Here is a 72,089-nt window from a genome sequence, read left to right on the forward strand (position 1 = left end):
AGCCAGTACCCTATCTAAAATACCCGAGTGTGTGATCTACAGCCCCGAAGATCAAGTTTAGGAACGATCATATCCACTTAGCACAATAATATAACCAAAATCTAGAACAAATCATTGTATTCAAGTAATTTAATAATAAAATTAAATAAAGGATCTCAGAAGGATCACAAAAGAATATCAGAGTGCAGATAACAAGATACCAATCAAAAGATAATAGTAGAGTATAGCAGAAACATACTCCAGAAACAAGCAGAAGGTAGATCAGAAATATAAAGCAAGTTCTAATCTATCACAACTGAAGGAAAAGGAAAGAAAATTAAGAGTTACTCTAATAGTAAACAAAGTAATAAAGCTTCAAGATCCGGCTAATTCCTATGCGCTCCATCATCACACGGGTATACTTCACTGCATTGCTCGTAGTCACCAACATCTTGGAAACCCAACGGACCCACCGAGGCTTCATAGTTTTGATTCTCAAAGCCATTGGTACCTGCAATACCATCTAAAAACATGTCCCCTGAAGGGTAAGCTCAAAAAGAACTTATCAAGTAATCCAATCACAACAACATCTTCACACACAAACAAAGGCAAACATAAATGCAATGATATGAAACAAATAATGCAAGTAAGCTTCTAACTCTATATATGTATGCTGGTCTCTATTGGTAGACACTGTGAAATCCAGCCCAAACCTAGCCAGGACATCCTATCTATTTTGGGTGAAGAAAGGTTTGTTTAATGGTTGACCTTGAAGTTGGACATTGATATCAGTGTTGCTATCCTTGAAAGTCTTAGGAAGTCATGTCAGACCTTTCCCTTAGAGTTGATCCAATGTCCCAAAGTGAAGAAAGTGGTCTCTGTGGGCCCTCTCAGTAGAAGACATGGTATTTGACCCGAAACCCATGGAGTTTGTTGATGGTGCTCCATACTTGGAAGCATTGTCAGTGCTTGGTAAGAAACTGCACCTTAATGATTAGGAGCTTAGTTGATGGACCTAAGACCCATTTGGAGATGGTTTGAAGGTGCCCCTATGTGCTAGGAATGTTGTTTGTTGAGTTGGGAGAAGCCCAAGTGAATTTGATGAAGTTTGGACCTTGATATCACTATTTTTGGCCTTGCTGTTTGGCTTGGTCGACTGGTCGGTCGATTGGGCCAGTAGACCAATCAATCGACCAACCAGATCTGAAATCCGAGAAAACCTTCTGTTTTGAGTTTATAGCTTCTATTTAAATGAACCTCGAGTCTTCTTCGTCTCCTTTGTTTCCCAAGCCCTCCGAGACGTGTGAAGACTCATTTCCAAGCCTTTCCTCTGCCATTGGTGAAGTTCTTCGCGAAGATTCAAGCCTTCCATCTTCCTTTCCTCCGCTTAAGGTTTGTAGACTCTCTTGTAATCTATTTTACTATTTTCATCTCTTGTGTTTGGGATTATGAGGTGGATGCTGCATTCTTGCAACCATCCCTTCTACAATCTCCTTGTATTCTCTTTGTTTAGTGATTTCATATTGATCTTCGCCATGATCATTGTGGAATCATCATGAAACAATGTCTATCCTTTGATTCATTCTTTGATTCAAATCTTAGCATGATTAGGACTGGTTTTCATGATGGCTTAGAGTATGATTATTTGATTAATCTTTACTAGAATGAGGATCCTTTCATCTCTGGTTTTCCCTTTGAGTTCATTGTACGTTTTCATCAAAAACCCTAATTGTTACTTTTATAGAAAGTTTTGTTTCCAATTTAGTATCTATGTATGTTGATCATTGTTAGTGTTTAGTCTTGCTCTTTAGTGTTAGAATACTGTCGTAGAAGTCTCCTTCCAGTTTGGTGATGTTTCGGATCATGTAAATCAAGTTTCGGATCAGAAAACTCAATTCTGTCTCGTACTGACTCTGTTGGTCGACTGGGTCAATAGACCAACCAATCGACCAAGGCAGTCAGCATCTCCAATTTTACTCTGTTTCGACTCCTATCTCTTGGATTTACTTCTTATGACCTATATTTGTTTTGTCAAGTTTATTTAGGTGATTTTGGATCTGTTCTCTGATCTCTTACTTGAAGATTATAAGTTTGAATTACGAGGTGAGTATTCCAACTCACAATATGCCTATTTACATATCTTATTGTAATATGACATGAATGATTGATCTAGCTACTGATGTTTTATTTTCTTTACATTATGATACTTTAGCAACTACAGTAGCATATTCATATTGTTATTTACATATTGGAATTGATGATATAGTATTGTGAATGTGATTTGGACTATGATATGAATATGAATGTGAATGTGACTTGTATGGAATCATGATGTGATGTGGATGCCTAGGTCGTAGTTGTGGAATGGGGAATGCCCTATTGGCGTTCCTGTCTTTGGACATCAGTGAGACTGGTATGGGACGCTTTCCTATGATGCCCCTTGACTCTTTCCCTGACTACTTGTTGACATACCTAGGATTGATCTAGCAGTGTTTGGCTAGGAATACCCCTATTATATCAGACCCGATTCGGAAGGGTATTGAGACTAAACGACCGTGGCAACAATGGGGATTCATGGGCGCTCAAGACCGGTAACCAACCCGTGAGGGGACATGAAAGCTTCCCATTTACTATATGTGGATGACCAATAGGGTTGATGAGTCCGTAGTCAGGGACTATGCTGACTCTAGTGTGAAGGATACTGGAAAGGATCGCCAGGGGCGAGGAATGGACGTATCTGGATCTGAGTTGATATAACTAAGTAGAAGACTTGCATTTGGCTAGGCTTTACCTTGACATGCGCCAATACTTAGACCAATGGTGATGTGAGAGAGCGGTGACCTAAACCCCAGCCATGGAATGTCCCGAGGGATGCCGAACCCACTACCAAATGGCATTGTGTGATGAGACCTTCCCAAAGAAGTATGGTGCTATGACTTAAAGCATGTCTGCCAATAGAGACCATCATACATACATAGAGTCAGAAGCATATTGCATTTATTGTTTCATATCATTGCATATATGTTTGTTTGCGAATGCATGTGAAGATGCTTATCGTGTTTGATTACTTGCTAAGTTCTTTTGAGCTTACCCTTCGGGGGACTTGTTTTAGATGACATTGCAGATCCGAAAGAGAACACGTGCCACAGTACAGAGGACCTTTCCATACATGGTACAGCTCCTGAAATCCTTGGACAAGGTAATGAGTAACGAGGCAGCCAACACTCGAATTTGGACTGCGTTGATGGCTCCTATTGATGGCAGCCGGCATCGTCTTATTCGCCGATGGGATCGTGGGCTAGATACTAATCTGAAGCTTCAAGAGCATAACCTAAGGGTGAAGAAGATGAAGACTGAAGAAGAAGAAGAGCTGACTAAAGATGTGGATTAGATTTCTCTTATTTCTTCTAGACTTTTATTTTACTTGCATTAGCTTAGGGCTTTGCTTTAGATTTCGATCTACCTTCCGCATATGTTATGGAGTATATTTCCACTATACTCTACAGTTGTCTTTTGATTTGGTATCATGTTTTTTCCGCACTTTGATATTCTTAGTGATCTTTCTGAGATCTTTTCTTAAGTTTCATTATTAACTTATTAGAACACAATGATTTGTTCTTGCTTTTGATTATGTTATTGTGCTAAATGGATATGATCGTTCCTAAACTTGATCTTTTGGGTGGTGGATCACTTCCTTGGGTAACCCAGATAGGGTATAGGCTGAGTGGATTTGGCGGGATGTGACAAACACGCTTTAAGTCATAGCACCATACTCCTCTAGGTGGGTCCCAATCACTCTCCCTCAGCCTTCCAGGAATCTTGGGTTCTCCGTTTGGTAAAGGGGTCCTGAAACCTTCTCGGACAGCCTTGGTTGGGGTTTAGGTCAACACTCCCTCACGCCTCCGTTTGGTCTGAGTACTGGTGCATGTCAGGGTTAAGCCTAACCAAATGCAAGTCTTATACTTAGTTATATCAACTTAGGTCCAGATCTTCCATTCCTCCCCTCTCAGGATCCTTTTCGGTATCATTCTCCCTAGAGTCAACGTATCCTATGGCTGCAACTAACTCGGACGATGGGCTCATCAACCCTATTGGTCAGCTACATCAAGTTAACAGGAAGTTCTCATATCTTCTCACGGATCATTTCACCGGTCTTGATGTCAAAGGGCCCATGTTCCACTTCTGCAACCGTACCAATGATTGGCCCCCACAATGTGATCTATATCCTCTCACGGATATAACTCATCGGTCTTAAGCGCCCACAAATCCCCATTGCTACCACGGGTTGCTCGGTCTCAATTCCCTTCCGATCAGATCTGATATAAAAGGGATATCATAGCCAAACACTTCTAGACATGCCCTAGGTATGTCAACTAGTAATCAAGGAAAGCACCAAGGGGCACCATAAGAAAATGTCCCATACCCCCTCCACTGGTGTCCAAAGGCAGAAACGCCAAAAGGGCATTCCTCATTCCCCAATCACAACCTAGGCAATCACATTCCCAAATCAGTCATTCACAATCACAATTGATAATACAAACATAAGTAAGTAATCATTCATACAAGATTAAGATAACAATTAAATCATATGAACATGTACTACTGTAGTTGAAGAAACTATAGCAGAATACAATTATAAGAAAATTAATACAACAGTAGTATGATCATGTAATCCAATCCAATTATAAGTAGACATGTATATTAGGTTATTAGGGATCAACCGTCCTTACCTTAAACATACTTTGAAGAATTCTGGAGAATAATGAGGAGAGGTCCAAGACTAGCAAATAAACCCTAAACAAGCATATAACAATCATTAGGAGTAAGCCCTAGAAGATTAGAAGTCAAACGGATCAAATCAGATGAAGAAGCAAGTTGCTATTCCTGTTGGCAGCTTGGTCGATTGGGTCAGTCGACTAATGGAACAGTATGGGGCTGAAAACCCTAAATTGGTCATAACTTTTTCGTTTGAAGTTTGATTGCTCCAAAATTCAAAGGGGAGCTTTCTAGAAATATTAAGACTATCTAAGAAGGTCTAAGCATCAAGGCATGATAAAAAAGTATAATCTTAATTGAACCTCTAGGGTTAGGGTTTCATTTCATATAATCCATGGCTCTCATGGAAATATTAAGGAGAATAAAGATTCTCCCTAGGTCAAGAGAAATTAGTATTTCAAAATCAAGAATGGTGTTGAGAAGGGTATAGCAATGAGAGAAAACAATGTTTCAAATAAAATCAAAGGAAACAAATTCTAATCATACAATTAGGGTTTTACCAACTTGAATTCGTGTATCCCACGGGAAGACTAGGGAGAATAAAGATTCACCCTAGGTAAAGAGAAGTAAAGAATTTACAATCAAGAAAGTGTTGGGGAGGATCCAACAAATTAAAAGAGGATTAGGGTTCCCCAATTTGGATACTCTCTCATGAGGGTTACCCAATTTGGATTCTCTCATGAGGGTTACCCAAGCGTTTCCTCGCAAAATCACCCTCTTTTTGGTTTCCTATGGTAAGAAGGAAAATTAGGGATCAACCCCTCAATCATGGGGATAGAAGGAAAGATTGTAACACTGGTGTGAGACTTTTCCCACAATCACCAAGATTATTAGAAAATAATGAGGGAGTGATCAAGATCTTAGGTAAAGTCAATTTCAAGAATCATTGCCATATGGCTTCAAGAACATAGAGTGAATTGGGGGATTCACTCTAGGGCAAAGAGAATCAGAGAAGAGGTCATTACAATAGTGTAATACCTTTCTCATCATCAAAAAGGTCAGAAGAATAGAAGAGCGAATAGATCAAAGAAGAAATGATTCGATTACTAACCTTTTTAGAAGAAAAATTGATGAAGAAACTCGAACAGATGCTTGAGGATCTTCCTTGGCTTTGGAGGAGAGGTTCTAGGGTTCTTCCCACGTTCTCCAGAGGTTTAGAACTGATTATGAGTGAAAAACACAGAGTCCCTTTCTTTAAATAGTACAAAAACTCCTAAAAATACCAGGATTTTCAATTTTGACCTTACAGTCAATATTGATTAATTGATTGGTCGACCAACCATGTCAGCAACTCCAGAATAGGGAATTAAGGGTCGTATAATCAATATCTTTGGATGGGCTTTTCATAACTCCTCAAACAACTTACCTAGCATGGAGGGATGCCTTCAAACCATGTCCAACTAGGATTTAAGTCCACCAACTAGGCTCTCTGTCATCAATGGGCATTTCAACTCCAAATCAAGTAAGGTTTCCATAAGGGAACACCATAATCAATATCCATGGGTTTTGGGTCAAACACCATGTCTTCTACTAAGATGGCCCACAAACACTTCTTCCTTCACTTCGGGTCTTCGGATCTACACTAAGGGAGAGGTCTGACCTGACTTCCTATGACCTTCCAAAGATAACAACACTGTAATTAAGGTCCAACTTCAAGCTCAAACATTGAACAAGCCCTTCTTCATCCAAAACAGATAGGGTGTCCAGGTTAGGGTTTGGGTTGGATTTCACAATAGGACCTTGACTTGATAGTTTGATTCAAGGTGTGAAATCCAACCCTAACATTAAACCCGGAAACCCTGTTGTTTGTAGGTCGGAACACCCGAAGTGAAGGAAGAAGGCAACTATGGGTCATCTCAGTGGAAGACATGGTGTTTGACCCAGAACCCATGGAAATTAATGATGGAGTTCCATACTTGGAAACTTTGTCGATGTTGGAGAAGAAACTGCACCTTGCTGAAGAAGAACTTGGTTGATGGACTTAAAGCCTAGTTGAACATGGTTTGAAGGTACCCCTCTATGCTAGGAGAGTTGTTTGTTGAATTGGGAGAAGCCGATTTGAAAATATGGAGGTTTAGACCTTGAATTCCTTGACTTGGGCTTGCTGTTAGCCTGAGTCGATCTGTGTTAGATCTTCTCTTTAGGGTTTTGATGCTCAATTTAATAGGACTTCATGCTTTTTAGCATCTTTTGTTTCTAAAACCTCTAGAGAACATGGGAAGCCTCTCTCAAAGCCTCTCTTGGTGTTGTGGAAGATCTACTTGCAAATTTTCAAGTTCTTCATCCTTTGCTCCTCATTTAGGTATTGTAATCTCTCATTCTACTCTTTGATCTACCCTTCATTGATTGTTTTTCATCTATGTGATTATGAACTAAATCAATGAAAGGAAGAGTTCTAGATCCTTTACCTTAGTGATGTTACTGCAATGGATCTAGACACTGGAGGTGCCTCTTTGTGTTCCCTTTCCCTTCTTTCAGCTTGTGAACTCTATAGGTTATTTCCATGCTTCCAAATCAGCGAACCACAGTGATGGAGGTTCAGGATTAGCTTGGATAATTCGTAGAGCATGGGAGAGTATTCTAAATCATGTGTTTTTGTTTGGTTTTCCATCCCTTTACTTATAATGTTTTCCCTCAACCCTAATTCCTTAATTAGGGTTTTCCTTAGACTCATCCTAGGGAGGGAAAATTAGAGTCTTGTTTAGACTCAATTAAATAGAGGAGTGGTCATCTTAGACTACATAACCATCTTGCCACCACCTATGGCGCAAATTGTAATGGGACCCACCCACTATTATTAACATCTCCCACTAGCCACAAGGTGGCAAAGTTATCCAAATGCTCCCATCAACTCTAATCCTTTCAATGCGGAAATGGAACATGCGACCTAAGAGATGTATCTAGGGTAGGAGTGTTATATCAAATCTCCATCTAACCAACATAGCACATCACTCGAAAATTATCTCATTATACCCTAAACAATTCAATTATACCCAGTTCCACATTCTCGATCCCTCATAGTGAGCAATGTGAACTATCCTCATATGATGTACTCATGACTTTGTCAAATGACAAGTTGCTTGGGCAATGAGTCACATTACTGATGGGTATAGAATGAAAAGTTTTCCCATAGGCCTCATGCCATTTGGATTATCCCCAACTGCTTTCGCAGTCTTGCCTTGCGAGACCCCATCAACCATGATCCTAAGGAACAAGCTAAAGTAGCATCATTGGGTGTCCTCTTCGTGGCACAATCTAAAGTAAAGGGTACAAATAGGATCAACAAAATGTGATCCCAGTGGCTCACATAGTGACGAAGCAGGGATCCATTTAATCACTCTCATCATCGGTCGACTTCAGCATATGCAACAAACATGCATGCTATGGCGTAACTCCCACTGATATGGGCATCTCACAAAAGAAAAAATATTCCATACGAATCTTGGTTCAGTCGCTACCTCAAGCGCTTAACCCGTTTCTTCTACAATCAATCACACATTGACCAATTATAAAAGATTCACATTCGGCTACAATCCAGGCAACACATAAATGTGATTATTCTATGTTCGACCACTAAGGTCTTATCTTAGTTCCAACTAAGGTGCCTGACATTGGTTTGAAAGCCCCCTAAAGCCTTTCAAACCCTTAGGCTCATCTTGCTCGCTATCTACAAGCGCCAAGGTGAATTACCCGTGTGAGTGGGTCAATTCCATGCCTAGTGACATCTTTATAAAATATACTAACTCACTACACCACATCATCTGCATTTGAGAATAGGCTAAGACTTCTCAAAATTCTGCCTCTTGAACAACAGCTAGGCATGAAACATACTCAGCCTCCATCGTGGACAAAGCAATGCATGTTTGCTTCTTGCTGCTCCAAGTAACAGCTCCACCTCCAAGGACAAAAAAATAACCTGAGGTAGACTTTGGCTCATTATGATCACTGTCCCAGTCATCATCACTGTAACCTCTCAACCTCAAATCTGAATCACTATATGTGAGCATGAGATTTGTCATCCCATGAAGGTAACGGAAAATCCTTTTTACTACCTGCCAATGGGTAAGTCCTAGGTTACTCTGGTAATGACTGACCATCCCAACAGCATAGCAGATATTTGGGCACGTGTATATCATCACATACATCAAACTACCAACCGCAGAAGCATAGGGTACCCTTGACATTTGATTCTTCTCTTCTTCATTCTTAGGGCATTTATTTAGGCCTAGTCTGCACGTTTTGTCCATTGGTGTATCAATGGGCTTAGAATTTTGCATGTGGAATCATTCAAGGATGGTAGGGTTATATATTTGTAACCACGGCATCACTAAAGAGATACGAGATTATTCGTGCGTGAAATTTTTTCCAGAGAAAGGCGGCTCCCATCTCTCTCTCTCTCCCTCTCTCCTCTCTCCTAGAAATGCAGGAAAGGAGTTCCTTGCTTTAGATCTCCTTACCATCTTTCCACGGCCTTTGGGTTGTGGAATTTATTCCCTTTCTTAGTGATTGTGGAATCACACCAGTGAAGCTTTGGTGGAGGAATGAGGACGTGGAATCCAGATTACTTCCGTTGCATATATTCTATATTTAGGAAAGCAAATCCAGATAAGGATCTTTCCCCATCAATTATAGAATTGAAAATTATATGGAATATTACCTATAGAGACAAACCAAGAAAGTTTTTTGACTAATTCCTTACTATCTTGATTCCTAACACAAAGTTGGCTTTGCCCATGTCCTTCATCTCAAATGTGAAGGACAGCCACTCTTTGGTGGCGACAATCATGTCAATGTCATTCATTGCTAAAAGGATATCATCAACATATAAAGAGAGAATTAAGAATCCTTTCTTGGACTGTTTTATATACATACAATGATCTTCTTCAATCACATTAAAGCCATTAGAAGTTACGGCATGATGAAATCTAAAATACCATTGTCTGGATGCTTGTTTGAGGCCATATATAGAATGTTTAAGGCGGCAAACTTTGCGCTCATGTCCCTTGGACTCAAAACACACTGGTTGATCCATATAGATCTCTTCGTCCAATTCTCCGTTGAGAAATGCCATTTTAACGTCCACTTGAAAGAGTTCTAGATCTAGTCTTGCCACAATGGACAATATAAGATGAATGGATGCTATCCTCACCATAGGGGAGAATGTCTCATCATAGTCCACATCCTCTCTTTGGGTGTAGCCTTTCGCCACAAGTCGTGCCTTATATTTTTCAATTGATCCATCGGCCTTACGCTTAACCTTAAGAGCCCATTTGTTCCCAATAGTTTTGCAATTAGGTGGAGGATCAACTAACTCCCAAACTTGGTTCTTTTTCATATAACTCAACTCATCTTCTATAGCACTCAACCATTTGTCATTAGCATGTGATGATAGCACTTCTTTTAGGGATGCAGGCTCCTCCTCATTAGCTAAGGCACACAAAAGGGCGTCCCCTTCAATCTCGAATCGATGACGGGGAATATGTCCTCTTATGCTTCTACGTGCATTGAGATCACAATCGTTTATGAGTGTGTCCCCACTAGGTACACTCCCACTAGGTTCACAGTCTACAGTTGTGCTCCCACTTGGTGCACTATGACCAATATCTTCTCTGGTGACTAAAGGATGCGTTCTTTCCCCACCCTCGCCAAGAGGATTTGGTATGTTGTGATCCTCTTCTATCTCATAGAGGTCAAGATCTCTATGTGCATCAGATAAACTAGGGTAATCTGCTTCTAGAAATTCAACATCTCATGACTCAATCTCAGTCATACCTCCACTAGGGTGTTCACCATACATAACGTATCCCTTAAAGCTATTAGGATACCTCACAAAGATGCATTTCGTAGCTCTAGTTGTCACACCCCACTAGCCGGTCTCGGTTACCCGTCCAACAACCCATGGGAGTGAACCGTCACAAGATCCACGATCTTACCATCAATAATAATAAATGCAAGCAATAGATAATCATGAGCAAGAATAAGTGCAGTAATTAATAGAAAGATTACAGGAGTCCAAATACTCCAATAAAATAATCAAGGAAAGAAACAATGTTCAAAAAGAATATAGAGTTCAGTAGAAGCAATCAAAATAAATCAAATAATCTTCTTTCCAGTTCCTTTCTCTAAAGCTAAGAACCGGTCTTCTAACTTAGCAAGGAAATAGGTTCTCCAATTCTTCTCCATACGATCGGCAAAATGTCTGGCAACTTGTCTCCTCCGTCCATCAATGGGTGCTATAAGCACACTCCATGCACTCACAGGAGCTCCCACACAAGCTATCTCCATCTCCCATTGACGGTGCCACATCTTCTTCATACGAGAAGGCTCCTTTATGGGGTACCAATCAAATGTCTGTCGCATGGCCTCCATCTGTACAAACTAATATAACATGGAAATAAAGGAATAAGTTTTGACGAACTCAATAAGAACAACATAATTCTCATCCATATGTCAACACCATCAACAATGCATATATGATATGTATGAAATGCAAAAGTATGAATGCTATTAAGATCTAACTGTGCAAGTCTCTAACAATTGATATGCTTTAAGATATACACCAGCCCTCCTCTAGGTAGGTCTAGTCACTCTAATCCCTCAAGGACTGGATACGTTTGTTGGGATCCTGGGTAAAGGGGTAAGTCCACACCTAGCTCACAATCCATGGTTGGGGTTTAATTCAACACTATCTTACCACGACCATTGGCATGAGTACTGGCGCATGTTGGGGTTTCTAATCCAATGCAAGTCATAATGGTAACACACTACATGAAGTCCAGATAAATCCCTTAGGGCACCAACCAACTCGGTTCAGTATCCTTCGCAACCTAGGAATGAGGACCCTTATGAACTAGCTACCGCTATTGGACTCTCCCTCACCCTATGGTCATCCACATATTGTTAGGGCGAGGCTCTCATGACTCCTCACGACACCTGGTCCGTACCTTGGACGTCCATGAGCCCAACCCTAACATATGCAACCCTACCATTGCATGAACAACAGTGGACCAGTGAATCTCTGCATGGACTGGTTACAGTTGTAGGATGAAATAGAGTCGCATCACCATCGTCACGGGTCATCCGACTTCAATTTCCCTACTGAAAGGGTAGTAGTATGTGGGGTACCTAGCAATGCAACTCTAGACTCTCCCTAAGTATGACATCCAATAGTTATGATAGTGTTGGAGGCATCAAAGAGCATGTGTCCCATACCCCAACCCTCTGATAACTCAAGCCAAGATATCCCGATGGAATACCCTTTCCATCAGAACCACAAACCAACAATCATCATCATACCATAACCATAATTGATAAAGTATATACCAAGACATTACAAACAACATGTATACAATAAGATCAACATGCTTTATACAATTACAGCAAGATATACAATTAAAGAATAGTAAAGAAAGGCACTGATCTAGAATGTTCAAGTCATTGCATAAAGATAAGAGTGTATATCCTTACCTGTAATTAGGTAGAATTCCTTTAAAATGCAATCCACACACAATTATAAGACTTTTAGTAGAAACAGAGAACACCTATAAACAGGGTTATAAGATCATATAAGTCAAATGAGTCAAAAGCCACATACTTATTGGAAACCAGCCGGTCGCTTGGGTCAAGTGACCGCCCCAAAAATAGAATGCTTTCAATCCAAAACTCAGGCTTTTGATCATCCGATTTCAATCCGTTTTTGGGATGATCTCAATCCGAATTTCGAACCTAATGCATCCATAACCAAGGGGTAACACAAAACCTAAATATTAATGCAGATCAGTCACCCAAAATCTTCCCATTGATTGGATACATCCTTTTCACGAAAGCAAGGTTTCGTTCAAACAGGATCTCATCAAGAACATTGGAAAGAGAGATACAACTAACCAATTGGGTAACCACAAACAACACGGGGATGGGTTTACACCAATCAGAAGCTAAAGGAAGAAAAAGGGTGAAATGAGATCCAATTACCTTAACCAGAGTCACCAAATAAGGAAAGGAAAAACTTCAAATCTCAATCCATGCTCTGCTCACCTTCCAGAGTGTCTCCGCTGCCTCCTAATCACCATAAACAACAATCCCGAATATAATATTCGTTAATTGGGCGAGGGTTGCTATTTATAGAAGTTTGGGGGCAAATTAGGGCAAAACCCCGCAACCAGAACCAAGCGGTCGCTTGGGGCGGTCGCTTGGTTCAATCAAACGCCTCAAGCAACCGCCCCCCAGTATATTGCTATACAAGGGTGCTTTGCTCGAGGGATTGAAACCCAAACACAACCTAACCCTAATCAACACATGGGGGAGGTGTTATCTTCAATCCGAACATCTCCAAACACCACTTGCCTTCCACCAGAAATCCAACTTCCAAGTAAGGTAGGTTCATCATCCAGAGAATTCAAATCCATGGGTTCAGGATATAGATCATGGGCTTCTATCCGGACACTCCACAGATTAACCCGACTAGACCTTCGGGTTCTCAGACCTGCAATACGGATTCTGGGTTATAAATACGGGGGTTGTTACACTAGGTCCTAGCTTCCCATACTTATGGGAAGAGGTGTGAATATACCCAACACAACCCCATGGTCATAAATGTCCTAGAGCAAGCTTTGTACCTTTCCATAGCTCATAGGGTGTAGATGGTATTGATTGAGATCGTACTCTATTCAGGATATAGGTTGCAGTCTGAAGTGCCTCTCCCCAAAAACTAATTCAGAGGTTTGCTTGCGCCATCATGGACCTAACCATGTCCAATAGAGTTCTATTCCTTCTTTTTGCTACACCATTTTGTTGCGGAGTGTTAGGAATTGTTAATTGTCACACAATTTCTTTTTTTTCACACAATTCTTTAAATTGTTCATATAAATATTCGCGTCCACGGTCAGTTCGCGGAATTTTTAAATTCCTACCTAATTGATTCTCAACCTCTGTCATAAAGCATTATCTTGCTTCATGATGGTGACCAATCAAATAAACATAACCATATCGCGAATGATCATCTATAAAAGTGAGAAAATAGGAGGCTTCATGTCTTGCCTTAACATTCATGGGTCCACAGAGATGTCAGAGTGTACTAACTCTATTAATGGTTGAGTTGATCTGGGTGCCTTTCCAAAAGGCTTCCAATGAGCCTTTCTAGCCAGACAAGGTTCACATATGGGCAGGACTACTTTAGCAAGTGAGCCTAAAAGGCTGACTCTAGCTAATTGTGACATCCTGTCCTTTCCAATGTGAACTAACCTAGAATGCCATTTTATAGATTTTATATTACTGTCAACAATTAAAGAAGAAGAATTAGAGATAACCGGAATCAAATCTAATTTAAAAAATCCATTGTCAAGAATGCAGTGGCCTTATATGGCCCCTTCAAATAAAAAATCCAAAGCACTGTTGGAAGAAAGAATATCCAAAACTTAAAAGTACTGAAACTAAATTATGCATTATGTCTGGTGCATAGAGTACATTATGGAGGATCAACGTGCGGCCCGTTCGTAAGCTAAGTTGGAATGCTCCAATTCCTTGAACATCAATGTTGGTGTCATTTCCCATGTAGATTCTATGCATTCCCAATGACATTTTGCGATAATTTATGAAATTGCCTCTTTCCTGTGTGACGTTCCTAGTTGCTCCTGTAGCAACAATCCAATCTGATTGTGTTAAGGCAACCAAAACATGTGTACTCACAAAGGTACAAGGAAAAGAAAAAGATGGTACCTTCTTTGACTCAGTGCAATCACGAGCAAAGTGTCCCTCCTTTTGACAGTTGTAGCACGTTATTTTGGACATGTCTTTCTTACTCCCCATGCTTTTCACATTTTTATATGACCATTCCTCCCCTAAGTGCCGAGTTCCTGTTACCCTCCTGATTCCCTCCCTTAAGTCCTTTACGTTTGGGTCATTTGCCCTTATGTGTACTTGCCTGAGCAATAAGAGTAGTTGTGCGAGTCACCTCTAGGCGCTCCACTTCCATCTCAAGGTGTTAAGCTAGATCAGCATACGTCTTGATGCTCTTAAGGTGAGCAAGTACTTGTTTCATTGGTGCCCAGGAATAAGGTAGGGTCCTAATCAAGGCTTGGATATGTTGCTCATCAGAAAGGTCATGTCTAGCATCTTTAATTTGTGAACCATTTCCTTGATAGTTCTGATGTGCTCAGTCATTTTATGCTTGGGGTCCACTCGGTACATCTCAAACTTGATGATCATATCTCATAGTCTGGTTGTGGATGTACCACCAAAAGCACGCTTCAACTCGTCCCACATGGACTTAGCTATAGGGAAAACCTCATATTCCCCTTGAAGGTCATCTTGCGTGACACTTAGCATGAAAAACCGTGCACTTTAGTCTTTCTTAATCCAATAAGCATAGAGATCCTTATCTCTATGAGACTAGGTAGTCTCTTTCCCAAGGGAGGATTGGTCAGTTCAGTTATTTATGTGGTAAGATGCTCCATGCTATCTTGGTTATTAAGGTAGTATTGGACTTTAAGTTGCCACTTCTCAAAGTTTTCATGACCGAGAAGTTTCTCACCCATGAAAAGGTCAGCAATAATTTTTTTAGAAGCCATCTAGACTACATCCAAAATGCGAAAAAAAGGCATAGTTAGTATATTTTTCACCACTCATTGGACCTTTTTCAAATTAATTATCCTTAATCCATACTGTGGTGTCAATCATCTAACACTATTCAATGTCAAACCCTACCAAATATGTATTGAGAATAATTAATTTAAATTATTCCAATAAGTATACATCGAAGGAATTGACATCTACTATCACATAATTGCACCATACATACGGGTGCACTGGGTCCCACCAGAGGAACCCAAATTTTGGTACTTCTAATGACACATCGAGTCAGTACAAGATTGTGATGCGCAGTGTGGTGGCAACCCTATTACATGATGGCTTCCAAAAAATAATTAAAATTACATCCCTTTAATTACATCTCAAAGAATCTTACTACAACACTACTAGGGTATACCTGTGACATCCAGCCCTAGCCTAACCCTGACCTTGACCCGGAAACCCTGATTTACTAAAGTTCGAAGACCCGAGCCTCGAATCGGCGGCATCTGTGGGCCATCCGATTGAAGTTTTAGATGTGGACCCATTTACTAGTGGAGATGTTTTAAAATATATATATATATATATATATATATATATATATATATATATATATATATATATATATATATATATATATATATATATATATATATATATATATATATATATAATAAATAAAGAGAGACGTGAGTGGAGAAGTTTTCTATAAAGAAAAAGGGAGTAAGTGGGAGGTTTAATTTTAAGAAATTGAAGTGAGTGGAAAAGAATTAATGGGAGAGAAGAAATAATTGATTGGTTTCATTTTTAGTTGAAGAGAAGAAGTGAGGAATCGATATCCATGATTTTCTTTGAGTTGAGAGAGAGGGAGAGAGAGTTAGTGGCAGTTATGTTATTAAACATTTCATTGTGGTGTTAGGCTGTTATTTATTAAGCATTTCATTTTAGTATGTATATTTACAAAAAAGGACTACACATGTTAAGCAAAGAGATATCAGAAAACCTATCTTTATTTTCCTTATAACCTTCTTCTCTGTCTCGACTTTCTCTACTTCTCACCTTCTACCTCGTCTTCTTCTTCAATCCCCATCTTGAATCATAGCACAAACCCAGCAAGTCACTCGCTAATTTAGCAAAGATCTATGGCCCTCTGATGACTATGAAGCTCGGCCACCATAGTTGATTCTTTAGCAGCTATAGCCCAGGATTTCTCCAAACCCACGACCAAGCATTTTCTGGTCGAGCTGTTGTGGATGTTGTTCCAGCACTGAACCACCATCAATCGTTTATGATATGGCTTCCTATTTCTTCATGCTGGATAAACCATTACAACTCTGTAATCATCATTTTCTTCTCAACCCAGAAACTATTGGAGAAACCTTTACAGCTCTGTGATCATCAGATCTTCTTCTCAACCCAGAAACTCGATGCTGGTGAATCTCTGCAGCACCTTAAGATTCAGCAACTCCTTGATCATGTTCTTGAAATCGCCCAACTGAGGCAAGCTATTGTTGTTGGTCAAGCTGCCTTTGCCACAACCCTGAACTTGCTGTCCAACATTGTTTTCTTTGTTGACATGGCTTGTCCAGGCTCCAAGATTGCATAGGAGATGAAAGCCATGGTTTGGGGATTTATGGAAGAGGCAAGAAGTCCAACGTTTCTATTTATTCCTCTGTTTTGAAATCATTAGACCTCCAAGGAGGAGTTGCAGCTCCAGTTCATTGGTGGGTCTAGGGCCTAAAGAAATCCTATAGTTCACCTTATGTGTATTCTCTTTTGAGGCTGCTTATTGATGACTCAACTCCCCAAGAACAGCAACCAACCTTTGCAATTTCACTTGATCTGAATGTTCTAGGTGACAGAACCTTAAAGATGCTTTCAGGATCATGTTATGTGCCTCATCCTGATAAGGAAGAAACTGGTGGGCAGAATTTGGTGTTGGTGCAGGGGAAACTCTGGCAGAAACTCCCACCAGGCCCGGCTCCTCTTCCAGTCATTGGTAATCTATTCTCCCTTCTCTAACCTACTCCTAATTACTCTTACTTTTGCTGCTGAGGTTAGAAAGAAGGTGCTGCAATGTTGCAACCACCCCTTCTACAACCTCTTTTGTTTTGAATAAACCCTTTCATATCATATTCATGCTATGATTATTATGCATAATGTTCTTGCCTTCTTATTATGATTTTTCTTCATAAAAACATGAATCCTTTGCCTAATCTGATTTCTTTAAATAGGGCTGATTATATGTTAGTATGTACTCTAATTTACTGCCCATCATTTCCCTAATATAATTCCTAAGTTCTCTTGCAATTGTAATGGATTTCATTGAAGAACATGGGTCTTGCAAGTTGAACCTAGGGTTCAAATTGGGGGTTTTCAATTTGACCATTGGATCATATTAATTCTTGCTATGAAGTCTCCTGCTACTGTTCCTGGCATCCCCTCTAAGTTTCGGATTGATCCGAGCCCTGAAAAAGCATCAACCAAAACCATCAACCAAGCATACTGCTGAACTGTATTCTTGTCCGATTTGACCCGTTCCACCTCCAATTGTTCTTATTTCTTTTCTAATCTTTCATTTATGTTTGTCTAGGGTCTTGATACTATTCTTGGATCATTCTTTTGAGATTGTTGGATTATCATCATCACAACTTAAGGTAAGGACGTTTATCGCCATATAACATAGATTGTATGACTTTTACACTGCTGTTGGTAACTTAGTAGACTTAACTTATTAATTGGTTTTAGACATCTTATGACTACTGTAGTTACCTTATGACAATAGCACCATGCTTAGTTACTTGATTTATCATGTTTACTTATTCTTGTCATTTATTTATATATTGTATTATGAGATGTTATGACATGTTTTCAATATGATAATGTATTGTTGATATGTAATGGATGGAAATAAGCATGTGATTGCTTAGGTATGATTTGGGATTGGGGAGTGCCCTACTGGTACTTCTGTCCTTGGACATCAGAGGGAATAGTATGGGATGTTCTCCGAAGATGTCCATCGACGCTCTCCTGGATCATTGGATGACATACATAGGACTTGTCTAGATGTATGGCTAGGATATCCCTGTCGTATCAGACCCGAATCGGAAGGGCATTGAGACTGAACGACCCATGGTAGTGTATGGTTTGATGGGTGCTCTAGGCCGGTAACCAATCCGGTAGGGGATATAAACCATGCTACGGATACCCGAGAGGGGCCATTTATTGGTAGGGTTGCAAATGGCTAGACTTGGGCTCACGGGCGCTCAAGACTGATAACCAACCCGTGAGAGGACGTGAGAGCTTCCCGTTTACTATTTGTGGATGACCAATAGGTTTGATGAGTCCGTAATCCGGGATTACGCTGACTCTAGTGTGAAGGATACCGAAAAGGATCGTCGGGGGCGAGGAATGGACGTATCTGGAACTGAGTTGATACGACTGAGTAGATGACTTGCATTGGGCTAGGCTTTACTGTGACATGTGCCAGTACTTTTACCAAATGGTGATGTGAGAGAGCGGTGACCGATTCCCTTACCATGATTTTTTAGATGACTTTACCGAACTTCCCTGGCAGACCCAAGATATCTTGTATGATTGAGGGGGAGTGACTGACAACCCAAAGAAGTATGGTGCTATGACTTAAAGCATGTCTACCCTAGAGACTAGCATACATAGAGTTAGAATCATAATTGCATCATGTGTTTCATATCATGTTGCATCATGCTATGTTTTGTATCATGTATCTATGTTATTGTGGAATAACCTGCCTTGCTGAGTTCTTTTGAACTCACTCCTTTTTGCAACATTTTTGTTAGACTCTACTGCAGGTACCACCACTGTTGACTATGATGGTCAACATTCTGAAGACCAAGTTGATGACCCGTACCCCACTGGTCACGTTGTACAAATTGATAAAGACTAGTAGTCCGAGATTGGGACTTATCTGGAGCAGTTCGGCTTTTGCACTTGTGTGTTAGTGTTGAGATATCGTCCCATTTTCTTTTAACCTTTTATTTGATTCGTTGAGACCGTAGTTTAGTTTGTTCCCTTGTCATTTTGGGAACCGGTTGTAAACCTAAATTTTAAATCGATCTACCTTCCGCTAATATTATAGGACGGGTTTCCTCCCTGCTTTTCATACTTGACTGTTTACCCTATTTGAATCATTTCTGCACTCTGATGTTCTTTGTGATCCTTCTGTGATCATTTCTTAACCTTTATTATTAGATTACTTGAATACTATAAATTGTTCTTGCTTTTGATTATATTATTGTGATAAGTAGATATGATCGTTCCTAAACTAGATCTGTTGGGCTGTGGATCACTCCCGAGTAACCCAGATCGGATACCCCCTGAGTGGATTTGGGGCGGGATGTGACAATACCACACTTTGCATCACTCTCAAATACTAACTCTAGCGTACATACATAAAATGTGTCATTATGGTAACACCAAACAGGATCTCTTCCATGAAAAAAAAATAATAATTATGGTCTATTTTGGAAGAGATTGATTCTGCATCCACCTAATGGAGCTAATCAAAGGTCTAAACCGCCATGGGAGGGTTCCATTGCTAATTAAATTTTTGCACAATCATCATAGCAAAGGAAGTTAAAACATTATAACAACCATGACAGTAAAGCTAATGATCACAAAAATTGCACAAAAACAAAAATTTTATGCAAAATATAGAAAGATGCAATCATAAATAACTCCAAGGTAATAATTTTTTAATTGAGAAACAAAATATGGTGCTAGTAGAACTCCAATGGTTTGGGTTTGTAGTTAACAACCACAATGTCAAGGGTTCAAACCTCACTCTAGCAATAGTTTATGACATGATCTTCACGTTGCAGATTTTTTTTTAATCGCCAAACAACAGTCGCATTTCCTTTTTTTTTTAATTAAAACTAAATAATAATAAAAAATTCAGAAAACCACATTTGTGAAACGTGATGCCTTCACGTGAAGGTCAAATTTTTGTTTTTTTTAATTTATTTTAAAAAACGTCGAACACAGGGAGGCGACCCCTTTTTTTTAAATCTGAAAAAGAAAAACTCACCGAAAGTTCATGTGAAGCACAACGGTCAACAAGAACTCCCTCTTTTTTTTTTAATCATAAAAAAAAAACCTTCTTCTAAAGGAAAAGAAAAGAAACCCCTCATTCAATTTCATACTACAGATTGAGTAGAGGTCAAACAATGAAAAGAAAAGAAACCCCTCATTCAATTTCATACTACAGATTGAGTAGAGGTCAAACAATTGGTTAATGATTGAATTTGACACTCATTAATGTCAATGGATCCTATCAACAAACACCTGTAAAACTGGCCGTTGCCAACGACCCTAACCCCAACCTGGCTCAGATACCAATGTAAAACTAAATCAATGAAAGGAAGAGTTCTAGATCTCTTACCTTAGTGATGTTCTGCAATGGATCTAGACACTGGAGGTGCCTCTTAGCATTCCCTTTCCCTTCTTTTAGCTCATGAACTCTATAGGTTATTTCCACGCTTCCAAAATAGTGAACCACAGTGATGGAGGTTCAGGATTAGCTTAGAGAATTCATAGAGCATGGGAGAGTATTCTAAATCACGTGTTTTTGTTTGGTTTTCCATCCCTCTGTTTATAATGTTTTCCCTCAACTCTAATTCCTTAATTAAGGTTTTCCTTAGACTCATCCTAGGGAAGGAAAGTTGGAGTCCTGTTTAGACTCAATTAAATAGAGGAGTAGTCATCTTAGACTATATAACCATCTTGCCGCCACCTATGGCGCAAATTGTAGTGGGACCCACCCACTATTATTAACAATGAAGATGGTGTTGCATCCTTGCAAACACAATCTCTGTAGTTGTGAGTGAATCTCCATTCACTCCAACACTTCTATGATCTACATGGTTGATTCTAAGAAGAGATCATATGATATCTTCATGAATGTATGATCAATCTTATTGTCTTGATTTCTCTAGCATGTTAGATCTATTCTCATGTTAGTTTATATCTCTAATCTTCTGTTGCTATTCATCTAGAGTGAATCCTTATTCTCTCCAGCCTCTCCGCTGAATCCACGGACTGTTTTATATGAAAACCACTATTTTTGATTGATTTAGGAAGTCATGTTTATGATCATTGTTGGTGTCCAATCTATGCTGGTTAGTGTTAGATTACTGTTCATAATATTCCTTTGAATTTTTGGAGTGTTTTGAATCCTGGAAGATGAGTTTCGGATTAAAATTTTGATTTCTGCTACGTACTATTCATTGGGTCGACTACCTGGTCGCTATTATAAAGAATAAACAAGTAAAGATTTAAGAAGCATAAAATTGAATTAGAATGCATAAAATGATACCAAGAATAAATAAAATGTAGAGTGTAGCGAAAAATCACTCTACAATAGCAACGGAAAAGTAAATCAAAACTCAAAAGGAAATTAGAACCGATTCCAAAAAGTAAGGAAAAGAAATAAACTAAATCTAAACTAATGTTTTTCAAATCTATAAACAATGTATCCATAAGTAAAAGCTTTGATGTCCCATCACCGACACACAAGCACTAGAGTCGGACTAATCTTGATAAGCTCCAGCTTCATACTAGTAGTCTTCACAGTCATAGTCACAATAGCCAGTACTTTGGGTACCGTATGAGTAATCCGCTTGGGCTTCATAGTATTGGCCCTCATAGTCATCAATACATCTAGATAGATCTAACAAAGTTGTTGAAAAAAGGAGTGAGTTCAAAAGAACTCAGCAAGGCAGTTCATTCCACAATAACACATATAACATGATAGTAAAACATACAAGATGAAATATGATATGAGACAGACATGCAAGTATGCTTCTAACTTTATGTATGCTGGTCTCTAGTGGCAGATATGCTTTAAGTCATAGCACCATACTCCTTGGGGTAGGTCTCAAATCACTCTCCCTTAACCATCTCGGTATCTTGGGTTCTCCGATGGTAATTGGGTCCTGCATCCCTCTCTCACATCACCATTGGTCTGAGTATTGGCAAATGTTAAGGTTAAACTTAGCCCAATGCAAGTCTTCTATTTAGTTATCTCAAGTCAGGCTTAGATACTTACATTCCTTGCCTCTCGCGATCCTTTCCGATATCCTTCCCACTAAAGTCATTGTATCCTACACCTACAACCAACTCGGACTTTGGACTCATTAACCCTATTGGTCATCCACAAATAGTAAACGGGAAGCTCTAATGTCCTCTCACGGGTTGGTTACTGATATTGACGCCCATGATCCAAATTCTGCTACTACAAACCTACCAATGAATGGCCCCCACAATGTGATTCATGTCCTCTCACTGGTTGGTTACCGGTATTGAGCACCCACAAGTCCCCATTGCTACTATGAAATCCAGCCCTTTCCTAACCCTAACCTTGACTCGGATCCATTGGTGTTTGTAGGTCCGAAGACCCGGAGTAGTGGAAGAAGAGACTTGTGGGCCCTCATAGTCGAAGATTCGGTGTATGACTCAGAACCTATGGATATTGACAGTGATGCCCCTTACTTGGATACACTATCAGTGTTCACTGAGAAACTGCACTTAGAAGGGGGAGAGCGTAGTTGATGTACGTGATGCACTTCCAATCTCGTTCCGAAGGTATTTATCTATTCTAGACTTGTTGATTGACTTGTAGAAGAAAACCCAACTCAATTTGGATCAGTCTGGCCTTCCATTTCCATGACTGAAGTTATTGTTCAGGCTTGATCGAATGTTTGGTTAACCAGCAGATTAATAAATCCGAAAATCACAAAATTTTCTATTATTGTAACCCTACTTTTGGGAACTCGTGAATAGAAGCCTAACCTAATCGTTGGCACTCTAGAGCACGAGGAGTGAGCTTCCCAAAGCCCTCTCTTGAAGTTGGTGAAGATTCTTGGTCTCAATCATTGTGTTCCCTCTTCATTCACTTCCTCAAGGTATGATTCCTCTCTTCTCTAATCTACTCTTTCCTCCACTCTTTTTCACTATTGAGACTATGGCTGGAGTGCTGCAACCTTGCAAACACTTAGCCATGTGTTTCCCTTTCATCACCATTAATTTCTTTTCATTCTTGCTATGCTGTGCATTTAATACAATCAATAGCATTGCATTTCTATGATTCTTGTCATCCCAACTTGTCTTTTTTTATCTAAACTGATTGTAGATGCATGCTAGGTCTGATTTACTATTGGTTTATGATTCTAGTATAGTTCTTATTACTTCCTTAGCTGATTCCCTATCATTCCTTGCCTTTGCAACAAACCCCATTTCAATTCTTGATGTTAGCATATAGAACATAGGGTTTCAATTTCGGTATTCATAATTGGACCGTTGGATCATGATAATTTTCATTGTATAGTGTCCCTATATTTCTATGATCATTCCCTCCAAATTTCAGATCGATCCGAGACCCGGAAGATCGGTTTCGGCCCCAATTTCCCTATGCTGCCCATTACTAATCCTCTTGGTCGACTGGTCAGTTGACCAGTCAGTCGACCAAAGGAAAACAACAACTCAACTCTTGCTCGTTTCGCTTCGTTTGATCTCTGATTTCATTATTTCCTTCTCTAATGTTATTTATATGTTATCTAGGGTTCAAGCACTAAGTTGGGGACTATTCTAAGTGGTATTTGCTATTATTCCCGACTCGATCAAGGTAACGACAATTATACCCATATGACATGGACTATGTGTTTATTAAATGATGATTGGCAACTTGATATGCTTTACTTATCAATTCTATCTAGACATCATATGACTATTGTAGTTGTCTTTTAATAGTAGTAACATGTGTAGTTACTCTTGTATATCATGTCTATTTAATTATTGTTATTTACATTACACTTGAATTATGCAATGTTATGATATGACTTTCAATATGATAATGTATCATGTATGTGTGATATGATGAATTGAGAATGTGATTGGATAAGTATAATTTGGGATTGAGGAATGTGCTATTGACATTTCTGTCCTTGGATATCAGAGGGAATAGTATGGGATGTTCTCCGAAGGTGTCCATCGACGCTTTCCCAGATTATTGGATGACATATATAGAACTTGTCTAAGTGTATGGCTAGGATGTCCTTGTCATATCAGACCCGAATTGGAAGGGTATTGAGAATGAAAGACTCGTGGTAGTATTATGGTTTGATGGGCGCTCAAGACCGGTAACCAACCTGTGAGAGGACATAGACCATATTACGGATACTCGGAAGGGGCCATTGTTGGTAGGGTTGCAAATAGTCAGACTTAGGCTCACGGGCGCTCGAAGATTGGTGAGTCATATCCGTGAGGAGACGTGAGAGCTTCCCATCTACTATTTGTGGATAACCAATGGGGTTGATGAGTCCGGTGAGTAATATCCGTGACTCTAGTGTGAAGGATACCGGAAAGGATCGCCCGAGGCAAGGAATGGACGTATCTGGATCTGACATGGTATGACTGAGTAGATGACTTAATTGGACTAGGCTTTACCGTGACATGTGGCAATACTTATACTAATGGTGATGTGAGAGAGTGGTGACCTAAATCCCAGCCATGGAATTGTCCGAGATGGATGCAGGACCCAATTCACACCGAAGAACCCAAGATACCTAATGGTTGAGGGAAGAGCGATTTGAGACCTACCCAAGGAAGTATGGAGCTATGACTTAAAGCATGTCTACCATAGAGACTAGCATATGTAGAGTTAGAATCATAATAGCATCATTTGTCTCATATCATTTCCATCATGTTATGACTTGAATCATATGGTTTATGTATTATGGATTAACTGCCTTGTTGAGTTCCTTTGAACCCATTCCTTTCTGTGCATTTGCTTTGTTAGACTATTCTACAGGTTTTGAAGAGTCCAATGGCACGTCCTTCGAAGCACCCTATGATGAGCCACACTACCCTCAGGGTAGTGACTACTATGAAGATTATTGTGATGGTACTGAAGAGGACTATGCTGCACACCAGGATTAGCCCGACACTGGTGTTGGAGCAGCTGTACTGGACTTTGGATATTTACACTTATGAGGATGTGTTTTATGTGACTGATGAAACATTTATTTAATGTTGTATTTGGAATTCTTATTAAGACCGGATCTGTAATTTAACTTTCCCTGATATACTCATAGATTTTTGTTTTGTAAACTTAACTAGATTTGACTACTTTCCGCTGCTATGTGAGGAAGTGACCTTTGATCACTCTCTCTCTTTTCTTTTAGATTATATGTATCTTGGTATCATCTTTATTCCGCACTCTGATTATCTGTTTTATCTTATTCATAATTCTTTATATATGCTTAAACCATGATTATTATCGTTCATGATTGTGTTATCGCGTATGTGGGAGGCATGGTTGCTCGATACTTGATCTTCGAGACTGTGGATCACATACCCATCACATACATGGGTATGTCTGGTTGGGTACCAGCTGGATGGATGTGACAGAGTGGTATCAGAGCTTAAGTTCAAGTGAAACCCCAACCACAAAAACGATAACGGAACATTCCCGAGTCATAGATCCAGAAGTGACTCTTGTATTCTTAGAGTGAATAATAGATAACTCGGACTAGAAACTTAATTAATGAAGCATAAGTGATTGTTGGATAATATACAATAATTATAATTTAACAAACACCACTTAATGAAATAAAAGAATAGTGTTAATGCACAATAACAAAGTGAAACAAAGGCGAATTTCATTAACTTAAAAAAGTTTTACATCGAGTTACATATGAAAAGCATAACTGAAATCCTAATACAATAAGTCTATCTTGGAGACCACCTCTGATCTCTAACTACCTGGACATCCTCGGAAATCTGAGTGAGATGAGACTGCATAAGCCCCTGTATGGACTCTATCTGTCCATATCTCACCTCTAACCTCTCGTACATTTGTGTGAGCCTCGCGTCTATCCTCTCATACAACTGTGTCTGTATCGACTCTATCCTCTCATACGCCTGCTCTTGCCTGACCTCCATCCTCTCTAGCATGCAAGTCATGGAAAGCATCCGTGCATGCAAGTCTGGTGTCTCTGGAACGGCATGTGATGGGCCCCCTACCTCGAAGTGTGGTGTAGGAATCTCCTGATCATCCTGACCAGCATCACGCATCCCTATATCCTCCTCATCATGATCATCAAAATCTGCAACCTCCTGACCCTCATCTACTGGTGCCATCTCATCCTCGTCCTTAGACTCAGTCTCATCCCCTAGACTCGGAGATCTCTTGGCATGATCTAATTGCATCAGTGCAATAGACCTCGCACCGATGGAATATCCCATGCCTCGAGTAGCCCTCTCCCTATCATCTAACTCCACTCCAAAGTACCTGAAGATACATGTCAGTAAGCGTCCAAAACACAGATTCCTCATACTCGAGCGCGCTACAATCTCGATCATGACATTCTATACAATATATGCCAAATTGAGCTCAAACCCCAAATAAACTGATAGATGAGCAAAGCATCCATCACAGTGACCACGTGGTGATGTCCTGCTCTTGGTATGATGTTCCTCCCTACTATCCGTCCGATGACTCTAGCCAATGGAATCATATCACCACTGATCCTAGGATGATAACACCATCGATCATCCCATAATGTAGAACATACCTCACGCAACTCGTATGCAAGTAAGTGTCTACTGAACTCCTCACCTCTTGATATCCATACACATGCATGTGGATAATGAGGTACCTCAAGTATCTCTGCTAATGTACTCATGGAAAATCTGATCTGAGTTCCTCTGACCTGACTCGCTACCACCAACTCTAACTGACCACCCTGACCCTCCTCGAATGACGTCAGATTGCTGTAAAATAGCCGAACTAACTCTAGATACGCCGGAAGATCCTCCGTGAATAGGTTTGTCCATCTCATCGTATCAAATCTCTATCTGACACGAAAAGTCCCCAATTCTGGTATCTGCAACACTCATCCGTACTCTATACGGCAATGCCCGAAGTATACCTTGTACAAAAACTCGGCCAATGGAGTAACGAAGCGGTATCGATCTATCACCTCCGCTCGTGGCTGCAAAGGTACCTGATCACCACCTCTCTTGGCCCCAACTAATCTACCTCGACCACAACCACCTCGTCCTCATCCCTCCATGATATCTATACCTATAGAAAAAAATCAACAAGTCAATGTTAGAAAATTACCAAGAGATTATACAAGAAGGGTATTTTCGTAAATTTTGGAAATTTTTTATTTTTGGGGAAAATTCAATTTGAACATTCTAGCATGTGCATATTACCTTGAATAACATGCTTATGAAGTTTAATTGAAGAAAACTCATCGAAATCGCGGCCTAAAGCGAAAAATTCAGCAAGCTAGAATTGGGATTTTGACTTCTTAGGTCAAAATTGGGGATTTTTGAAAACATCGAAATTGGATGAAACGAATTGCTTGAGTACCTCTAGCATATCATTACTAGCATGTGACAACTGATTTCATGTAAAAATTCAAAGCGGTTTGGAAGTAATCGAAGTTTTTCTAAATTTGGGAATTTCGGCTGCATTAGCGTTAACAAGTTGGGTTTTTGTGTTTGCTTGATGTTTAAGGCTTGTTTTTGTATGAAAACTATGGGATTGTGTTACTAAGCATGCATGAACATGTTTCTAACCTAGAACAACATTTAAAATTTAGTATTTTAAGAAATCTAAGTGAAGAAACCAACTTGAGAAGATGATGAATAGTGTTTACCTTGCTTTGATGTGAAATGTATGTTATCTTGATGTTGTTGAAGCTTGAAAACACTTGGATTCTCCTTGGAAACACTTGTAAGAATGTTCCCCAGAGCCCTTCCACAAGAGAAATGAGTTAGAATGAAGTTTGAAGTGAAAAATGAAGTTAAAAGCTAAATTTTCGCATGCTGTTGAGCTTGGTCAACTGTTTGGTCGACTGGTCGGTCGACCAAAGGAACACAGAATGTGAAAATTGGGTTTTTTATGAAAATTTTTGGATTTTGACCAAAGTTTGATTGTTTACTTACTTTATTGATGCCTCTATGTATGATTTAAGCATTCTAATCATATGGTCAAGTGGTTATTGATGGATTTTCAAATTTCAGTGTTGTTATCTTTGGTTTTTGCAGAATGGTTCTCTTGTGAAATCGTCTCGTCGGTTCCGGTAGTATCGGCAACAAAGAAACACCTGCTGGGGGATCTGACCAACAGACCCAAGAGGATAGCCATACCACTAATGGCATCCCCAATGCCCCTGAGATTGGAAGCTTCAAGAACATTGGTAGCGTCATGACTAATATGATGCAGCAGCAGCAAGCCCAGTTCAATCAGATGATGGCTGGCTTTGTGGCTCTTTGGGAAGAGAACCGCGCTGGCGGGCATGGTAACTCAGGTGTGGCAGCCCCGTATGTGGAGAGGTTCACTAGAACCCCGCATACCAGGTTGATGGAGAGTTTCTTAAAACTGCAAGTGCCATCTTTTACTGGTGTATCAAAGGATGCTCTGTTCCCTAACAGATGGCTAAGGGAGCTAGAGAAGGCCTTTCGGCACTTACAGTGTATTGATGCCCAAAAAGTACTCTTCGCCAAGCAGAAGCTTCAGCAGGAAGCAGCTGCATGGTGGACTTCATCTCGCCCTGTTCTCGAAGCCCTAAATGCTGGTAGTTGTCTCATCAGAAGTATTTAAAGAAGCTTTCTATAAGAACTACTTTCCTGAGGTAGTGAAGGATGCCAAAGAAATAGAGTTCATGGCATTAGCTCAAGGTTCTCTATCTGTGCTGGACTACTAGCAGAAGTTTGAAGAGTTATTCTTTTTCGCCCCTGATTCGATAAAGCCTAACAATGCAAAAGCAAAGAAATTCTTCAAAAGACTGCGGCCATCTATAAAGACATATCTCACCATCCTCCCTCTTAAGAGTTATGCTCAAGTAGTTTAGAATGCTAAGAAGTTGGAAGAAGCTAAAAGAGAAAGTGTGCGTGTGCAGAGGCCTTGGCAGCCAAGGAGCCCTGGTTATGTTGACCACTCCGATCGTCGTTTTGTGAAACCTACTCCGTGCCCCACTCTTACTTTTTAGCCAAGGAGTGTTGGACAGAGTTCAGGTGTTAGACCAGTGGGCCAGCATAGCCATTCTGGCTAAGTTACACCTGCGGGAGCTGTCTATTCTTCTCAGCCTGGGATTACTAATCCTAGACCTACTTTTCAGAGACCTCCCACTGTAGCGACTTCAGTTGGACAGAAGGATTCTATTTGTTTCTTTTGCAAGCAGACTGGACATTTTGCTCGCTTTTGTCCGAAGAAGCCTGCCCAACCTTATGCTCCTATCGTGAAAAGTGTTCCTGTTCCTGCCCTTGCCCCTCCCTCTGGGCGAGTATTCAGCATATCTGGTGTTGAACAGGACCCTTGTCATGAAGTCGTCACAGGTACATTGTTAGTTGCTTCTTTTCCAGCATTTGTTTTGTTTGATATGGGTGCATCTCATTCATTCATCTCATCTACATTTTCTATGAAGACTAACCTAGCACCTAGGTGTTTATCTAGTTGTTTGTCGATTAGTACCCCTGTTGGGTCTGTTGTAAAGCTAGATAGTGTGTTAAAAGAATGTCCTGTGTTGGTTGTGGAAAGAATTTAAAGGCGAACTTAGTGTTGTTTGATATGAAGGATTTTGATGTAATCTTGGGAATTGACTAGCTGACATCTCACAATGCTAAGATCTTGTGTTCTTCGAAGAGAATTCAGTTTCAAGTTAGTGGGAATTCGGTTTTTGAGTTCCAAGGTGAGAAGGGAAGGATTAGTAAGAAGACCCTGATTGCATTAATGCAAGTCCGTGCATTAGTGGGAAATGCTTCACCTGGAAGCAAGGTCAAGGAAGGAAAGAAGCTTGAAGATGTCAAAGTTTCTTGTGATTTTGCTGATGTGTTTCCAGACGATCTGTCAGAATTGCCCCCTGATAGAGAAGTTGAGTTTTCCATAGACTTAACTCCTGGAGCTGCTCCAATATCTAAAGCTCCGTATAGAATGGCACCTACCGAGTTAGTAGAGTTGCAAACACAACTGAATGAGCTCTTAGAAAGAGGTTTTGTGTAGCCAAGTGTATCACCTTTGGGGAGCTCCAGTCTTGTTTGTGAAGAAGGATGGTAGCATGCGTCTATGCATTGATTATTGGGAGTTGAACAAGTTGACCGTCAAGAACAGATATCCGCTGCCCCGTATTGATGATCTTTTCGATCAGTTGAAAGGTGCGGCTGTGTTCTCGAAGATTGATTTGAGGTCTGGGTATCATTAGTTGAAAGTGAAGTCAAGTGATATCTTTAAGACAGCGTTCAGAACAAGGTATGGACATTATGAATTTAGAGTTATGCCTTTTGGTATAACTAATGCTCCTGCCGTGTTCAAGGATCTCATGAACCGAGTATTTCATGATGTGCTCGATAAGTTTGTAATCGTGTTCATTGATGACATCTTGATCTACTCAAAGAGTGAAGAAGAGCATGTGGAACACCTTAATTTCACATTGCAAAGGTTGAGAGAAAAGAAACTCTATGCTAAGTTTAACAAGTGTGAATTTTGGCTCTCAAGGGTAGTATTTCTCGGCCATGTTGTTTCAGCCAAAGGTATTCGTGTTGATCCTGAGAAGGTGCAAATAGTTGCTGATTGGGAAAGACCGAAGACTGTGACTGAGATAAGAAGTTTTCTTGGATCGGCAGGATACTATAGAATATTCATCGAAAACTTTTCTAGGTTGGCTGCTCCTATGACTAAGCTAACTAGAATAGAAGAGAAGTTTGTGTGGACGGAAGCTTGCGAGAAGAATTTCGAAGAGCTAAAAGTTAGATTGACAAGTGCTTCGGTTTTGACTATTCCTGATAGTTTCGGTGGTTTGACAGTCTACACTGATGCTTCCATGATGGGTTTGGGTTGCGTGTTGATGCAACATGGTAAGGTAGTGGCATATGCCTCTGGGCAATTGAAGAATTATGAGCGGAACTACCCCACTCATGATCTAGAGCTTGCCGCCGTTATCTTTGCTTTGAAGATTTGGAGACATTACCTGTATGGTGAGAAGATTGCTATCTTCACATATCATAAGAGTTTGAAGTACTTCTTCACCCAGAAGAAGTTAAACATGAGACAAAGGAGATGGTTAGAATTGGTCTCTGATTATGATTGTGACATCCAATATCACCCAGGTAAGGCTAATCTTGTTGCTGATGCTCTTAGCAAGAAAAAGTCGAAGAAAGTATTGGACTTGAATGCCTTGAGTCAACCTTTGTTGTATGCAATTGCGGGTTTTGGTTTAGAAGTTGTTTCTGAAGGTTTAGATTTTGTTCTCTCTACTATAACAGCAAGATCTACCCTTAGAGATAGAATTGTTGCCTTGCAGAGTTCTGATCTAGAGTTGAAAGAGAAGATTGAGAAAATTGCTTTGAATCCCGGAATGGACCCTGATTTTAGTATGTCTATGGATGGTACTTTATTGTTTAGAGGTAGACTTTGTGTGCCATCTGTTGAAGAAATCAAGAAGGAAATATTGAAAGATGCACACCAGTCAATCTTTACAGTGCACCCTGGAAGTACCAAGATGTACAAGGACTTAAGGGAACATTTTTGGTGGATTGGATTGAAAGTTGATGTCGAAGACTTTGTTGCCAAGTGTGAGACTTGTCAACATGTGAAAGCCATTCGTCAACCTCCGTCTGGATTGCTTCAGCCCCTTCCTATTCCTAGTTGGAAGTGGGAAGATATCTCTATGGACTTCGTGACTAGCTTGCCTCGAACAAGTAAAGGAAATGACACTGTGTGGGTGATTGTTGATAGGTTGACCAAATCAGCCCATTTTATCCCTATGAAGATCACTTACACCTTGGATAAGCTAGCTAGACTTTATGTGGACAATGTGGTTCGTCTGCACGGAATGCCTGTGAGTATTATTTCTAATCGTGATCCTAGGTTCACCTCAAGGTTTTGGAATGGATAGCAAAAAGCTTTGGGAACCCAATTGAATCTGAGTACAGCTCATCATCCACAGTCTGATGGACAATCTAAGTGGACAATTCAAATTTTGGAAGATATGCTTAGATCTTATGTGGTGGATATGGGTGGAAATTGGGATGAACACTTAGCTTTGGTTGAGTTTGCCCATAACAACAGTTATCAAGCAACAATAGGCATGGCTCCATTTAAAGCTTTGTATGGTAACACTTGTAGAATGCCGTTGTATTGGACTAAGACCGGTGAAAGAAGAGTCTTGGGTTCGGAAATGATTGAAGCTACAAGTGCGATGGTGGACATGATTAGAGAAAGAATCAAGTCTGCCCAGTCTAGACAGAAATCTTATGTCGACAAGAGAATAACCGATTTAGAATTTCCGATCGGGGATAAAGTTTTCCTTAAAGTATCAACTATAAAAGGGGTGACGAGATTCAATGTGAAAGGAAAGCTTAGCCCTCGTTTCATTGGACCTTATGAGATTTTGGAAAAGGTTGGACCTGTTGCATACCGCTTGGCCTTGCCTCCATCTCTTGCTGGAGTTCATAATGTGTTTCCCGTTTTGATGCTTCGGAAGTACATAGAGAAACTGGAACACATACTACAGCAAGCACCTAAAGGACTTAGTGCCGATCTTTCTTACGATGAAGGATCAGCTAAGATCCTAGACAAAAAGGACAAGCATTTGTGGAATTGCACCATCCCTTTGGTGAAGATTCGGTGGAAAATCACACCCCGGAAAAAGCTTCATGGGAAAAAGAAGAAGACATGAAGGAGAAGTTTCCTCATCTTTTTGGAAGCACAGGTACGCTTCAATTTCAAGGACGAAATTTCTTTTAAGGGGGGGAGAATGTGAAATCCAACCCTTTCCTAACTCTGACCCTGACCCAGATCCATTGGTGTTTGTAGATCCGAAGACCCGGAGTAGTGGAAGAAGAGACTTGTGGGCCCTCATAGTCGAAGATTCGGTGTATGACTCAGAGCCTATGGATATTGACAGTGATGCCTCTTACTTGGATACACTGTCAGTGTTCACTGAGAAACTGCACTTAGAAGGGGGAGAGCGTAGTTGAAGTACGTGATGCACTTCCAATCTCGTTCCAAAAGTATTTATCTATTCTAGACTTGTTGATTGACATGTAGGAGAAAACCCAACTCGATTTGGATCAGTCTGGCCTTCCATTTCCTTGACTGAAGTTACTGTTCAGGCTTGATCGAATGCTTGTCGACTGGCCAATCGACCAATCAGTCGACCAACAGATTAATAAATCCGAAAATCACAAAATTTTCTATTATTTTAACCCTACTTTTTGGGAACTCGTGAATAGAAGCCTAACCTAATCATTGGCACTCCAAAGCACGAGGAGTGAGCTTACCAAAGCCCTCTTGAAGTTGGTGAAGATTCTTGGTCTCAATCATTGTGTTCCCTCTTCATTCACTTCCTCAAGGTATGATTCCTCTCTTCTCTAATCTACTCTTTCCTCCACTCTTTTTCACTATTGAGACTATGGCTGAAGTGTTGCAACCTTGCAAACACTTATCCATGTCTTTCCCTTTCATCTCCATTAATTTCTTTTCATTCTTGCTATGCTATGCATTCAATACAATCAATAGCATTGCATTTCTATGATTCTTGTCATCCCAACTTGTCTTTTTTATCTAAATTGATTGTGGATGCATGCTAGGTCTGATTTACTATTGGTTTATGATTCTAATATAGTTCTTATCACTTCCTTAGTTGATTCCCTATCATTCCTTGCCATTGCAACAAACCCCATTTCAATTCTTGATGTTAGCATATAGAACATAGGGTTTCAATTTCGGTATTCATAATTGGACCGTTGGATCATGATAATTTTCATTGTACAGTGTTCCTATATTTCTATGATCATTCCCTCCAAATTTCAGATCGATCCGAGACCTGAAAAATCGGTTTCGGGCCCAATTTCCCTATGCTGCCCGTTACTGATCCTCTTGGTCGACTAGTCAGTTGACCAGTCAGTCGACCAAAGGAAAACAGCAACTCAACTCTTGCTCGTTTCGCTTCGTTTGATCTCTGAGTTGATTGTTTCCTTCTCTAATGTTACTTATATGTTATCTAGGGCTCAAGCACTAAGTTGGGGACTATTCTAAGTGGTATTTGCTATTATTCCCTATTCGAATAAGGCAAGGACAGTTATACCCATATGACATGGACTATGTGTTTATTAAATGATGATTGGCAACTTGATATGCTTTACTTATCAATTCTATCTAGACATCATATGACTACTGTAGTTGTCTTTTAACAGTAGTAACATGTTTAGTTACTCTTGTATATCATGTCTATTTAATTATTGTTATTTACATTACACTTGAATTACGCAATGTTATGATATGACTTTCAATATGATGATGTATCATGTATGTGTTATATGATGAATTGAGAATGTGATTGGATAAGTAAAATTTGGGATTGAGGAATGTGCCATTGACATTTCTGTCCTTGGACATCAGAGGGAATAGTATGGGATGTTCTCCGAAGGTGTCCATCGACGCTTTCCCGGATTATTGGATGACATATATAGAACTTGTCTAAGTGTATGGCAAGGATGTCCTTGTCATATCAGACCCAAATCGGAAGGGTATTGAGACTGAACGACTCGTGGTAGTATTATGGTTGTATGGGCGCTCAAGACCGGTAACCAACCTGTGAGAGGACATAGACCATATTACGGATACCCAAAAGGGGCCATTGTTGGTAGGGTTGCAAATAGTCAGACTTGGGCTCACGGGCGCTCAAAGATCGGTGAGTGATATCCGTGAGGGGACGTGAGAACTTCCCATCTACTATTTGTGGATAACCAATGGGGTTGATGAGTCTGGTGATTAATATCCGTGACTCTAGTGTGAAGGATACCGGAAAGGATCGCCCAGGGCAAGGAATGGACACATCTGGATCTGACATGGTATGACTGAGTAGATGACTTTCATTGGGCTAGGGTTTACCGTGACATGTGTTAATACTTATACCAATGGTGATGTGAGAGAGTGGTGACCTAAACCCCACCCATGGAATTGTCCGAGATGGATGCAGGACCCAATTCACACCGGAGAACCCAAGATCCCTGATGGTTGAGGGAAGAGCGATTTGAGACCTACCCAAGGAAGTATGGTGCTATGACTTAAAGCATGTCTACCATAGAGACTAGCATATGTAGAGTTAGAATCATAATACCATCATTTGTCTCATATCATTTGCATCATGTTATGACTTGAATCATATGGTTTATGTATTATGGATTAACTTCCTTGTTGAGTTCCTTTGAACTCATTCCTTTCTGTGCATTTGCTTTGTTAGACTATTCTACAGGTTTTGAAGAGTCCAATGGCACGTCCTTCGAAGCACCCTATGATGAGCCACACTACCCTTAGGGTGGTGGCTACTATGAAGATTATTGTGAGGGTACCGAAGAGGACTATGTTGCACACCAGGATTAGCCCGACACTAGTGTTGGAGAAGTTGTACTGGACTTCGGATATTTACACTTATGAGGACGTGTTTTATGTGACTGATGAAACATTTATTTAATGTTGTATTTGGAATTCTTATTAAGACCGGATCTGTAATTTAACTTTCCCTGATATACTCGTAGATTTTTGTTTTGTAAACTTAACTAGATTTGACTACTTTCCGCTGCTATGTGAGGAAGTGACCTTTGATCACTCTCTCTCTTTTCTTTTAGATTATATATATCTTTGTATCATCTTTATTCCACACTCTGATTATCTATTTTATCTTATTCATGATTCTTTATTATATGCTTAAACCATGATTATTATCGTTCATGATTGTGTTATCGCATATGTGGGAGGCATGGTTGCTCGATACTTGATCTTCGGGCCTTTGGATCACATACCCAGGTATGCTCGATGGGTTACCGGCTGGGTGGATGTGACAGCTACCACGGGTCATTCGGTCTCAATTCCCTTCCGAATCGGGTCTTATATAACAAGGTAAACCTAGCCAAACACTGCTAGAAAAGCCCTAGGTATGTCAAGGAATAATCAGGGAAAGAGTCAAGGGGCACCATAGGAAAGCATCCCATACCACATCCACTGGTGTCCAAAGACAAAAACGTCAAAAGGACATTCCCCATTCCCTAATTACACTTAAGCAATCACATTCCAAATCAGTCATTCATAAGCACAACTAATGAATCAATACATAGGGAGATAACCAATCATACACGATCAAAATAACAATTGAATTACATGAGCAAGCCCTATTGTAGTTACAATAATTACAACAGCAATATAACTATAAGAAAATTATAAGATCAGTAGTATGATCATGCAATCCGAATCAAATACAAGCAAACATGTATTTTAGGTTGTTAGGGAACAAACGTCCTTACCTTATTTAACTTCGAATAATTACGGAGAAAAGAATGAGGACAGGTCCAAAGTTAGCAAATAAACCCTAAACAAACATAGGTTAAACATTAGGAACAAACCCTCGAAGACTGGAAGTGAAAAGAATCAAAACAAACCAAGACTTGCTGTCACTAACTCTATTGGTCGGTCAGGTCTGATCGACCAGGTGATCAACCAACAGTGTTCTGTACGGATAGAAACCCTAGTTTTTTATCTGAAACTCTAGAGTAGCGATGTAATATCCAGCCCTATTCTAACCCTAACCCTAACCCGGATCCATTGTTGTATTTAGGCCCGAAGACCCGAAGCGGTGGTAGAAGAGATTTGTGGACCCTTCTGATTGATAACTATGATGCGGAGACCGAGCCCATGGACATTGACGATGATACCTCTTGCTTAAATGCATTGTCAGTGTTTAAGGAAAGTCTGCGCATCGGTGAAGATTGATTTGGTTGAACTACTTAGTATGCGTTTGGTAACGTTTCTGTTCTGAGAAACCAATTCTTATGCAAAACCGTTTTTTAATGTTTCTGTGCTAAAAGACTGTTCTTTACTTGAAAATGGGCGTTTGATAAATCCGTTCTGAAAAATATTTTTAAAACACTAAATAGAATATGTTAGTGTTTTTTTGGGTTGAAAAATAAGTTGGTGTTTGATAAACTTGTTCTAAGGCTTCAATTTGAACTAATTTTATCACTTCCGTTTCTGTTCGTTGGTAAAAACATCTTTTTTTATGTTCTGCAAAAAGCGTTCTTTAGAACACTTTTCTGACTGGTCCGTTCTTAAAGAACAGAAGAACGAACCATTTTATCAAACGCCTCTAACCCGTTCTTCTGTTCCCAAACGCCAGAAACGTTTTTTGAGAACGTTATCAAACGCGCCCTTAATGACCTCCCATGAACAATCCGAAGGTATTCCCCGAAACTAGACTTCTTGATTGAATTGTAGAAGAAAACCTCACTCAATTTGACCTTGTATAGCCTTTCAAAACCCCACTTGAAGTTGCTGAACTAAACCTGTTTTTCTGCTGAAAAATATTTTGGTCGATCCTCTTTGGTCGATGCCATCGACCAAAGACCATCGACCAAAGTTTCCCAGTCAGCCAAGTTAATGATTCCATGGGATATTCTCTTTTCTAATTATTATAACCTCGAGCCTTGAGCCCTATTGCAATCATTTTCACTCCTGAAAACGTGGGGAGAGCTTCCCAAAGCAACTCCTAGGTATATGTGAAGGGTACTCCACCAAAAACACATTGTTTATTGTTGATTCTTGCCTCCATCTTCAACGTCAAGGTATGAATCATCATTCCACTCTCTATTCTACCTTTTTCTATTCTTTTCCATTCCTCTCTTGCTGTTGAGACATTGGAGATGGTGCTGCAACCTTGCAACCATCACTCCAAGTGTCTACTCATGATTAATCTATGATTTCTTTAGCCATCTATTGATGCTATGCCTCCATCTCAAGCCTAACATATGTATTTCTTGATTTTCCTCTCAACATCATGTCATTTTGTACAAAACTGAGTTGTATGGTATACTATGTTCATGTTTATCACTATTATTTGATTCCAAATGAATTTCTATAAGTTCCCCTAGCTATTTCATGCCATTTCTATGTCAATGCAATCAATCCCAAGCCATGCCATAATGCTTGTCACTTGAACTTGATAGCTCAAATTGGGGCTTTCTATTTAGACCATTGGATTATGTTGTTTTCTTGATTTATAGTGTCCTACTACTGTCCTTAAGCAATTCCCCAAGTTTCAGATTGATCCGAGCACCGGAAAACCAATTTCGGATGAAAACCCCCAAATCCACTATTTTGTCCCGAAGAGAATTTTGGTCAATCCTCTTTGGTCGATGCCATCGACCAAAGACCATCGACCAAAGTTGTTGCTGACAGCAACTTTAGCCAGTTTAGAACCATTTCACATCCGATCTTTCCGATTTATTCTCTAACTTATTATTGATGTTTGTTTAGGGTTTTAACAATTCTTTTGGACCATTTCTTGGTATTCTCAATTCATCATCAACTCAACCCAAGGTAAGGATGGTTATCTCCATAAACAATATAGGCCATCAACTTATGAATTGTGTTCTTACTTAAAGAATAGAATCTCTTGAATTCTTTTAATTATCGTAAGACTGTTATACATGTGTTAGGACAGTAGCATCGGAATTCTTATACTCTTGTCATGTTAAATTATTATTGATTACTTATGTCTATGATGATTCATTTCAATATCATGATGTAACTTTTATTATGAAGATGTATTGGATGCATGAGAAATGATGAATTTGAATATGTGATTGCCTACGTATAACTTGGGATTGGGGAGTGTCCTATTGACACTTCTTGTCCGGGGCTTCGGAGGGAATAGTATGGGATGTTCTCCGAAGGTGCCTATCGACACTTTCCCGGGTTATTGGATGACATACATAGGATTGTCTAGTGAGTGGCTAGGATTGTCCTTGTCGTGTCAAACCCGAATCGGAAAGGCATTGAGACCGAACGACCCTTGGTAGTGTATGGTTTGATGGGCACTCTAGGCCGGTAACCAATCCGGTAGGGGACATAAACCATGCTACAAATACCCAAAATGGGCCATTTATTGGTAGGGTTGCAAATGGCTAGACTTGGGCTCACGGGCGCTCAAGACCGGTAACCAATCCGTGAGAGGACGTGAGAGCTTCCCGTTTACTATTTGTGGATGACCAATAAGGTTGATGAGTCCGAAATCTGGGATTTCGCTGACTCTAGTATGAAGGATACCGGAAAGGATCGCCGGGGGCGAGGAATGGACGTATCTGGATCTGACTTGATACGACTGAGTAGATGACTTGCATTGGGCTAGGCTTTACTGTTACATGCGCCAGTACTTATACCAAATGGTGATGTGAGAGAGCGGTGACCGATTCCCTTACCATGGTTTTTTAGATGACTTTATCGAACTTCCCTAGCAGACCCAAGATATCTTGTATGATTGAGGGGGAGTGACTGACCACCCAAAGAAGTATGGTGCTATGACTTAAAGCATGTCTACCATAAAGACTAGCATTCATAGAGTAGAATCATATTTGCATCATATGTTCCATATCATATCGCATTATATTATGTTTGTTTATGTATGTTTTAATTATGGAATAACTGCCTTGCTGAGTTCTTCGAACTCATTCCTTTTGTACAAATGTTTTTAGATTATCCTACAAGTACCGAAGATTTTGATGGCACCCCCTTCGAGATGGACTTTGATTCCGCATACTACCCTCCGGGTGGTAGCATTTGTGAAGATCCGAGTGTTGGTGCCGAGGAGGATTATTATCCGTACCAGGGTTAGCCCCATGATTGTGCGGGAGCGGCAAAGTTGGGCTTTCTTCATCCATACCATTGAGGAGACCATCATAGGACAGAAGAAACCCTAGCTTAGTGCCCCATTTCCCTGATGTATTTATGGAACCTCTGGATATGTAATTAACTTGTTTTTGGGATTATCTTGGGATTCTTGGTTCTGTAATTAACTTGATTATACTTCACTTCCGCTACTCTGAGAGAGTGTTTATCACACCTTCTCTTATCTTTATGATTATATTCACACTTTGACATTATCTGTTTTCCGCACTCTGATTTATTGAATCTTATCTTATTCATGATATCTAGTATAATTGTTTTTACCTTGATTATTATTGTTCATGATTATGTTATCGCGTATGTGGGAGGCATGGTCCCTCGATTCTTGATCCTTGGATTGTGGATCACATTCCCAGGTATGCCAGATGGGGTACCAGCTGGGTGGATGTGACAAGCAAACTAAAATTATCTAGCATAGATTAGGCATCAACAATGATCATTAGAGTAGAATTATAAATTAATCAAAAGCTAGGTTTTACCGAATCAATCCATGAATTCTACAGAGAGACTAGAGATAATGAGCATTCACTCTAGAAACAAAAGAACAATAGATCTTTGTCAAGAATAATCATGGGAATGATTCTAGCATGCTTTAGAAATTAAAAACCTAGAATGGATATTCAATCATGAAGATCACACTTGATTTCCCTTCGAAATCATCATGTGGAGATTCACAAAGTTATAGAGTATATGGAGGTCTACTCTAGAACAGCAGAGATTTGAGGATCAATCATGGGAATGACATATGATCATCCTCCTAATCACAGAGAATAGAAAAATTCAATAGGAGTGTAGATCAAGTGAGAATAGGAGTGAATACCAACCTTAAGGAAGAAGAATCACTGAAAAGCTTTGAGGATTCAATGATGATCTTCCAAAACTCCAATGTGAATGTTGAGAGAGGCTTCCCACGTTCTCTGGAGGCTTACCAACAATATGGGGCTGTTTACCACAAAGTTCTAATAAATAGAGCATCAAAAACCTAAAAATCAGAGATTTACAAAATAGCCCTTGACCCTGTTGGTCGCTCACTTGGTCTGTCAGGTAATTGACCAGGTGATCGACCAACACTGATAGCAAGCCCAAAAATAGGGTTTTCAAGTTCCAAACCTCAAAATTCCGAAGGGGCTTCTGTGAAACCCAGCCCTAACCCTGACCCGGAAACCCTGTTGTTTGTAGGTCCAGCAACCCGAAGTAAGGCAAGAAGTCAACTTTGGGTCATTTCAGTTGAAGACTTGATGGCTGGAGTGGAATCCTTGAGTATGGATGTCAGTGTCCCTTCTATGGAAACTGCACACTGATGAAGATTAGATTAGTTGATGGACTTGGAGTGCTCTTTGTATTGGTTCGAAGGCATTTCTACCTACTAGGTATGTCACTTTAGGTGTGTGCAAAACCCATTGATGTTTGGACTTGATCTGAGCCTTCAATTCCTTGTTTTGAAGTTGCTGTTTTGATTGGTCAACTCATTGGTCGACTGGACCAGTCAACCAATCAATCGACCAATTGATTCTGTTTTTGAAATTTGAATTGTGGCTACTCTATTTAAGTCTAATCTCGGGAATACTCCGCCTCATCTGCCTCCTAAGCCTCTGGAACGAGTTAGAACCCTAATCTAATCGATTCCTTTGCATCCTTGGTTGATATCTCGCAAGAACTCAAGAAATCTTCATCCTCCTACATCAAAGGTATGTGTATGATCTCTTTCCTCTCTATCTCTGATTTTTCTTTTCTTGAATCTGTTCTTGATTGAGATCAGGAAGATGATGCTGCATTCTTGCAACCATCTATTCCATGACCTCATCATGTTCCTTGAGATCTATGATCATCATCATGATCTCAACCCTTGCCAGTTGAATCCTGGAAACCCTAACCCTTGAAACCCTAACCTTGTGTGGTCATTAGGGGAACCTTTTGGTAAACCCCCCATGTGAGGGAAACCTCATGGGTAATGTGGAGGTCGATCTAAATTCAATATTCTTTAATTCTTCTTGTTGTAATTGACCTAACAATTTACCTCTCTTCATCCGGAACTCTCAACCTTTTCATGGGAACCAAAAAAGGGTGAAACCCTAATTTCTTGGGTAAGATCAAGAACCCCTATTTTGATCATGTTAGAAGACTCTCACTTTATTTTCCTTACTAGAATTGTAACCTATTAATTTTATTTCCTTACCCTTGATCATATTATATTTTTCCTTCATAATCTATGTTTAACCTAATTAGGTTAACTTTCTGATTCCTGAGTTGTGACCTGGAAACTTGATTTGATTAATGGTTTGTTGTCCTCTATAGAATTAGATGTTTTCATTAAAGTTTCCCCCTTATTTTGTACCCTTTTGAACCACCAAATTCGAATTCATATTCTAAAAATTCTGATTTTTGAAGGCTACAGTCTCTGTTGGTCGACTCATTGGTCGACTGGGTCAGTAGACCAATCAGTCGACCAATGGGTACAACAACCCCATTCTTGGTCTGTTTTGATTGAATTGTAATCTTTCCTTCCATGTATCTTTCCGAACTCATAGTAAACACTTGTTTAAGACTCTTTTCTCAGGTTTAGTCAAAGTCTTACTTGATTCTCTAAGTTCCTTTGCGAATTAGAAGGTAAGGACAGTTATTTCCTTAACTACATAGATTACTTGTTCTCTGGTTTCTACTTTGTGAAACTATGAGATTACCTACTGTTGTTTTACTTTAATTCGGATCTCCTACTGTGAGAACTGTAGCACTTGTTTATATCATCTTTTTCATTATTCATGTTATATGAATTACATACTACTGCTTAATCTGATTTTGCTTTTACATTCTCTTTTATATGATGAACTATTGGTTGTGTATGTCATGACTGATCTGAGAATGTGTTTGATTAAGTTTGGTTTGGGATTGGGAGGTGTCCTTTTGACACTTCTGCCCTTGGACATTACCAGAAATAGTATGGGATGTTTTCGGGGTTGCCCATCGACGCTTTCCCAAATCATTGGTTGTCATACCTAGGGATGTCTAGCAGTGTTTGGCTAGGTTATACCCCTGTTATATCAAACCCGATTCGGAAGGGTATTGAAACCGAAAGACCTGTGGCAGCAATCGGGATTCATGGGTACTCAAGACCGGCGAGTTATATCCGTGAGAGGACATGAATCACATTGTGGGGGCCATTTATTGGAGGGTTGCATATGGCTGGACTTGGGCTCATGGGCGCTCGAGACCGGTGAATTATATTCGTGAGAGGACATGAGAGCTTCCCGTTTACCATATGTGGATAACCAATAGGGTTGATGAGTCCGTATTTGAGAGAGTCGGATACGCTGACTCTAGTGAAAAGGATACCGGAAAGGATCTCGAGAGGGGAGGAATGGAAGTATCTGGACCTGACTTGATGTAACTGACTAGATGACTTGCATTGGGCTAGGCTTTTCCCTGACATGCGCCAGTACTTATGCCAAATGGTTGTGAAAGAGTGTGTTGACTTAACCCCCTACCATGGTTTGTCCGAGAGGGATGCCCGGACCCACCACCAACAGGAGCCGTATGCGTGACCTACCCAAAGAAGTACGGTACTATGACTTAAAGCATGTCTGCCATAGAGACCAGCATACATAGAGTTTAGATGCATACATACATTACTTGTTTCATATTGCATTGCATCTTGTTATGGTTTGCTTCCATGTTATTTATGTTGTTATGGATTAACTACCTTACTGAGTTTCTTCGAAACTCATTCCTTTTGTACATTGTTAGACTATTCTACAGGTACTGATTTCTATGGCGAACAGTACGATGAAGCGCAAGCCGATGAAGCGTACTACACGCAAGGTGTTGGCAACCATCAAGATTACTCTGATGATCCCTCAGTTGATCAAGATGCGTACTACGATTAAAGACAACGTATACGTGGAACGTCTCAAATGGATTGATGAAGTCCACTATTTTGAAGACGTTATTTATAGAATAGAAAACCCTGATGTTAGATTTTTCTCTAAGTTCCATTGTTTTAGTTATTATTTCTTTTAGACTTACATTCTGCGTTCCGCTGTATTTTGTGGAGTAAGTTTCTGCTCACTCTACTTCTTTTGATGTGATTACATCTGGTATCATTTTGCACTCTGATTATATTGATTATTCATTTCTTGGCTTTAATTTTTTGTTATAATATTTAAACCCTGATTATTTCCTGTTTATGATTATGTAACTGTATATGTGGGAGGATGATTTCCTCATTACTTGATCTTCGGGGCTATGGATCACACTCTCGGGTATGCCAGTTAGGGTACCGGCTGGGAGGATGTGACAGCTTCTCCCAACTCAAACAAGTGACTTACCTAGCATTAAGGGACCTTCCAAAACATGTCCAACTAGGCCTCAAGTCCATCAACCAAGCTCTTCAACGTCAAGATGCAGTTTCTTCTCCAAATCAGATAAGGTTTCCAAATAGGGAACTTCATCATCAATCTCCATGGGTTCTGCTTCAAACACCATGTCTTCTATTGAGATGGCCCACAATTGCCTTCTACCTTCACTTCGGGTCTTCAGACCTACAAACAAATGGGTTTCTAGGTTAGGTTTTGGGATGGATTTCACAGATTCCCTAGCTAAGAATCATACTTAGACACTTGTAGATAGACCCAAGGGAAAGAAGGTTATAGGTTGTAAGTGGATTTACAAGTTTAAGGCTGGGATTCCTAGTGTGGAAAACCCTAGATATAAGGCTAGGTTATTAGCCAAGGTTTATTCTTAGACTTTAGGAATTGATTATAATGAGAATTTTTCACCTATAGTGAAGCACACATCTATTAGAGTATTGCTTGCCTTGGTTGCCATTAATGATTTAGACCTTGAGCAGCTTGATGTAAAGATTACTTTCTTAAATGGTAGGCTAGAAGAACATATCTATACGACTAAACATGAAGGTTTTGTTAGGAAGGATAGTGAGAGCAAAGTTTTCCTATTATTGAGATATTTCTATGGTTAGAAACAATCCCCTAGGCAATAGTATAATAGATTTGATGAATTCATACTCAATAATAAGTTTAAAAGAAGTTACTATGATAGTTGTGTTTATTATTGTAAGTGTAGACCCAATTATTTCATTTATTTGTTGCTTTATGTGGATGACATGCTTATTGCATCAAAGGACAGGGTTCAGATTTGTAAATTGAAATCCATGTTGAAATCCGAATTTGAAATAAAAGAGTTAATGGCTGCTAAAAGTATTTTTGACATTGATATTTATAGAAATAGAGCTAAGGGAGTTTTGACTTTGTCTCAAGTGGGATACATTCATAAACTTATTGAGAATTTAGTAATACTAACTATAGGACTATGGATACATCTCTTGGTGCTCTTTTTAAACTTAAAATTAACACTGATGTTGTTGTAACTGAAAAATCATATCAAGAATGTGTTGGCAGTCTTGTGTATTCCATGGTATTTTGTAGACCTCATATTGCATATTCAGTTTTGTACTTGTTTATAGATTCATGAGCAGACCATGTGATTCACATTGGAATGCTGTTATGTTGTTAATTCGATATCTGAAAATTTCTGCATCTTATAGAATTATATATGATAATTCTTGTGCTGATAATTTGAGTATCACTAGGTTCTGTGACTCTTATTTTGCTGCTCACTTGGACAAGAAAAGGTCATTCATTGACTAGGCATTTGTTCACTGTTGATGGCAATTTGGTGAGTTGAAAGTCCACACTTCAACATGTAGTGGCACTTTCAACCATGGAGGCTGAGTATAGAGCCTTGGCTGAAGCCATTAAGGAGTGCCTATGGCTGAAAGGCCTCCTTAGTGAGCTTTGTTTTGGTAATTTACATTCTTTTGTTCATTGTGATTCTCAAAGTTCTTTGTGTATTTCCAAGAGTAGAGTTTATCATGAAAGAACTAAGCATGTAGATACTAAGCTTCATTCTATTAGAGATGTTTGCCAAAGGTTGGTTGATGCTTGCAAGATTGATACCTCTATCAATCCAGCTAATATCATGACTAACGTTATATCTATTAGCAAGTTCAAGTCTGCCTTGAACATGATAAGGTATTCTTTATATGATTTGTTTTCTATTTTATTTGATGACTTATATGTTTACTCACAGGTAGTGCATAGTCAAAGATCAGAGTCAAGGTAGAGAATGTTGTAGAGTGATGGGTATTCCAGAGGTTTTATTGTCCCTTTTACACTTGTTTAGGAGATAAATGTATTATGTATTTTTTATTAGGGATAGTATAGTCATTTTGTTGGGTTGTATATATATCTCATTAGAGGTTTAGGGTTTCATTATGTTTGATCCATTCTCTATTTTGTTCGAACAAAGAGTAGTGCTCTGTGTGTGTAAAGGATAGGTTTTTGGTTCTCTCTTCTGGTTTGTTCTCAATGACATGGTGGTGATGGAGTTTCTTGGCTATATCTTGCAAGGAAGACGCTGGTGTTTATTTTTTCTTTGTCCATGATGAAGAGTACAACAGGTTCTTGTGCTCAAGCTATTTTCTAACATTGTCTTTGTTGTACTTCTTTGTTTGTTTTTTGAGGGTTTGTGAGGGTAGATTCCTAGTGTTGTAATCCTTCTCTTTGATATCGATTAGTGCAACTCCTAATGAGTCTCAGTATTCATCCTTGGATGTAGGTTGTAAGACAGAACCAAATAAATCCTAGTGTTTCTCTTGTGATTGTTTCTTGTTTATTTTCTCTATTCCGTTGCATATTTAGGTACTAGTTCTTAACAATGTAAGTTGGCTCGAATGAACCTTAGATAAAAAAAAGGGTATGTAGATGGTAATGTTGACACCACTTGATTGTGTATGATGCCAACATGTGATAAAAGTTTTTGACAAAAAACCTGCCAGTTTTTGAGATAAGCCAATTTGACATTATCAATTTTAGGGAGTCCTTATTCCCTTTTTTCTTTTTTTCTTTCCTAGTAAGAGATCTCATTTAGTTTTCAGGATTACTTTTTGGATTTAAAATGTCAAGAATACAAGGGTAAAATAAGTATTTCATGTGTTTTTAGAATGTAGATAAGATTGTCTTTTGGCTTCTTAATTTAGAAGGGCAAAATAGACATTTAACATTCTATCGTAAAAGTTACTTAATGCTGCTGGAAATGAGTGGATAATAGTAATTTCATAAAGAACAAGTCCCTTTAATAGTTAAATTATAATACAAGGCACTAATTATCCCTAATTTATATGAATTATTTTTTTCCACTTCAAACCTTTGTTTTTGATAACACAAAGGCTCACGTATATTCTTAGAAAGAGTTAGGCGGTTAGGGTTTTTCTCCTTAGTGCATGAATTCTCATGCACTTGGCAAATACATACAAAAGGTATGCACCAGATATAATGTGAAATGATTTTACTGGGACTCATGTGGTTTGAATTGGCCAGTCTGGAATAACACTCCCCACCCTTTCTCCTTCCCCAAAAATTTTCTTACCTCAATAATTTTTTCAATTTAATGTGAATATTAATTTCTCTTACATTTTCCATATTGGAAAACAGAGTGAGGTTTTTTTTTTTTAACTTTGATTCACCATTTTGAAAAGCATTGCGGTTTCGTCTTGTTAAAGATAGTCAAGGTGAGTCACATTTGATTTTATTCAGAACATGCAATTTTTTTAACATATGTTAGGGATGGAGGTATAGACGGGCCAATCTCATAATCTTGAAGAGATTCAAACTTTGACCTCCTACATGAAATTATTGGTTGAAAACTGAGTCACCCTTTTAAATTCATGGGAAGTTATATTTTACATATTGATAAAGCCAAACCTTAGTTTGTAATGTTGCTTTTGACTCATTTTTGTTTTAATTTTTATATAATAAATATTCATAATTATGAAGAAAAATATAAAATACAGAGCTTTTACACGGCATCCACTATTATTAGGGTGAAATCAGTATCCATCCACTGTTACGCTTTAAATTAGATTGCACCCACTCTCAAAATTACGAGTTACCCACAGTTAAGTTTTGCTATTAAGTGATGAGTAAAATGATCTAAGTGCTCTTAGGCCACATTTAATTTATTTAAAATTTGAAATTCACATTATCCATATACCCATTGAGCAATAAAATTATCAAAATACCCTTAAGTGAGCGAATGGAGAATTTCTATCCTTCGCCGGAAACCGCCCACCACCATGGGAAACCATCACACCCCCACCACCAGTTTTCCCCTTGTCGGAATTCACCCCTCCAGAGATCCATGACCAGCCAAAAATTCCTGTGACCACTCAAATGAAGTGTGTTAACAAAAATTGAGCGATCGTGGATTTTTTAGTTTGGGCCAAGCCATTGAATTAAGAAGAAGCGAGGAGCCAAGGAATGACTTTGGTCATAGATGACTATTCCTCAAACAAATTCAATTGCTTCTATTTGAAATTTGGTGCAATGAGAAAGAAATACTTGATCTACTTTCGCCACTTAAACACAAAAGTTGGCGGACAGCTTATGTCCCACTTTTGGTACACCTAACTTTGTATTAACAATATTAACCTTGGCCGGTTTAGCCATTCTACACTCCAACAATGGTTCATCTATCTAAAAACCAACTCATGACATGTCTCCTTACTGTTTCAATAGAGATGCTCATTTATATCTTTCAATTCTTAAGAGTAGGGGGCACTTGTAATTAAATTTTTTTTCTAGGAATAATAGATGTAATTGATTACAAATACAGAAAGTATATACACTTCAACAATGGTTCATCTATTTAGAAACCAACTCATGATATTCCCTGCACTGTTTCAGTAGAGCTGCCTATTTATATCTTTCAATTTCTTAACAGTAGGGAGCACTTGTAATTAATTTTTTTTCAGAAATAATAAATATAATTGATTACAAAAACAGAAAGTATATATATAAATTTATATTTCTTGAAGTCTACATTTTTCTTGTGATATACGTGTAAATAGTTAAAAGTATATATAATAGGATCTTTTTCTCCGGTTGGTAGCCTAATGGAAAGAAGCTTTTGCATCATCATACTGGTTGAGCCAGCTGGTTTAGTCTTAAAGTTGGTATGTCTCATTATCGTTGGTTGCCCCTGTGGGGATGCTATTTGCTATATGTAAGCTTTGACCAGGGGCTAATAGCCTAATACCACTACCAAATAGCATCCTTTTTCTACCAAAAATAGGAGTTTGGTAAATTCCGTTGATCCTATGGAGGTGTTACTTGTCATATTTTAGCTTCTCTCAGCCAAACATATTCTCACCAAGACAGAAAAAATAATGGACACCTTATCCAACAAAAAATAACAATAATACATAAATAAATAAGAAGAATAATAATAGACAATAAACTTTTTCATGTATGTGTAAAAGATTTTACTCTAATGAGAGAAACTAAAAGCGGTATTAATGGAACAATCATAGTTATAGTGCATGGTATCGGATCAGCTATTGATTACTTGTAAAACTATGGAAGTAAAATGTATATATAAAAAAAAAAGAAGCAAACTTTCTATAGACCCCTTTGAATAAGTAGAATCTTGAATGTTGAGATCAATTTTCTTATGCAGTCTTACACTTGGTAATTTTTACTTGGAGGCAGTTTTAATCATTGACCTTAGAAAACCAACTTTGTTGGTGTTGATTACACCAAGACCTGCCCCATAGTAAAAGGTCCATATAAACGATGATAAAAAACATTACAACATGTATGAATGGTGATGAATAGGAGGAAGGGAAAGGCTTAGGAGGAAGGGGAAGGCTTGGGAATGGGCAAAAGAACTAACATGGGAAAGTATTGTATTTTTATTTTGGCTTCAAAGAACAGGAGAAGGGTTGGTTTGGCAGGTTACCATCTTAGAATGACCATAAAATGAATTGATTAAAATAACTCTACATAAATTATTTATGAAAAATTTTCAGGCCACCCCTTGAGTTACTTTTTAAAATTATTGTCACTCCCAAGTTATTTGTGTAATCAATCAGATGCCATGTAAGATAAAAATATATCAATGAAATCTCCTATCATTAGGAAATCATAGTTAGATATTGATGTAAGTAAGTTAAACCTTTTAAAAAGACAAGAATAACCTTAAATGAAAAGCCTTAGGACTTGTTTGACTCATTTCTTCATTTTTCTTTATTGTCTGTGATTTTTTCTTATGATAATAAAAAAATCCTCACAAAGATTGAGAGATATGGTTTATGTGCAAAATTTTTAAACTTAAGATGTATGGTGAATATTGAAAATGAATAATTAAACAGAAACCATAGTGTTACTTAATAAGGGATCAAATTGATAAATCGGATAAGTCCGAGGGTGACGCTAACATTATGGGTAACCAGGGGACATCACTGAAAATTTCCCATTATTGATTTTAAATAAAACCCTGCGTGCAATTGATGCCAGAAGACAGAACCCCGCCCCATCATCATATGACGCTAACCAAAAGTCTTGGTCATCATCATCTTTGGGAAACACATTAAATCCCCGCCCCAACTTGGCCGCCTTCCTTGCTCACCCCCTGCATGATTCTATCATTGTTCTGCCAGACCAATCCGAATCTCTTTCTCTCTCTTCCTTCCATATAAATATGGTTGGGAAATCTCTGGTCTCTTCGTCCCTCTCACGCATTACTACTTTTACAGACATTAGCTGCTGCTTCCAGCGACCAAAGCTTCAAGCTTCTAACAACTTCCCAAAAAAGGTGATCTTTTTGAGAAGCTACACAAGGCTCTTCATTCTGCTCCTCTTCTTCTTCTTCTTGACGGTAGACCGTTAATGATGTTAGTACTTAGTTATTCTTTGCAGCAGGCAGAGGGAAAGGTGTTTGTTTACTTCTTTTTCTCCCCTGTTTGGGCTTTATTTTGTTTTGCATCTCCAACCTGGTCTTAGGAGAAGATTGAATTAGAGATTGCATTCCATGATCCCATATAACGAAACATCTTTTCTTGTCAACAAGGCAAGAATTAAATTTCTTGTTGCAGCCTTTATTCTTTGCTTCAGTGTAAAGAGAAGCATCAACAAGGATCTTTCGGCGAGTGGAAGAGCACTCTGATCTGAACATATCTTTCCTTTCTCTGTTTTCAGATCAACCCCTCTTTCATACTATGTAGTTACTCAGTTGCCTCTTCTGCTTTGCCTACCTTCTCTTGTTCTTCTATTTAATGCATCTGGCAAAGCAGAAGAGGAAACAACCACTGAGTTCAGGAAATCTCTGGTACTGAGTCTGTTCATCTTGAATTGGTTTATCATCTGTTTTGTTTCTATTCTTCTGATTCGAAGTAAATTCTGAACTCTCTGATTTTCACATTTTTCTTTTCTTCTAATGTGTGCTTGATTTCTTCTCTGTTGCTATTTCTGTGAACAGGATTATTTTATTGTAGAGTGATGGAAAGTCAGAACACAAAATTGTACCTTGAGAACTGTTACATAATGCAAGAGAATGAACGATTGAGGAAGAAAGCTCAGCTTCTCAACCAGGAGAATCAGGCATTGAAGCAGAAGCTCTCCATGGCAAACTCAAAACCTAATACAAATGCTAACCGTTGCTCCACCTCCACTCCAAATCCTACTACTACTAGCAAACCCTGATGGCCCTTTAGTTGTTTGCACCTCTTAATTTTTTGTGTAGAACCTCCATTGGATTCAAAAATGGTGGCTGTTCTAGTTTCAGTTAAAGAGTAGTGCTTGTTTTGCAGATCCTTCTCTTTTAGTTTTAGGGGTTGAGACTGAAGTTATGAACTACAAAGCTGTATCCGAAAGAAAGTAATATAATCTTTTATAATTTTAATCTTGAGCTTCTTTCTCTGTAGTGTTAGTTCTCTTAAAATGAGAACCAAGGATTTTTTTTTTTTTTTTTAATTTTTATATTTTATTTTGGTTAGGGGATGGGATGAATCAAGAAAAACAAAATACATTGGTTTTTTTAGTTGGGGGGGGGGGGGGGGTGAGGGATTGGAGGGAAAGAAGGAACATGTAATTGGGTAGAGGGGATCTGGGACTGAAGTGTATATTCAAAAATAAGAACTTGTGCTTGTTTGAGGCTTTTTTTCCTTTTCTCAGCAGGAAGTGGATCTTGTAATAAAAGGATCTTCTGATTCAAGATTGTTTTGAGAGAGAACTTGAGATTTACTAGAAAAGTTACAAGAAAAATGAGTGAGAGAGGGTGGGATCTGGTGAGTCGTAATGTCATAGAATCAGAAAAAGTCAATGAAGTCATTTGGGTTCATTTTTTTTTTGGGTATGATTTGGGTTCATAAAGTCAGGTAGAAGAGACGGACAAAAGAGATGAGGACTCCTGATATAAGGACCTGCATCTTCTGAGAAGCCTAGGGTCGGGGCTGGGGACATGACATGTGGTGTAAGGGCTAAAGGACTCCTTCCATTATGCTGGTTGACCCACTAGACCTATAACATCATACAAAATAATCTACAGTTGTCTTATTAGATTCATATATTTTTTATATGAATAAATTTATATGCAAATTATTATATTTATTATCATTGGAATTTATTTTATTATATTTATATTCTTATGTTTTAATTATTGGCACAACAAAGTGGCTGGATAAAAATAAAACTGTACTACAAACAAATAAACTTTACACATAACTAAGGTGTTGTAACACCTTTTTTAAATGGCTCTTTCATTTCTTCGGTCACTCTTTCTCTCACTTTTTCTTCAAAAAATTACATACATCAAATGAAAGGATTCATTCTTATTTATAAGGAATACAAACCCATTAATACAAATAAAATAATAATTTTTTTTTTTCTTCAATCTCCTACTTCTTTCTACAAACTTCTACTTTTTTTCTTCAAATTTCCACTACTTCCTTCAACCTTCTTGTTTCTTCAAACTGCTTCTTTTTTTCTTTGAAGTTCTTATACAAACTTCTCTTCACAAGTCAATTTGATCTTTAATACTCCCCTTCAAACCCGACTTATCATGTCGAGTTGTGTTCTTAATTTTTTGAATACTTCATCTTGAGCGGCTTTGTAAAAATATATGCAACTTGATATTCAAATTGATAGTAAATCAGTATCACATTATTGTCCTTTACATGTAGTCGTATAAAGTGGTATGTACTTTGTGTCAATGTGCTTTGTTCTACTGTTGGCTCTTGGATTCTGAGAGAGAGAGAGAGAGAGAGAAGGATGTTGGATCTTCTTGAGGATGAAGAGACAGAGATGGTTGTTGGATCTTCTTTAGGATGAAGCATTTCTAGCATAATATTTCTCAACCATATTGCTTGGCACGTACATGATGCTGCTGCAATATACTTTACTTCACATGTTGAGAGTGCCATAGTTAATTGCTTCTTTGAGGACCATAAAACTGTTGTTGACCCAATAAGAAATACATACCTTGAAGTACTTTTTCTTGTATCTTGGTCTCCCCATACTCGTTGTCTGTATAGCCAACTAGTCTTGGATTCTTTGACTGGGTGTAAAATAGACCTTGAATAGTTTACCTTGTATATACCTTAGAATCCTCTTAGCTGCCATGAAATAACACTACCTTGGTTCTTCCATGTATCTACTGATGACACCTACTATACACATGATATTTGATCTTGTGTTAGGCGTCCAACTAGGCTTGTGTGAAAAGTTAGATTGATAGACTCTTCTACTGAGTCACGCCTTAGCTTCATACTTGCATCTGCTGATGTTTCTATTGGCTTGTAACGATCCATTTTGAACTTCTTGAGTACTTGTTTGCATACTTTTTTTGTAAGCTGAAAATTCCTTCTTCTGCTTGAGCAACCTCCATTCCAAGAAAATATGACATCTCTCCAATATCTGTCATCTTAGATTTTCATGTCATGGCTTTGTTAAAGTCTTTGAACATACCTGGATTATTTCCTGTGAAAATCATGTCGTCCATGTTGAGACAAATGAACATGATATCTCAATCTCCATTTATCTTCGCATATAAGGTATGCTCATATGGACTCTTTATGAATCAATTCTGCTGAAAATACGCATCAATCTTCATATTCCAAGATTTTGGAGCTTGCTTTAAGCCATTAAACACCTTCTTTAACTTGTATACTTTGTCTTCTAGGCCTTTCTTCACATATCCTTGAGGTTGCTCAACTTATACTTCTTCTTCTAAGTATCCATTAAGAAAAGCTAATTTTACATCCATTTGATAGATTCTCCACTTGTTTTGAGCTGCCAAAGCAATTAGATGTCTGATGGTGTCAATCCTTGCAACTAGTGCAAATGCCTCCTCCTAGTCAAATTTGCCTTCCCATAGTCAACACTATATTGTTGCTTGTAGCCTTTTGCAACAAGTCTTGCCTTATATTTTTCAATGTTTCTTTCTTGACTTGTCTTTGTCTTGTACATCCACTTTACTCCAATTGTCTTGTGTCCTTTTGGCAAATTAGTGAGCTCCATGTATCATTTTTCTTAATTGCTTCTATTCCTTCATCCATGGTCACCTGCCATTTCTTTTCACGAATGGCTTCTTCATATGTGATTGGATCACATTCTACTAAAAGACTGAATAGTGTATAATCATTTTCCATTTGTATTGGTTCATTAGAGTTAATATCACTGAGCCTTTGCATTCTTGTAGGAGCTTCTGTTGAAGAGTTGATACTGCCTGGAGTTGTTGGGGATGGACTTGGTGGAGGACTCTGACGTGGATCTTCATTCTATGATGGGTTTTTGTTCTTGAAGATTTTCTTCACCTTCCAAAAACATTCCTTTGACACTCTTTTCTTCTTTAGTCCATTTCCAATAATATGATTCATCAAAATCAACATCTCTTGAGATTACTACTTTCTTGCTTGTTGGATTGTTGAGTCTATAGGCTTTTTTTCTTGCGTCATAACTTGTGAAAATATAAATATTATTTTCTCCTCTATCGCCCAACTTTCTCCTTTTTTGCTCTAGCACATGTACATATGTGATGCATCAAAAAATTTTGAAATGACTAACATTGGGTTTATACCCGATCCATGCTTCAAAAGGTGTCTTGAACTTGACACTTTTAGTTGGGCATCTATTGAGTAAGTAGATAGCACATGCTACACCTTCAGCCCAAAAAGCTTTTGGCAGATCCTTACTTTTCATCACGCTTCTTACCATGTTGAGAATTGTGCAAATGTTCCATTCTATGATTTCGTTTTGTTGCGGAGTGTAAGCAGTAGTTAGCTAGTGCAAGATACCATTTGTGAAAGCCAGCCTATCCTAACCCTGACCTTGACCCGAAATCCCGGTTGTTTGTAGGTCCAAAGACCCAAAGCAAAGGAAAAAGCCAACAATGGGCCATCTCAGTAGAAGACATGGTGTTTGACCCAGAACCCATGGAGATTGATGATGGAGTTCCATACTTGGAAGTCTGTGCAGATTTGGAAAGAAAGCTGCAGCTTGACGAAGGTGAGTCTAATTGATGGACTTGAAGTATAGTTTGACATGATTCGAAGGCATTTTTCTATACTAGATAAGTCTTATGTTGTGTTGGGAGAAGCCCATGAGGTTTGGACTTGAGTTGGGCCTCCAATTCCCTATTTGGGCCTTGCTGACCAGCTTGGTCGATTGATTGGTCGACTGGGCCAATCAACCAAGCAGTCGACCAACAGGGTGTTAAATCTGAGAAAATCCAATTTTAGGGTTTTTCACTTTCTATTTAAGTTAACTTCGTGTTTCTTAGTATCCTTTGCCTCCAAAACTCTCTGAAAACGTGGGAAGACTCTTTCAAAGCTCTCTTTGGTGATTTTGAAGGATCTTTGCGAGATTTGAAGCTTCTCATCTCTGATCTGTCAATCTAAGGTTAGTGATCTTTCTGTGTTGTGAATTATTCCTCTACGATCTTATTCTTGATTGAGATGGGGAAGAAGATGTCGCATTCTTGCAACCATCTCTTCCATGATCTCATTCTATTCTTAAGGGTTTATGATCAACATTATAATCTTAACCCTAATCCTTGATAAACTCCTTTTGAAACCCTAATTTTACCCTTTTTGTGAAACCCAGCCCTAACCTAACCTTGACCTTGACCCGAAAACCCGGTTGTTTTTAGGTTCGAAGACTCGGAGTAAAGGAAGAAGCCAACTGTGGGCCATCTCAGTAGAAGACATGGTGTTTGACTCTAAACCTATGGATATTGATGGTGGAGTTCAAATCTTGGAAGCTTGTGTTGATCGGGAAAGAAGGCTGCACCTGTCTGAAGATGAGATTAGTTGAAGGACTTGGAGTGTTATTTGACTTGGTTTGAAGGTATTTCTATACACTAGATATGTCACTTGATGTGTGTGCAAAAGCCCTTGAGGTTTAGAGCCCATTTGTTCCTTCAATTCCCTGTTTGTTACTTACTGTTTGCCTTGGTCGACTGGGCCAGTCGACCAAGCACTCGAACAAAGGTTTGCTAAATCCGAGAAAATGCAATTTTAGGGTTTTTCGCTTATATTTAAACCCTACTTCGTGTTTCTTAGTTATGGCTGCCTCCTAAACACTTTTTGAACGTGAGAAGACCTCTCTGAAACTCTTTCCGGTGATTTTGAAGACTCCTCTACTAGATCTGAAGCTTCTCATCACCAATCCGTCGTTCTAAGGTTAGTATCTCTTCTGAATTCTAAATTATTCTTTCTTCGATCTTATTCTTGATTGAGATCAGGAAGAAGATGCTGCATCCTTGCAACCATCCCTTCGTGATCTCATTCTATTCCTTGAGATCTATGATCATCATCAAGATCTTAACCCTAGCCTGATTAATTTCTTGAAAGCCTGACCCTTGTATGATCTTTCTAGAAACCTTTGTAATCTCCCATGTGAGGGAAACCTCATGGGAAATATTTATGATAATCTAAACTTGATTTTTCAATGATTTTCTTGTTATTTTCTTGATAGCAATCATTCCCTTTCATCTGTGATCATAGCCTTTTCATGAGAGCCATAAAGGTTGAAACCCTAGTTTCTTGGGTCAAATCAAGAACCTGTCTTTTGACCATGACTTGATGTTTATATCTTCCTAAATGATTCTAATACATTCTAGGAAGCTCCCCTTCGAATTTCGGATCAATCCGACTTCAAACGAAGAAGTTATGACCAAATCAGTTTCTGCAATTCCGTACTGACTCAGTTGGTCAACTGCTTGGTCGACTAAGTCAGTAGACCAAGCACTCGACCAAAGGAGGCAGTAGCTTCATTTTTCGCCCGATTTGAATCGTTTGCTCTCTAATCTTTTAGGTATCTTTCCTAATGTTGTATCTATGCTTGTTAGGAGTTTATTTGCTAAGTTTGGAGTTACTCTCTTTGATCTTTGGATTATCTTCAGCGATAATCAAGGTAAGGACAGTTATTTCATAATAACATAGATCGTATACTCTTGAGTTTATACTTTATGAAACTCTGAGTTTATGTACTGTTCTTGTACTTTATACTTCTAATGTACTACTGTAAGTACAATAGCACTTCACTTATGTTTTCTTTTTATTATTCAAGCTTATATGAATTGCTTATTACTATATTGTTTAATGATTAGATCATGACTTTATATTCTCTTTTATATGATGAATGGTTGATTGTGTATGACATGACTGATCTGAGAATGTGTTTGGGATTGAGAGGTGTCCTTTTGACACTTCTGTCCTTGGACATTACCAGAAATAGTATGGGATGTTTCCGGGGTTGCCCATTAACGCTTTCCCAAATCATTGATTGTCATACCTAAGACTGTCTAGCAGTGTTTGGCTAGGATGTCCCCATTATATCAGACCCGAATCGGAAGGGTATTGAGACCGAACGACCCGTGGTAGCAATGTGATTCACAGGCGCTCAAGACCGATGAGTTAGAGAGGACGGGAATCATATTGTGGGGGCCATTTATTGGAGGGTTGCATATGATTACACTTGGGGTCATGGGCGCTCGAGACCGGTGAGTTATATCCGTGAGAGGACATCAGAGCTTCCCGTTTACCATATGTGGATAACCAATAGGGTTGATGAGTCCGTACTCTGAGAGGGAATACGCTGACTCTAGTGTGAAGGATCCCGAGAGGGGAGGAATGGATGTATCTGAATCTGAATAACTAAGTAGATGACTTGCATTGGGCTAGGCTTAACCCTGACATGCGCCAGTACTTAGACCAATGGTGATGTGAGAGAGCGATGACTTAACCCCCAGCCATGGATTGTCCGAGAGGGATGCCGGACCCACTACCAACCAGAGCCGAGTGAGCTGAGACCTTCTCAAAGAAGTACGGTGCTATGACTTAAAGCATGTCTGTCAATAGAGACCAGCATACATAGAGTTTAGATGCATACATACATTATTTGTTTCGTACTGCATTACATCTTGTTATGTTCTGATATATGTATTTATGTTGTTATGAGTTAACTTGCCTTACTGAGTTTCTTTCGAAACTCATTCCTTTTTGTACAATCTTTTGTTAGATTTTTCTACAGGGACCGACTACTATGACGGATAGTACGATGAAGTGCAAACTGATGAAGCGTACTACACGCAAGGTGTTGGTGACAATCAAGATTACACTGATGATCCCTGGAGCGATCACATTGCGTACTACGACTAAATGTAATGTAGACATGGAACATCTCTGTTAGACTGACGAAGTCCACTATTTTGAAGGTGTCATCTATAGGATAGAGAATTCTTAAGTTTAGTTTGTTTTTCTTATTTTCTTTTGACTCGGTTGTAATTCTTTTTAGACTTATGCACTACTTTTCCGTTGTAGTTGTGAAGTGAGTTTCCGCCTCACTCTGCTTCTTTTGATATCTTCGGATATCTGGTATCATTTTCCGCACTCTGATTATATTGATTATTCATTTACTGATTTGAAATATTTTGTTTATAATATTAAATATTGATTATTTCCTGTTTATGATTATGTTATTGTATATGTGGGAGGATGATTTCCTCGATACTTGATCTTCGGGGCTGTGGATCACACTCCCGGGTATGCCAGTTAGAGTACCGGCTGGGGGGATGTGATAGAGTGGTATCAGAGCCAAAGTTCAAGGAAATCCTAACCACAGAAAACAGTAACAGAAATTCCTGAGTCATAGATCCAGAAGTGACTCATCTGCTCTTAGAAGTGAATAATATAACACTTGGATTAGAAACTTGTTTAATGAAGCATAACTAAATAATTCTGAATAATATACAATAATTATATTTTAACAAATGTCATGTAATGCAATAAAAGAAAAGTGCATAATACACAATAATAAAGAGAAACAAAATGAACTTCATTAACTTTAAGAAAAGTTTACATCTGAAAAGCATAAATGGAAATCCTAAGTACAATCTATCTAGGTGATCTCCTCTGATCTCTGAATGCTCTGAAGTCCTTGGCCATCTGAGTGATCTGAGACTCTATCCTATCCTGCCGTGACTCCATCCTCTCATACATCTGCTCCTGTCTGACCTCCATCCTCTCTAGCATGGAAGTCATCGAACTCATCTAAGCACCTAAATCGAAGTCTCTTGGGACTGAATGTGAAGGACCTCCAATCTCAAAGTGTGGTGATCTGGGAATCTCATGATGCTCAGGAACAGACTCATGCATCTCTGTATCCTCCTCTGCCTGATCATCAGAATCTGGACCAGCATCACCCTCATCTGCTGGAGCCTCATTCTCATCCTCATTTGTATCCTCCTCACCATTTGGACCCGGAGATCTCACAGTCTGAGTGAGCCTCATCTGCCTGATAGTCCTAGTCCCAATAGCATACCCTAGTGAACCAGTAAGCTCCTCAAAGTGTCCTCAAAACTAATCCTGAAGTGTCGGAAGATGAATGTCAGTAGTCTCCCGAAACAAATCCTCATACCAGGACGTGCCACCAGATCTATCATGACCTGCTGGATGATGTAGGACAAGTCTATCTGGAAGCCCGTATAGATGCGGTAGATAACTACGGCCTCCGTCACAGAAACCTGGTTGTGATGTCCGGCCTTCGGCATGATGTTTCGGCCGACAATGCGATAGATGATCCTAGTCGAATCTGTCATCTGTCTGCTATCTCGCGGAAAGTAGCACTCTGAGTCGTCCCAGAGAGTGGCGCATATCTCATGAAGCTCGTATGGCAGCAAGAATCTGTCTACCTCTGCCCTTGTAGGTATCCATAGGCACTGTCGTGGATAGTGTGGTACATGAAGAATGTGTGCCAAATCTCTAGTGGAGAAGCGGATCTCTGTCTCTCTGACCCTGCTCTCAATGATGAGTCTGAAAGGATGGCCCTGTCCTCTGGCCTCCTCGGTAGACGTGAGGTTGCTGAAGAACAGCCTCACTAGCTCAGGATAGACGGGCAAGTCCGTCGTGAAAAGGTGGGTCCATGCCAGAGTGTCGAATCGCTGTCGGATCCTGAAAACATGAAGCTCTCGCAAGTGAAGAAGTTGGCCATACTCCATGCGGCAATACTTGAAGTATGCCTCGTACAGGAACTCTGATTGTGGTGTGTCGAAGCGATCGAGTAGTATGACCTTTGCTCTAGGCTGAGCTGGAACTCGACCTCTGCCTCGCCTAGCTCCAACTATCCTGCCTCGACCTCGTCCACCTCTTTGCATGGTGTGATGTCTGTGGAAAAGACAAAAAGACATTACATGTTAGTGTTGTTTCGAAAATTTAGTCAGAAGGGCATTTTCGTAATTTTCATCACAATTGAAAAATTGGGGAAAATGTAATGTGAACATACTGGCATGTGCGCAATACTTGGAATTGCATGACTATGAAGTTTATTTGGAGGAAATCGATCAAAATCTCAGTCTAAAGTTGAAAATTTAGCAAGAAGGAATTTGGGGATTTTGCAATTTAGGTCAAAATTGGATTTTTGAAAATTTTGAAATTGATGAGATCAAATTACATGTTCACATTCACAACATCATTTTGAGTGTGTAGAATTTGATTTTGTGTGAAAACTCCAAGCGGTTTGTGAAAAATCGAAATTTTTCTAAAGTTAACGATTTCAGTACTAAAGCGATGTGAAAGTGCAAGATTGTGGTAGAACTTGTTGTTTAAGCATGGTATTGTGCTAAAAACTAGTGGAGCATGTTTCTAAGTGTTCCTAAGCATGATTTCTAGCATTAGACACAAGCAACACATAGTTTTTGGATGAATTGCAAGAGTGAGAAGATGAACTTGAGTGAGAAATGAATGGTTTACCTTGTGTGAAGTTGTTGAGTGTTGTAGTGTTGTTGTTGAAGCACCAAACTACTTGGAAATCACTTAGAAAGACCTTAGCACTTCTTCCTCAGAGCTCCCTCTCAAGTTGGCAAAGTTTGGAATGAGTTTGAATGGCATTTTGGCACTTAAAACCCTGAAATTCGCGTGCTGTGAGCTTTGGTCGACTCATTGGTCGACTGGGCACTCAAGTGCTGTGGATTTTGGAAAAAAAGTGATTTTTTTCCAATGATTGATTGTTTGCTGACTAAATGGATGTGTTTAAGCATGATTTAAGATTTTTTTTTATCATTTGGACTTTTGGATTATATCGAAACTTCGAAATTCAGTGTTTTTGACATTTCGGTTTTTGCAGAATGGTTACGTTAAGAAGTGGGCGTGGTGAATCCAGTGGTCACGGAAGTGACGAGATACCAATCGGTGGTCATGATTAGCAGACCAACACTGGTGACCAAGGTACTCTTGATGTGCCCGATGCCTCGAACGTCGGAAGCTTTCGTGATATTGCCAACATTATGGGCAATATGATGCAACAGCAAGCAGCTCAGTTCAATCAGATGTTGAGCGGTTTCATGACTCTACATAATGAGACTCGTGCCGGCGTCAATCCAAATCCTCATGCCGCAGTTCTGAATGCAGGTGGATTAGCCGTAACTCCTCATACTTGTTTGATGGAGAGTTTTCTGAAAATGCAAGTTCCCAACTTCACTGGAGTATCCAAGGATATCTTGTTTCCTAACAAGTGGCTACGTGAGTTGGAAAAAGCTTTTCATCATTTGCAATGTACTGAAGCTCAGAAAATTTTGTTTGCAGAGCAAAAGTTGCAACATGAAGCTGACGCTTGGTGGACTTCCACTCGGCCTGTTTTGGAAGGTTTGCATACTGGCGTTGTGTTGTGGGATTTGTTCAAGGAAGCTTTTTGCAAGAACTATTTCCCGAAAGCAGTGAAGGATGCGAAGGAAGCTGAATTTATGGCTCTTGTGCAAGGATCTTTGTCGGTGTTGGAATACCAATAGAAGTTCGAGGAGCTTCACTTCTTTGCTCCTGACTCTTTGAAGATTGAGATTGCCAAAGCGAAGAAATTCTTCAAGGGATTGCGACCTGCAATCAGGGCATATCTCACTATTCAACCTATTGAAAGCTATGCACAGGTGGTGCAAAATGCCAAGAAGCTGGAAGAAACTGAGAAAGAGAATGCTAGAGTGCAAAGACCCTGGCAGCCAAGGAATCCAGGATTTGCGGATCGAACTGATCAACGCTTTGTGAGATCTATGCCATACCCTACTCCTACTTTTTAGCCTAGGAGTGTTCAGAGCTCGGGATTTCGGCAACAAGGCCAGTTTGGTCAGTTTGGTGGGAATTGGCCGCCGATGAATGTGAATGCTATTCCTAGGCCTTTGGATAAGAAGCCTCCAGTTGCACCTGTTCCTGTTGGACTTAGCAACCCTGTTTGCTTCTACTGTAAGCAGACTGGTCACTTTGCTTGTGACTGTCCTAAGAAGCCTGTTCAACAGCCTGCTCCTTTAGTGAAGAATGCTCCTGTCCCTCCTTCTGGAAGAGTGTTCAGCATTTCTGGTACTGAACAGGATGAGAATCATGAAGTGGTTACAGGTACTTTAATCGTTGTTTTTATTCCTGCATTTGTGTTATTTGATACGGGTGCTTCTCATTCATTCATATCATCTGCATTTATCAAGAAGATTGATTTGGAACCTGAGATTTTATCTAGTTGTTTATCGATTAGTACTCCTACTGAACCTGTTGTGAAACTAGATAAAAAGATAGTTAAATGTCCTGTTTTGATTGGTGAGAAGAATTTGGTACTTTTGGATATGAAGGATTTTGATATCATTTTGGGTATTGATTGGTTGACCACCCACAATGCTGTTGTAATTCAAATTGATAACCATATAGAGACCATCATACATAGAGTATAGATGCATACATACATTTTCTTATTCACATTGCATTGCATTTTGTTAGATTCTGCAGCATGTTATTTATGTTGATATGATTTAACTTGCCTTACTGAGTTCATTCAAACTCACTCCTTTTTGTGCAACCTCTTGTATTAGATTCTTCTACAGGTACTGATTACTATGAAGGGCAATATGAAGAAGCACTAGTTGAAGAAGCGTACTACACGCAAGGTGCTAGCTACAATGAAGATCACATTGATGATCCCACGTTTGGTCACGTTGCATACTACGATTAGACCTAATGTGGAGTGGGAACGCCTTAGTTGGATTGATGAAGTCCACTATTTTGAAGACGTTATCTATAGAGTAGAAGACTCTTAGTTTAGTTTGAGTTCCATTCCTTTACTTTCTTTTGAGAACTTTTGTATTCTTTTAGAATTACGTGCTACATTTCCGCTGTAATTGTGGAGTGAGATTCCGCCTCACACTTCTCCTTTTTTATGTTTACATCTGGTATGCACTCTGATTATACTGTTATTCATTTCCTTGTTTGGATATTTTATTTATAATATTACACTTGATTTTATCCGTTCATGATTATGTTATTGCTTATGTGGGAGGATGATTTCCTTGATACATGATCTTCGGGGCTATGGATCACACACTCGGGAATATTCTCAATGAAGTCATCCCCTGTATATTCTCCGCCATTGTTCGTCCTAAGGCACTTGATTTTCTTCTCACTTTCTCGTTCAATTTGCGCTTTAAATGTTTTGAAAACTAAAAACACATCTGACTTCTTCTTGATAGGAAACACCTAATATCTTCTGGAATAATCATCAATAAAAGATACAAAATACCTTGCTCCTCCCAGAGATGTAACAGGTGCTTGCCAAACATCAGAATGAACTAATTCCAGAATACTTTTACTTCTGGAAGCAGATGCATTGAACTTCAATCTATACTGCTTACTTGTAACACAGTGCTCACAAAAGGATAATGAAACCTTTGTGAGGCCCGGGAGTAATTTCCGTTCGGCGAGAACCATCAACCCTTGCTCTGACATGTGGCCCAATTTTTGATGCCACACTTTTGTCATCTCTTCCGTAGTACCGGTTGATGCAACTGATGCTTTTGCCTACAGACACGTTTCTCCCATTAATTTGTACAAATTTGCAGCGCCCCTTTCAGCCTTCATTACAACTGGCGCTCCTTTGATGATCCTCATCATTCCATTTTGGATGCGGGTCTTGCACCCAATTTCATCTAACTGTCCCAAAGATGATATTTTCTTCTTTAGGCCCTTCACATGCCGCACATTTTGAATAGTGTGTATGATACCATCATACATCTTCAATTTGATGGTACCAATTCTAGCAATCTCCAAGGCATGATAATTTCCCATGTACATAGACCCTGTAGAGATAGGTTCATAAGTGTGAAACCAATCTCTGCGAGAGGTCATGTGCCATGTTGCTCCCGAATCCAAGATCCAAACATCAGTGAGCTCCAATCTATCATTGGATACCGTTGCTGCTTCGCTGTAAAGAATATCTCCTTCAGCAACGCACCCTTGAGATGTTTCTGCCTTATCTACACCCTTTTTTAATTGACACTCATTTTTGAAGTGTCCCCTTCTGCCACAATTATAGCACTTGAAAATTTTCTTACCCCTGGATTTTGACCTCCATTGATTGTGACTTCCACTGGAATCACGTTCCATTGACCTTCCTCGTGTTATAGACAAAGCTTCTGCTTGTTGTGAGCTTGCCTGTCTATCTTCCTTGCTTTTTCATCTATTTTCTTCTTCAAGGATTGCAGTAGCGACATCATCAAATACCAGATAATCAGAGAGGATATTACTGGTTAAATTGATGATGACTTGGTCCTAGGAATCTGGAAGACTTTGGAGTAAAATTTCAGCACGTTCCTGTGGCGTAACATTATGTCCCAACTTTAAAAGTTGAGACATAACGAAGTCAGAGTATGTATGTGTTCTGTAACTAATGTAGATTCTGAAATCTGTGAGGTATACAACTTTCTCTTCAAAATTTTTTTGTTGTGAAGTGACTTGGCTTCATACAATTTGATGAGATGGTCCAAACCTCCTTAGCAGTTTTCTTCTCTTCTATGCCCGCTAAAATATCATCAGATAATGCAAGATGCAAATTGGAAAGGGCCATTGCATCTAATCTGTTCCACTTTTCGTTATCTGTGATCTCCGCCGGCCGATTATTGATGGCTTCCAGGCAGTTATCCTTTATCAATAATGCCTTCATCTTCATCTTCCATAATGAGAATTTTGTGCCGTCAAACTTGCCGATGTCAATCCTTGCTGCCATTGCTTCTATCACGAACTATTGTTGACTACAGAATAACTCCCACTATTTCACGTGAAAAGTATCTCCTCAAGTTAATTCCAACTGGTATATTGTTGAACCAAAGTACACTAGGAAAATTACCAGGAAAGACTGGAGGGACACAACCGGTCCGCTTAAATACCAGACTCCATAGACAAAATTTTCCTAGACATGCTCTTAATCACCCAATATACCTTTCAAGGATACCCGAAAAAAAAACACGTGAATAATGACTTCAAAAAATTTCTATAGCACCTCCGTAGGATGCAAACAAAACCCTGCTCGATACCACCTGTTGGGTTATGAAAAACCCCACCGAATAGAACAATTAACAAATAAGAGAAAAGAAGAACACAAGAATTTACGTGGAAAACCCTTTAAGGGAAAAAACCACGGCCAAGAGAGAAAACTCCACTATAGATAAAGAAATATACAAGAGGGAAGATTTTGGGATTAATTACATGTGGAGGAGGAGGCATCATTTTATAGCCTCTCCCCATCCTACCTTCTCCCACATCTATTCAAACTGGGACTAAAACTCTCAACAAACTTCCACTTCTACTAGATGTGAGACTAAGACTATACAACATTCTTCACTGTTACGAGGCTCTAACTCGTTATAGGGCTCTCTGCAATCTAATAATAAAATAATCCCTTTATGAGATTAAGAACCATTAAATACAAGTTTTGGGAGTCAAAACCCCAAATTGCCCATTCTTTACCGGACCAACCACCCCTAGTGGAGGCAAATCGGTAGAACAACTGCCCTACTATTTTTCAATAGCAAGGTGGTTCTTCAGTCCGATTTGTTGTGGACACTTGCCTAATCTTGGAGATTAGGTTAGGGGCTCCTACCTGGACTTAAACATCTCCAAAAGTGGCAGAATCGCGACTAGGAAATCCAACTCTAACAAAGTGGCAAAATCACCAACTTCACCATTCGTGTCCATGGATTCTAATCCCAATCCAATAGTTTCAACTTGGATCGCCCACAGCTGTCTTCTACTAGATCCTCAGTTTTTTAGACCTGCAAGTGAGGTTTTGGTTTAGGATCCTAGGGGATTTCACACGAAGTCTAGAAGTTAGTAAGTTAGTATTGCAAGCTAAGCATTCGCACCACATGAATTCATATTGAGAGAAATAAAAACAAAATTTCATTACTACAACCAAGGTCCGACATGTCAGCCCGTGTCGCCGTGTCGGACCCTGGCAACACGGCGTCGCCAAAGTTGGTCGACTTTTGGCAGGGGTTCGATGAAAAATGGAACCCCTGTTTCTAAGGGTATTTCAGGTCATTTTGACCTGAAATTTGACGTGTAACCTAATTTGAGGTCAATAAACACATTGGGAGTGTTATTTTGACCTAAAACATCACCTAACCTAAAGTATATAATTAGCACATGTCCGGCTATATGCGGGCAAAACTGGAAGTTTGGAAAATTCATGTAAACTAATATAAATATGCAAAGAGAACACAAATACACAATTAGTAAAGAGATGTACTAAAGTTTACAATTCATTATACAATTATGTTGAGTATGGCTCATGCTTCACATATTGTTGCCGACGGATATGGGGTCCCACTCCCCGGTGAGCGGGCGGGGGTCCGGGGAGGTCGCCCCGGTGGGGGTGTGGGGGCAGCGCCCCCGGAGCTTTTAGAGGCCCTATGTCACTTTGGCAAAAAGTGAACGAAAAATTGGCGGAAAAAAAACCAAAGGTTGTTATATATGGCGAATGTAGCGATATATCGCCGATTTTTCGGCGATATATCAACTTGTCGGCGACATATTGCCGACACAGGGCGATATGTCGCCGATATTTGGTATATATCGTGTCACTAGAGTCGTGTCGCCCCCCAGCGACATGGCGACATATCGCCGTGTGTCAGCAATATGTCGCCGACACAGTGAACCATGACTACAACCAAAAAAAAAAAAAAAAAAAAAAAAAAAGGAAGAGAGGTGGATTGGGAATAGAAGTAACCCTTGTCATTCTTCAGCCCAATCTTTTGCCTAAGGAGTTGGATCCTTGACGTCGCCTTTCTTTTTTTTTATGAGCTTTGATAGTTGGAATTCTTCTCTAGATTCTTCATCCCCATTATTGAGGAAGTCATCTTTGGTGGTTTCTTCCTCCTTCAAAGTCCATCTACATTTGGGACACCAGTTGCAACTCATCATGTGAAATCTAGCCCTAACCCTAACTCGAAAACCCTGTTGTTTGTAGGTTTGAAGACTTGAAGTGAAGGTAGAAGGCAAATATGGGCCATCTCAATGGAAGACATGGTGTTTGACCCAAAACCCATGGATATTGATGATGGTGTTCCATACTTGGAAACTTTGTTTGAGTTGGAGAAGAAACTGCACATTGATGAAGGAGAGCGCCTGGTTGTTGGACCTAAAGCCTATTTGGACATGATTTGAAGGCATCCCCGCTAGGTAAGTTGTTTGATGAGTTGTGAGAGGCCCATACAAAGATATTGAGGTTTGGACCTTGATTTCCCTAAATTGGACTTGCTGACAGCATTGGTCGACTGATTGGTCAACTGGCCAGTCAACCAACCAATCGACCAACAGTGACAGTAAGATCAAAAATGTAAAACTCTGATTTTTTAGGGTTTTTTGTTCTCGGGGAACTTCGTATTTTTCACTCATTATCAATTCTAAACCTCTAGAGAACATGGGAAGAACCCTAGAACCTCTTCTTCAAAGCCAAGGAAGAACCCCAAGCATCCGTTCGAGTTTCTTCATCGAATCTTCTTCTAAAAAGGTTAGTAATAGATTTGTTTTTTCTTTGATCTATTCTCTCTTATATTCTTCTGATCTCTTGACTATGAGAAAGGTATTACGCTACTATTGTGACACCCAGCCTAAATCTAGCCCGGAAACCCGATCTGTTTTGGGTGAAGTAGGGTTTGTTTAATGTTGACTTTGAAGTTTGACCGTGATTTCAGGTTTACTATCTTTGAAAATCTTAGGAAGCCATGTCAAACCTTTCCCTTAGAGTTGATCCAATGTCCCAAAATGAGGACGATGTCTTTGTGGGCCATCTCAGTAGAAGATATGGTGTTTGACCCAAAACCCATGGATACTGATGATGGTGTTTCCTTATGGAAACCTTATTTGATTTGGAGTTGAACTACTCATTGGTAATGAAGAACTTGGTTGATGGACCTAAAGCTTAGTTGGACCTGGTTTGAAGACATCCCTCCATACTAGGTAAGTAGTATGATGTGTTGAAAGAAGCCCATCCAAAAATATTGAAGTTTGGCCCATTAAATCCTTTGTTTTGAATAAGCTGTCCAGGCAGTGGCATTTTGGTAATTTTCTGTTTTGAAGGTTTTTAAAAGTTTTAATTCTTTCAATTTCGTGGTAAGCTATCCCACTATGTTTCTAAACCTCTTGATGGCATGGGAAGGACCTTAGAACTTTCTCTTTGGCAACCAATCAACCAACAGACAGTTTGGTGAAATCCTAGTAATTCTTGAACTCTTTGTGCTATTTAAAAGGAGGAACTCCATGTGTTTCAGTCTCAATCTGTTCTAAGCCTTTGGAGAACGTGGGAAAAGCCCTAGAACCTCTCCTTCGAAGCCAAGGAAGATCCTCAAGCATCTGTTCTGATTTCTTCATCGGTTTCTCTTCTAAAAGGTTAGTATTCAATTCGTTTATTCTTTAATTCATTCTTTCTTCTCTACTTCTGATTTTCTGATCATGAGAAGAGTATTACACTGCTGTAATGACCTCTTCTCTAATTCTATTAGCCCTAGAGTGAATCCCCCAATTCACTCTATGTTCTTGAAGCCATATGGCGATGATTCTTGAATTTGACTCCACCAATGATCTTGGTGACACTTTCCCTAATTTTCTACCTATCTTTATGATTGTGGGAAGGTCTCATATTATTACCATGACCTTCCCTTGTGTCCTCATAATTGAGGAGTTGATCCCTGATATTCCTTGGACCATTGGAACCAGAAGGGAGAGATTTTGAGGGGAAATTCTTGGGTAACTCTTGTGAGAGGGTAACCAATTGGGAACCCTTTTATTTATGGTTAATTCATTGGACCCTCCCCAAAACCTTTCTTGATTGTAAATTCTTTGCCCTAAGGGTGAATCTTTATTCTCCTTAGTCTTTCCGTGGGATGCACGGATTCTTGTTAGTAAATCCCTAATTGTATGATTTGAATTTCTTTCCTTTCACTTTAATTGAGAACCTTATTTTCTCTCATTGGTAGACCCTTCCAAATTCCATTCTTTATTTTGAAATACTAATGAGATGTTCCTTTATCTATCTTGGGTTATTTTTGTGAGAATTATTTATGGGTAACTCTCATGAGAAGTAACTAACTCTTGTGAGAGGTAACCATATCTGAAACCTAATGTTCTTTTATCTGTTGGAAACTCCCCAACACCTTTTCAGATTGTGCAATCTTTGTTTCTCTTTCCCTAGGGTGAATCCTGATTCCCCCTAGCCTTTCCATGAGAGCCATGTTTGATGAAACCCTAACCCCATTATTATTGACCTATTGAGATTCATTTTCGGACTAAGACCTCCCCCATGTCTTCTTCTGGGTTAGGTTGTACTTGGTCTTCAACCCCATGAGCAAAGCACCCTTGTATAGCAATATACATGGGGGCGGTTGCTAGTGGCGGTCGATTGAACCAAGCGACCGCCCGGTTCTGTTTTCGGGGTTTTGCCCTATTTTGCCCCCTGTTTGTTATAAATAGCATCCCTCGCCCTATTAACGCATTATTATGCTCGGGATTGCTATTTTGGGCGATTAGGCGGCAGTGGAAACATGCTGGAAGGTGGGCGAAGTGCTGTTAATGTTATGGAACCTTTTCTCTTCTATTCTTGGTGATTCTGGTTAAGGTAATGAATCTCCATCTGCTATTCTCTTCTTTTTAACCTCTAATTGATATGAACCCATCCCCTTTTTGTTAGTGGTTACCGATTTGATTTTTTGTACTCCCTTCCCAATGTTCTTAATGAGATCCTGTCCAAAAATGAATCCTTGCATTTGTTAATGGATAGATCCAGTCAAGGGGAGAGTTTCTGGGTAACCCATTTATGATGATTGTTAGTTTTCCCTTAAAAATAGTATTTAGGAGTGTTAGTGTAGTATCCAGCCCTATTCTAACCTTGACCCTGACCCGGATCCACTGTTGTATTCAAGTCCGAAGACCCGAAGCGGTGGAAGAAGAGATTTAAGGACCATTCTGATTGATGATCATGATTCGGAGATTGAGCCCATGGACATTGACAATGATACCCCTTGCTTAAATGCATTGTCAGTGTTTAAGGAAAGTCTGCGCATCGGAGAAGATTAATATAGTTGATGTACCAAATGACCTCCTGTGCACAATCCAAAGGTATTCCCCGAAACTAGACTCCTTGATTGAATTGTGGAAGAAAACCTCACTCAATTTGACCTTATATAGCTTTTCAAATCCCTACTTGAAGTTGTTGTTCTAAACCTTAGTTTTCTGCTGGAAATATTTTGGTCGATCCTTTTGGTCGATACCATCGACCAAGGACCATCGACCAAAATATCCCAGTCTGCCAAGTTAATGATTCCATGGAATATTCTTTTTCTATTTATTACAACCTCAATCCTTGAGCCCTTTTGCAATCATTTTCTCACCAGGAAACGTGGGGAGAGCTTCCCAAAGAAGCTCCTTGGCTAGTGTGAAGGGCACCTCATCAAAAACTCTTTGTTTATCATTGATTCTTGTCTTCATCTTCCACACTAAGGTATGAATCATCATTCCACTCTCTACCCTACCATTTTTTACTCTTTTCTATTGCCACCTTGCTGATGAGACATTGGGAATGGTGCTGCAACCTTGCAACCACCACTCCAAGTGTCTACTCATGTTCAATCCATGATTTCCTTAGCTATTCATTGATGCTATGCCTCTATCTCATGTCTAGCATATGTATTCTATGATTTATCTATTAACATCATGCCATTTGGTACCAAACTGAGTTGTATGGCATGCTATGTTCATGTTTAACATTGCCATATGATTCCAATCGAATTTCTATTAGTTCCTCTAACTATTACATGCCATTCCTCATTAATGCAATCAATTCCAACTCAGGCCATGATGTTTATCACTTTAACTTGATAGCTCAAATTGGGGCTTTTTGTTTAGACCATTGGATTGGGTAAATTTCTTGATTTATAGTGTCCTACTACTATTGTTAAGTATGCCTCCAAGTTCCAGATTGATCCGAACACCGGAAGACTCATTTCGGATGAAAACCCCCAAAATCCACATTTCTGTCTCGAAGGAAATTTTGGTCGATCCTTTTGGTCGATACCATCGACCAAAGACCATCGACCAAAATGTTGGCAGACAGCAACCTTGGCCAATTTTGATCCAATTAACATCCGATCTTCCCGACTTCTTTTCTAACTTATTATTGATGTTTGTTTAGGGCCTTAACAATTCTATTTGACTATTCTTGGTATTCTCAATTCATCATCAATTCATCCAAGGTAAGGATGGTTATCTCCATAAACATATAAGTCATCAAATATTGAATTGCGTTTTATTTAAAAGAATGAAATCTCATTATAAGACTGTTACATA

The sequence above is a fragment of the Hakea prostrata genome, chromosome 2 (assembly GCF_041222555.1).
Source record: "Hakea prostrata isolate BN-2017 chromosome 2, UWA_Hpros_2, whole genome shotgun sequence".
Taxonomy (NCBI): Eukaryota; Viridiplantae; Streptophyta; class Magnoliopsida; order Proteales; family Proteaceae; genus Hakea; species Hakea prostrata.